The 72,089-nt window shown below is 47.6% G+C and overlaps 1 protein-coding gene across 2 annotated transcripts; it reads right to left on the minus strand.

The window, feature by feature from the left end:
• Positions 1 to 19,557: 19,557 nt before the first annotated feature.
• On the minus strand, positions 19,558 to 58,810 carry LOC146209820 (thiol S-methyltransferase TMT1B-like). 2 transcript variants are annotated; one of them, XM_084604303.1, is made up of 3 exons: positions 58,296 to 58,807; positions 29,123 to 29,272; positions 19,558 to 19,947 (listed from the first exon to the last, which is right to left on the minus strand). In XM_084604303.1, the coding sequence occupies exons 1-3, from the start codon at positions 58,674 to 58,676 to the stop codon at positions 19,714 to 19,716; spliced, it is 765 nt and encodes a 254-aa protein (XP_084460429.1). In that variant the 5' UTR covers positions 58,677 to 58,807; the 3' UTR covers positions 19,558 to 19,713. The 2 variants fall into 2 exon arrangements, with proteins under 2 accessions (XP_084460429.1, XP_084460435.1); XM_084604309.1 differs by lacking the exon at positions 29,123 to 29,272 and having other exon boundaries at positions 58,296 to 58,810.
• Between the last annotated feature and the right edge of the window lie 13,279 nt (positions 58,811 to 72,089).

The raw sequence follows: 72,089 nt of genomic DNA on the forward strand, positions 1-72,089 counted from the left end.
GCGCGCACTTGACAGTTGTGAAATAAAAAATATTGTGAGCATTGTGTGGCACTTCATCATTCAGACGGGTGAACGTGCCGCTTCATCTTCATGCTGCTCTCTCTTGTAGTAACCCATCGTCATCGCAGAGTATGGTCCGCTACAGTGTGCTACCAGGGCTACAGTTCTCCAATAAAACCTGAACTAAGCCCGACCTTCACGTTACCTTACACGTGGTGGAGATGTGCTTTGATTTCCCTGCTGCTTCGTCACATGCATCTACCTGGAGCTCCGTTCTGGCCGCCGTTTGACCCCAACCACCATCATCATTAGCAGGAGCAGCCTGACTATACCTACTGCAGGTCGAAGGCCTCTCCTATATTTCTCCACTTAACCCGGTTCTGTGCTAGCTGCATCCACTTGACCCCCGAAGACTTCTTAATCTCATCCACCCACATAAATTTCTGCCGCCCCCCGCTACGCTTTCCCTCCATGGAATCCAGTTTGTTACCTTAAGCAACCATCGGCTATCCTCTCTTCGCGCTACATGTCCTGCCCATGCCAATTTCTTCTTCTTGATTTCCACTAGAATGTCCGTAACTTGAGTTATTTCTCTGACCCACTCTGCACGCTTCCTATCTCTTAATGTTACCCTTACCATTTTTCGTTCCATAGCCCTCTGCGTTGCCCACAACTTAACTAGAACCGTCTAGGTTAGCCTCCACATTTCAGCCCCATCTTACAACTGTTGTATACTTTCCTCTTGAGTGATACCGGCAAGCTGCTAGTCATAATCTGCGAGTGCTTACAAAATGCGCTCCATCCAAATTTTATTCTTCTTGTTATTTCCTTTTCATGGCCGGATCTACGCTTGCTACCTGTCCTAAGTAGACATATTCTCCTACTGCTTCCAGTGCTTCGCTGCCTAACGTAAACTGCTGATCCTTCCCGACGCTGTTGAACATTACCTTAGTCTTCTGGATATTGATTTTCAATCCTACCTTTCCACTTTTCCTGTCTAGGAAAAGTCTAGGTAGGTAGGTAAGGTAGTAGGAAGGTAGGACCATCGCCATGACCCAAGAGGGCCATTCCACTGTTCGGGGTTCTTCCAACTCCAGCCCAGCTTCCCTTGCCACTTGGACTGTCAGCAACCGTCAGCGCGACCCGCAGATGTTCGCCGGTCTCCGCGGTGGCGACGCTGATGACTAGCTCGACAGCTACGACTGGGTCAGTGCTTTCAACCGGTGGGACGATTCTCTTAAACTAATTATTGTGTCCTTTTGTATGATGGATGTAGCCAAAACGTGGCTCCTAAACCATGAATCGACGATTACGGACTGCGCTACCTGTAGACAAAACGTACGCCAGACTTTCTGCGCTCCTACTGTTAGCACGGAATTGGCCAAAAAGAATCTAGAAGCCCGACTTCATCGGTTCAATGAGACCTATGCTTCTTATATAGAAGACGTTCTTGCACTTTGCCGGCGCATAAATTACACTATGCCAGAGGCCGAGCGGGTTCGGCACGTCCTTAAAGGTAATGGGCCACTCGCCTTTAACGCCCTGGTCGTGCAGAACCCTACCACCATCGACGTCATCGTATCGACTTTTCAACACCTCGACAAACTAGAGTCAAGACGCTTCAGCCTGATCGTACTTCTTTTGGTGCCACTGCCGACTGTTACCTCCATGCGCTTATTCGCGGATTATTTCGTGAAGAGCTCTCGGCTTAAGGTAAGTTGTGCCGCCCTGCATCTGTGCCACATTCTTCAAGTGCTGGCCTGCGTAGCATTGTCAAAGAAGAGCTAGCCTCAATGACTTCTTCCCCCGCTCGTACCACCTGCCATGTGCCAACGTACGATGCCCAGGTCATGTCCTTGCAGCCTGCAGTTGGAGCGCCTACGCCACCGGCGCCTACCACTGGTCATGTCGCGCATTGGCACCACCTACCGTGGAGCCGACATACTACCACATCTGGCGCCCAGCCCGCCCTGTTTGATATTACTGCGGGTATATACCAAGGCCATATTTCCCGTTTCTGCCTTTGCAGGCTCCAAAATAAACGCCGCGGCTACGACTCATTTGAAGCAGACTACCCTCCTCGCTTCTCCGGCTTTAACCACCATTCATTCCCTGATTATCCCCGACGTTCATCACCCCCGCAAGAAATTCCCGCTCTGTCTGTTGGATACAGGCCTTCAAGACGCCATTCTCCTTCGCCGCTCAACCTCGCCGCTCCGCCGAGCTTCTCTGACGACCTTCCTCCTATCGGAAAACTGACCACTGCAGTTTTAGGAGGGTAAACTGCACTCTTCGGCCATGCCGAAAATCCTCCGCAACGTCCCTCCAATATGATTTCAGTTTGGGTTGAAGGTTTACCTGTTGAGGCCTAGGTTGGCACGGCCGCTGCTGTTTCATTAATACATACTGACTTGCGCTCCCACTTGCGAGAAGTGAAAACGCCTTACGATGGAGCTGAACTCCATGTCGCTAACGGTGCAATCATTCGGCCTTCTGCTAAGTGCACTGTGCGAGTTTTGTTGACGGTGTCTGCCACCATGTACAATATGCCGTGATTTCATCGTGCGCTCACCCAATTATTTTAGGCTGGGATTTTCTGCCTGCCGCGTCAGCCAGAATTTCGTGTCGTGACAGGGTCATTTACATGAACGAGGACGATCCGTCTTCTGAACCTCCCGAGCCCTGTCATCGCCTGCTTGCCGCTACTGACTCAGTGTTGCCCCCTGAATGCGAACAACTTGTCGCGCTTAGTTCTAGTGACATTTATAACGGAGATGTGCTAATCGTGCCTTCTGATCGCCATCTAACCCGTGGAATCGCGTTACCACCGAATCTTTTTCGGTTTGACCACGGCACAGCGCTTGTCCTGCTTTGAACACTTCCCCAGAGCCCATTGTGCTGACTAACGGGACATGTTTTCCTTGTGCCCTGGACATTCACTCGGTGTCCCTGACAGCCCTTACCACCCCCTATTCCTCACCAGCAGCTTCTTCCGATGCATCTCTCTGTGTTCTCTTTGGCACCATCAATCTTGACCATCCTGCGACTCACCGCCGAGATTTGCAGGAATTACTTCGAAAACACCAAACCTCCTTTGACGTCACTTCTCGAACCTTGGGCCGAAGTTCTGCAGCACAGCACCGCATCATTATACCAGGTACTTCTATTGTTAACCGCCGCCCTTACCGTGTTTCCTTATCAGAACATAAAATCATAGGAGATAATGTAAATGATTATTCGGCCCTTAGCTAGCCCCTGGTCATCTCGGGTCGTCTTGGTCAAAGAAAAAAGGATGGGTCCGTGCGGTTTTGTGTTGATTACCACGCACTTAACAAAGTCACTCGCAAAGATGTTTACCGTATGCCACGAATTGAAGACTCCCTCGACTGTCTTCAGGGCACCGAATATTTCTCCACTTTGAATTTGCGTTCCGGTTACTGGAAGATTCCGATGCACGAAGCCGACAAAGAAAAAACCGCATTCGCTTCTCCTCACGGGCTTTACGAATTCAATGTCATGCCTGTTGGACTTTGTAATACCCCGTTACGTTTGAGCGCATGATTGAGACTCTTCTTAGAGGACTCAACTGGGAAACATGCTTGTGCTACCTGGACGACATAGTTATCTTCTCTGTGACTTTTTCTGATAATTTATTCCGCCTTGATCAAGTATTAACTTGCCTGCATCCACCTGTCTCCAGCTGAACAGAAAAACGTGTAATTTCGCCAAGAAAGAAGTCAAGATTCTGAGCCACCTCGTCACCGCGATGGTATTAGACCCGACCCTGACAAGCTTGCTGTAGTTTTGAATTTTGCACGCCCTCGGTGGACTAAGGATCTACGCAGTTTTTTGGCCTATCTTCATACTTTCTCCGTTTCATCCGCAATTTCGCTACTATTGCTGCACCACTACACCATCTTCTTACCGACCGTACTACTTTCAATTGTTCCGAAGAATGGGAAAGCTTTTCGAACACTGAAGGATTCCGTCACTTCGGACCATGTTCTCGCTCACTTCGACGACACTGCTGCCTCCATTCTCCACACCGATGCCAGCAGCCTCGGTACCGGCGCCGTACTTCTGGAAAGTGATACCGCTTCTCGGGAAAAGGTAATTGCGTTTGCCAGTCGAACTCTAACACCAGCGGAACTCAACTACACCATCACGGAGCAAGAGTGCCTCGCCGTTGTTTGGGCAGTTTAGAGATTCCTTCCCTACCTCTACGGCCGCCAATTCACGATCGTTACCGATCACCACGCTCTGTCTTGGTTATCAACCCTCAATAATTTGACTGGACGCAGGAACACACCTGCGATGTCACATACAAATCGGGTTGCAAACATCGAGATTCCGATGCTCTGTCCTGTTGCCCGTTTTCAGAATCACCACCTAGTGCTTCTTGGCGCTTCCTGCGTGCACCCTCGACGTCCCAATGTCGTCCAGAACTCCAGACATCACCAGTGCGCCTCCTGCCGCTACTCCAGATCGCTACGCCATTGTTTCACACCAACGAGCAGATCCCTACTGCTGTTCCCTAATCGACCTTCTTACCAGTGCTTCTCACCCTCCTACCGCTAGGATGCGTAGGCAACTCCAAGAGTTCAAACTTCACAACGGCGTGCTGTCCCGTTATATTTATTGCTCTGAAGGCACGCGTTAGGCCCCCGTTATCCTGAGAGCGTTTCGCGCCCATATCCTTCCGGCTCTCTACGATGATGCTACAGCCGGTCACTTAGGCTTTCCTAAAAATTACCACCACGTGAAAACCCATTTCTTCTGGCTAGGCCTCGCCTCAAGCTTGGCAAAATACGACGCCTATTGTCTGCCAAGCCAGCGCAGCAAACGGCCGACTTCTCCTGCTGGCCTACTACACCCGCTACCGTGCCCTGCTACTGCTTTCTCCGTGGTTGGCATAGACTTATACGGACCACTTCCATTGTCCGCACGAGGTAATTGCTGGATCGTCAACGCCGTCGACCACCTAACACGCTACGCTGAGACCACTGCCCTGTAGACCTTTGACCGCTTTTCCAAATATTTCACCCCAAGGAGCCGAACGCCTGGCCAGAGAAAGCTTGTACCCATTGAAAAGCCGGTGTGTACCCGGCGGCACCAGGGATTGAACCTGGTACCTCCCGAACACAGGGCGGATGCTCTACCACAAGGCCACGCTTCGGCTTTCGGCTTGGGCTTACGTTCGCGACCTTCTATTTGGAATCCCTCGTACAGCGTCGTGGGAGCCCTCAGGGGCTTTTCAGTAATCGTGGTAGGACATTTCTGTCGACGATTGTAGCCGATGTTCTTGAAGCCTCAACCACACATCACAAATTGACCTCCAGCTATCACCCGCAGACCAATCGCTTGACTGAGTGTTTCCACCGCATGCTTTCTGACATGCTGTCTATGTACAGGGTCGTCCACTTTAAGTGCGAACACGGCTCCGCGTGGCCGCGCTCCGCGAAGCGCCAGCGGATCCGGCGCGTTCGCGCATCGAAGCAAAGCCGCGCAGGCGCCCAGGGGCCCAGAGGAGGAGCTTCGTGTCGTCTGCTACAGCGCTGGCGCGCACCTCGCTTGCATTGCTGGAAAGCAGACGACACGAAGCTCCTCCCCCGGGCCCCTGTGCGCCTGCGCGGCTTTGCTTCGATGCGCGAACGCGCCGGATCCGCTGGCGCTCCGCGGAGCGCGGCCACGCGGAGCCGTGTTCGCACTTAGAGTGGACGACCCTGTACGTCGACCAGGACCATTAAACTGAGACATAATACTTCCTTTTGCTACGTTCGCCTACAATACGGCTGTACAGCGGACCACAGGTTATACACCGTTTTTCCTCGTTTACGGCCGTTCTTCCGCTACCCTTCTTGATGCCTCTTTCCTTTCTACACACGCCAGGTTCTAATCCTCTCTTCCTGACGAGTTCATTTCCCGAGTGGCCAGATCTCGCCGGCTTGCTCGCTTCAACCCCTGAAGCTAGCCAGGAAGACCGCAAGTGCCGCTATGATGCAACCCACCACCAAGTTTCTTTCCGTCCCGGCGACGAGGTGTTACTTTTGGACACCATTACTCCCTCCTGGCCTTTATGACAAGTTCCAGCGTCGTTAGATTGGTCCTTACTCAGTTCTTGCAAAAACCTCCCCGGTCACCTATTGCGTCTCCCCGGTTTATCCTCCTCCGGACAGTCGTTACCGTGGCACTGAAGTTGTCCACGCTTCACGCATGAAGCCTTTTATTCGGCGCCATGCTGCGGACTAATTGCGGTCAGGCTGGCCGCTTCAAATGCGCGGGCGAAATAGTGTGAGCACTGTGTGGCGCTTCATCCTCCACACGGGTGAACGTGCCGCATCCTGCTCTCTCTTGTAGATACCCATCGTCATCGCGGAGTGTGGTTCGCTACAGTGTGCGACCAGGGCTTCAGGTCTCCGATAAAACCTGATTCACTAAGCCCAACCTTCAGGTTACCTTAAATATTCTGAAAAAAAAAAAAATTGCAGTGCAGGATTCGGAGAGGTGTTTCAGTGGCATCAGTGCTGAGATTAGTAGTGTTAAGACGCAATCTATTGCAACACAAAAATGACAGGAACAGTGGCATTTAATTGCACTCTTATTTGTTTTGACAGCATTTACACTATTTGTCGCCAGGTGACGCTGCTCAGAGGAAGGAAGCTTTGTTCCATAACTCAAGAGGCAGTCGGAAAAAACTACAGAAAATGTTCTGATGTTACGACAGAATTTCTGTGCGGTTTTTGACGGGAAACCTGTTGTGACAACATAACATTCTGTAGTAACATCAGAAATTTCTGTAGTTACATACAGAAACGTGCTACAGAAATACAGAAAACAGAAATATACTACAGAAAAACTACACAACTACAGAAATGTACTACAGAACTACAGAAAAATCTGATGGTTACGACAGAACTACAGGATATTTTGTCGTATTTTTGACAAAGTTCTGTAGTATTTTTCGACTGGGAGTGCCCTACTTTTTGAAGCTAGATCAGGGTTCCTTAAACATGCAGCTACAAAGAGAAATTTAACAATGAAGATGACGCACGTAACTTTACAGAAACAATAGACCAATAGACGGTAACTTTACAGAAACAATAGACCATATTGTACTTGAATGTAATGGCATCCATCCCGAAGTCGATGCAGGCGCAGTCGCTCTTCTTGAAGCTCTGGGGCTCAGAGATACCAGTGGCACGGCCGCTCGATGGAAGCGCACTAGGTGCGGCCTGCTACGTCGCCCGAAACCGGCGGGAGGCGCCTACTTCCAGTCGCCACCGCCGCGGCGCCACCGTTCGGGGACAGCCGCTCGCGGAGAGCTGCGCCTGACTGCGCTTTGCGGGAGGCGTCGGCGTGGTAGAAGCCTATTATTTTAATCATATAAGAGCCCCGCTTCACACAATTTGGCAATAATAATTAGTATATACTGTCATGTCTAGTGTGACCATGTCAGCACTTAGCGCTTGCTCGGCAAGGATGTATACTGGAGTGTACCCCGAAAACCTTATAGTGACGGTGGTTCAAAGCCAATCGATTGGAGAGCGCTCATTACCGTGATGTTGCATTCGAATCCAGAATGTTCAATTGGGCAAGTTGGTAGACGTTCCCGTGTCTTTCTCGCCTATACCGTTGTTCGCGCCGTTTTACGATTCGAATCCAGTTGTTCGTCACATTAAAATGTGACCCGGCTGTGAACAATTCGAAGCTGTTCAGCTGCCATGGTAGCCTAATGCATAACCACTTAATTATGTCGCGAATTCCGTGTGTCATTTTCATACCATTTACTCATTCCTGCATACAGCTTTTATACACAAATTGATATCAACCTGTTCTAAGCTGACAGCGCTATCCAATAAAAAATGTCCCTATGAGCAACCTCTGTGAAAATGCGACATGTAACCAACCTTCCTATCTCATTGTAACAAATTTTACGGTAGAAATATGAAGATGTTTATTAGGTCAAATCTAGATGATAACCTGGGATCTTCGACTCAGTTGGAGACCTTAAACTTTGTACGCCAGAACGCTATCCGTCATGGCTTCCCGCATTTTGCATGACCGGACAATGTAAGCGCGCTTGATAGAGCCGGTCTGCTTAAGGTGCTACGTCTATGCGCCGAAAGTTTTTATTACTATTTTTATTGGCTGCTCGTAAACCCATACAATTTTGCTGGTTCGTAATTTTCAATGGAAGAACACGCATGGAGTGTTGCTGTTGTGAAACTCTTTGCTGTGATCACAAGAATGTTCACGCGTCAGAGCGCAACTGCAGCTAAGATTCAGCGAGCAGCCGAGTACGCTTATTTAATGGCCACATAAAAAAAGGAAGAAAATTACCAATCGCACACGGAAAACCTTTCTTGAGAGAGGCTTATGCTATAACATCGCTCCAATGTTGAGTTGAAATTTCCAGCTCAGCTCGCTATCAGTGGGGGCAGCAACTTAACGATATCTTGCATAGCGCCTTAGCATGGGCACGATCATTGTTTTTATAGATTAGCTTCAGGTACAGTGTACAGTGAGAAAACAATGAGGAAACCAAAAGTTTATACAGCCTGCTACTTCGCCGGACCTCTTCAGACTTCATCATCCTGTTAATGAAGGTGCTCGTAAGCTGACAAAGCTTGATTTCTTCTTTTGCGGGGTACATCAAGCCTCCATTGTCCTTGGTTTTCATTAACCTGTAACTGGTCCAGTTGACTCATAATTCCTGCAACAGGCTCTTGCACGACTGACATGTCGCCTCAAAACCATTACCAAATATCGCATAAATTACAACCTGGTAGTGATAAACAAAACTTGGCGTTCTTAAGTCTCCTTGAGGAGCCTCGCTAGAGTGCCCGCACTTTGCTACCTGCTTATTCACCGTATCCAGTAAATGCTGCCTCTGACGCATATCATTAAAATGCAGCCTTAAGCCACCGCATTATATGAAATAGCACCCTACACATAGCTATATAAAGCCCCTCTTTACCGAAGCCGTACGAACGTGCCCTATAGGATTATAGGGTGCCTGACTTGGGATCTAAGGGTCCCGCTTTCAATAATTCCCATTTCACCCTTACATCTTATTGACTCTCTCTGGTTTGGCAGCTTCTGCCATATTGAACATATCATGTGTTCTCATTGCGCCAAAGGTGTCTGGCCATATCACCAACTAAAGTGCCTCTTACCAGAGCGGTTTTTTTTCCGACTTTCCGCTGACAGAGCGTGCGCCGGATTTTCTGTGGAACGTGGCTTTTCATTTTATCGCATCGGCTCGAACAGTCTCAACAGTATAAACAAATGTTGTATGCACAGGCTCCTTTACTTGCAAGGCCACTCAGACTAGCGCGGCAAATTGCATGCTTATATAAAAAAAACAACCCTTCGTATCTTTTTCTGATGTGTCCTCGCAACATAACCTGCGAGAAAAGCTTCTGGTGCTACCTCGTCGTTTTCATCTGCTTCACAACACACTGTTAAAAATCCTAGTTCACTGGCCAGCTCCCTGATAACTAAATAGGTTAAATAACGTGACAGGAACACAGGAAAAGAGGACGACACAACTAGCGCGGTTGTGCCGTCTTCTTCTCCTGTGTTCCCCTCACGTTGTTTGCACGGTTAACCTATAATTAATCACCAACAAGTCCAATCTGCGGTCCCTTGTAGTAAATTCAATGGCAGCTGATAGGGCATTATGCTTCAGCATCTGGACTTTTTAACCTCAGCGCCGCTTTCATTTCAGAGGAAGCGAGTGCATTTCCACTCCTCCCTGCTGTGTTTGCCTGAAGCGAGCTCAGCAGATAAAATTAGAGTGTCTCTTAGATGTCTCTTAAGCGGAGGACGGCGAAAGCATACCCTTCTCCTATCATTTGCCTCTCATCGTTTGCCACAGTTCGTCATTTAAAGTCGTCGTTTGATATATTGGTCGTTTCTCAGTGATGATGAGTCTGCCTGCGTAGTCATTGTAGCCCTTATCACTCATGACTAAGCACGTTACTCATTTAGAATCAGCAGTGGTCATTAAATGTCGTCGTTTCACATATTGGTCATTTTGTAGTCATTAACAGTAATGATGAGTCATGCCTAGCTATAGTCATTACCACACATCGCTAAGCACTTTTACTCATCTCTAATCAATTGCGGTCATTACATGTAGTTTGATATACTGGTCATTACAAATCATTTTAGTCATTATTAACCATTATTAGTCATTAGCATTAGTCATTACCTTTAGCAATGTCTATAACTTTTATTGATTACCTATCACCATCAATCATTTTCATTCCTAATCTCCCTCCTTGCACGTCCGCTTTTGCGACTGGCACACCAGTGCACAGATGCGACGCACAGATAACAGGCACAGCTTCTGCGCATAGATTTTCGCTCCATGAGCCTAGAATGGCTTTCGCCTTAAAAAACAAACGCATCCAGTCTCAACGTTAACATGCTTGCACACGCGCACACAAAAAAGTTTGCGTTTACCACGCAGACGCGAGGCGAACGCGCCCAGAAAGGAAGCAACCCGCGCGCTCAGAGCCGGCGACGTGTCCCCGAACAGTGGCGCCCTCAGCAGAAATAGCGGGCGCAACTGTAAACTCCCCAAGGACGCGCTTGCCCATTGACGGCGGCGCGACGCAGCAGGCCGCACCCAGTGCGCTTCCATCGAGCGGCCGTGCCAGTGGCCGCGTAAATGAACCTGCGGTGGAAGCTAGCAAAGAGCGATTGGGAGATTGGTGGCTTAAAAGCAGAAACGTGACATAATGTTAGTAATGTAGAAACAAAAATTCAATAAATAGAATGATGGCATAGTTTATCCATCTAAAACAATATTTAAGATATAGGGGGGAAAAACGACCTTGATAGCAACTGCTACAGCCTGTTTCAAAGGGGACGCTCCTATATACCATCCATCCATCCAGCCCCAGAGCGTCGCCTGCTCGAGTGCTCCTAAGGAAGCGTTGTTTTTCATGAAACCAGCCCAGTGAAGTGATGTCATACCAGATGGCGGTAAGAACGTGCTGCTTCTCAGGGGCTTTAGCGGCGTCCGCCAGCTGCGGCGATTGCTAGGCAGGGGTTGTATACACGCTAAATGGTGAGGAGGTGGTGCTAGGCAGCGGGGCTAAGAGCGGTGCAATCAGGGTGAAAAGTGGTACCACGGCGAAATCGCTTCATCGCGGCCAATGTAGCCTTTGCTGCAAGATGCTTCTGCTCCAAAGCTGCGGTGCTGGGGGCTTGACCCGCTTTGCTTCACTGCTAGCCCCTCTTGACCAATTTTTGTCATCATGGGCTTGCTTCTCGGCTCATCACCGAGGGTAATCGGGGCCATCCTGGTTGTCTGAAGAAGAGTATCCTCGTGTGTTATGACGGAAACAACAACGGGCAAGACGGCAGCTGCAGTAGGAATCAACAGAGGTCGTTTCTTGGCTAAGAGACAGAAACATAATACCCAGAAATGTGGCGCGACAAACCCAAACACAAGCGAAGAGACACAACACACGCCACATTTCTGGGTATTATGCAGCCCCAACTAGCCCCTCAAGCCGTTATTTTGAGAAAGAAACATGTAGAAGCACAGAGGCAGTGTGTAGAGAGAAACAAAAACAAGGAACTGATAAAAATGGCAATGAAGAGTTGTAGAGGCCTTTTATATCAAAATTGTTTTTGTGAGGATGTTAGGGTCAGGACAAACAGCATCTCTGACCACGAATTTGTGTCTACCTAAAACTGCACACAATGCGATTCGTATTGAACGTCATTATCGCTAATAACGCATTACTTTAAAAAGATCGTTTATGTGAAGCACATGCCATATGTGGTCTGCAACCATGGCCGCGTGATTAATGCAGCAAAATAACGTTAAATAACTCAGACACTGGAAACAAAATCCTATGAGAACGCCCTGCTGCTGCACAATATTCTGTAATTGATAGAGTTGAATCTCGTAGCTCAAAAAGTTCTCGCTGGACACCTAAACTACACCATAAGTAACGGAAGAAGGTGGGAGTAAAAGAAGAGGGATTAAAAATGTCGAATAGAAGGGCTGCGAATTAATTGCCACATCTTGGGGATTTTAAAATGTGCACTGATATCAAACAGTACGGGGTTGGTTTTGCGTTTCTGCTCTGTTGAAACGCGGCCGCCGCGTTCGCGTTGGAATTTCGAGTAGTGCGATTCATTAGCCGAGTGTCAACCGCCGAGCCATCAGGGCAGATGCTTCTGAGTAGAGGATGTAAGTTATGTTTCTATAGTTGTCTTTTTGATACTCAGCTCGTATATGTTGGCTACCGATATGTAGGGCTGGGCCCATGTTTCTCTGTAAGGGTCTGAGTCCAAATGACCTTAGTTACTAGATGCAATGACTTATAGAAGGCAGGTGAGGAGCTGGTGGTCTGGGAGAGAAAGCTGCAGGATGTTGTAGGCCGTTGTTCTGTTAATCCAATGTGTCCGAGTGCTTCTTTGGTGCCCCTTAAATTCTATGCAGTGTATGCGCCTATCTGCAAGTCATATTTATTCATAGCCGAAGGCTAGTGTTAGGTCCATACACTATACAATACAAAGCAACAAAACTGTAGCACGCGGAGACCAAAACATTCTGTTCTTGAACGAAATGTCAGAAATTTCCAACTTCATAGAACATTGAGGAAAGCGAACACGATAGACTTCGAAAAAAATTACATCATTGCATAATGACTTCACATCTTATCACGAACGTTTGCCGATATTACAAAAGATTTGTTTTCATTTTATTGTCATTCAGAACGCCAATCCAAATCAAAGCTCCACTTAACTCTAGTGGTCGTTGCCAGTAAAACTGATGTGTGTGGCATTAGCTGCTCTTGTTCCTCTTTTCGGTGTCACCCATATGCTATGTTTAGTGCTTAAATAAAATGTAGGATTTTGTGAATTGTCTGCGCTGCCTTTCAATTGTATATGGAGTGAAAAGGAAGAATACAGGTTGACCTAAACAGTGGTTTGCCAGAGTCAGACAATTATGAGTAAGTAATACTTTTTAGTGCTCTCTTCTGCAGATGGATCACCGGTTCGAGATATATTGGTTATAGGGCACCAGAATATTCTGTATTATGCAATAATTGCTTCCGAATAAAAGCAAAGTAGAATATGCGGATGATAAATAAATGAAAACATTCTCGGTGCTTGCAATAAAATATGGCAAACATAAGCTAACTTTGTTGCAAACTAGCTTTACTTGATTTTGCCAGTTTATGTCAGAGTCAAAGTACACCGCAATGTATTTGAAATTGGTTTCTCTCATACTTACTCTGCCTCTGTAATTATTTCTGGATGTCACGCTTAATGTGTCATATAAACAACTTATAACATCAGTATTTAAGAAGCCCACGGACAAACACCAGTACCTACATTTGGAAAGTAGCCACGTATATTACTTCAAGAAGGGCATCCCATACAGCCAGGCTCAAAGATTCAAGAGCATATGCTCTCGTGAAGAGGAGTTCGTTTCCAACTGCGAGACGCTTCGTAAAGATTTTGCCCGACAGCGATACCCGCAGCCCATTACTGATGTCCAAAAATTGGCAGTGGCTTAGCTCTGCTATGTCTGGATATACGCAGGGTAAAGTTGCGGTTCAGCTGGTTGCTGAGTTTGTACTTGCACTTTGTTTTATCGTGTGTTCAGTGCACTGACGAGTCTTGGAGTCACTTTATTCATCCTCCTGGTCCTCTTCCTCACTTTACACCGGCTGCTGTTGGTGTTGTTTAGCGGCGGCCATAGCACGTAGTTGACCGCACTGGCGAGGTCTTTTCGCTAGGCGTTTTTCTCGATCTGGGAAGACTCAGTGTTCCTGGCCTCTCTCGCGGCCGCTCTGGGAAAGTGTCTTGTCATGGCAGTACATCGCGCGCCCCTTGTCGAACAGAACTGGCATTTCATTGAACGCATTAAAATTCACCGACGTTTTATAATTCGTCTACATGAAAAGAAAGGCAAAGTATCTGTCACTCGCGGAATGCCACGATCATGCTCACTGTAGACAAGGGGAATTATGAATAGCGTTCCACAATCCGGGGCTTGACGCAGTAGACCACTCCATACACTCTCGAAAATGAATTCGAGCAGGTCTGGCATCCCTGCCACAGTTATAGCCCGCCATTTTGAAGCGCCATATACAGTGGAGGCCCATAAGAATAATTTTGTCAAACGGAACTCCATCCTCATTCTCTATGCCTAAACATCAAACGAGTCTGGTGGAAAATCGTTCTTTTTGGTCCGTTGCAATACATTCCAAAAAGGTACCCCTTCCCAACAATGTAATTAAATATGATCTATTGTTTCCGGCTGTTTACAGATCAAAAAATTTGCTCCCCACAGTACAAAAAACGTTCCCTCTAAAACCTTCTTTACTGGTAAGGTTTCGGTATGTAATTAAAAAAAAAGTCCTAGTTCCTGGCGAAACTTGGATTTTCTTTACTCTCTTTAATGCATCTGTGCCCGGGCCTTCACTGTATATGGCCCTGTACAAGGATTACGGGAAGACCATATCACACAGATCGCGGTACAAATTTTTCCTCTTTACACCAAACAAATATTCTAGAGAGAAACGCGCTGAAAAACATCTAACACTCTCGATGAACCTCCCTGTAATATCCATAAATCCCACACGCTGCTTCTTCGGTAGAGAAAACAAACTCGGGTAAGAGGCGCCGTAGAATAACTTGGCAGATGGTGCGCAAGAATGGGTCGGTAACGTCGCGAAAAAAACAAAAATTGATTGATCACCTGGCGTAAGAAGAGATGCCTCAGCCCCAAACCCCCATCTTTAATCCGCCGGAACAGATTCGTCCTGCTGCAGCGTTCGGATTCGGCCGCCCAGATGAAAACGGCAAAAATCATCTGAAGCTTTTGTAAGTTTACCCGCGAACAATGTAACAATTGCGAAGCGTTCCTTAGCGTGCTGATGGTGGTGGTAGTACAAACTTTAATCAGTGAAGGCCAAACAATAAATAAAATTATGTTGGTGCCGTTCCATGGATGGCCTTCCGGCTGCTGGTCGTGGCCTTCAGGTCACGCCTGGCGGCGACTTGCGTTACCCAGGTCGTAAGCCGCTGTTGAATATGCGGCTCCGAGCTGGCCAAAGCAGCCTCCCACAGCTGCGGGCTGTTTATTTGCCAGGAGATGGGGGCAAAGTGCGCCGGACAAGAGTAAAGAATGTGAGCTTAGTCTGCTCGGGGAGAGCTGCAAAGCGTGCATTGGGGTGAGAAGGCACCGGGTGAAAAGGGCAAGGCATGCAGGGGAGAGAAAAGTGTGGGCCTGTAAATGGCGCCACGTATTCTGTTCGATTTTAGATAGGGACTTGTGAGCGAGAGGGAGGGATAATCGGAAGTTGCGGTAGTTCAGGGTGATGTCATGGAAGGTGAAGAGGGAGTCACGCGTGTCCATCCCGGGGTGAAGGGGGCTAGCTCGGTCGGTCATCTCGCGAGCGATAGAATTTGCCGCCTCATTTCCAGGGTGCCCCGCGTGAGCCGCAACCCAGAAGAGTTGGATAGGACGTGAAGGGAGGGAGGAGTGCTTAAGGGTATTGAGCGCAGAGGAAGAGATTCTACCCTTTTCAAAGTTGCGGACTGCTGTCTTAACGTCGCTAAATATGGAAAGGGCCTGTGCGCTGGCAATGGTGAGAGCGATGGCTGCTTCCTCTGCGGCAGTGGAAGTGAGAGCAGGGATAGTGGCGACGGAGAGGGGGGTTCGTGTATTGGAACCAGTGGCCAGGGCATAGGCGGGATGCGAGAGATAGGGTGCCGCATTAACATACACGGCTTCAGACCGCGTACCGTACTGGCACCAGAGGGTGGATACGCGGGCAGGTCGGCAGGCAATATGATGTTCAGGATGCATGTTCTTGGGAAAGGGCTCGACAGTGAGCATGGAGAAGAGGGAGCTGGGCAAGAGATGGGTGACACAGACAGGGGAGACAGGGATCAAGCGAAGGGAAGTAAGAAGGGCTCTGCAGGGGTGGTGCGAGATAAACGATCGAGTTGTGCCACGCGATGGGCCTTCACAAGTTCTGAAAGAGTATTGGGGACGCCCATCGCCAGTAGACGAGAAGCGGGGGTGGAAGTGGGAAGCCCGAGAGCCGACTTATAGGTTTGGCGGATGAGACAGTTGACTTTTTCTTCCTCGGCGCGAGAAAGAAAGAGGTAGGGGAGGGAGTAGACAAGGCGGATTAGAACAAAGGCCTGAACAAGACGACGGAGGTCGAGCTCGCGCATGCCGTAGTGTCAGTTAGCGACCCGCCGTACCGTCTGCTGGACTGCGGTAGTAAGGCGGGAAAGGACAGTAGTGTGTTTTCCATTGGATTGGAGAAAGGGACCAAGAATACGGATGCAAGAGACAGAAGGGATGGGATGTCCGTCGATAGTGACGTTAAGGTTAGGAGATGAGGTTGCAACTATGCCTCGTGTCAGGAGGAGCAGGAGCTCCGCTGATGATAACGAGAGTACATATTGTAGCTGTGGCGAAAACACTTCTCTGTTTTCTCCCATGGTTCTTGCGTCTTCCCTTTCCAATATTGCTCGCTTTGGCGGTAACTATCCAGCTGGGGTCTTCGCCCATGTAACATTGCCAAAGTGGTCAGGCTTCGATGGCCGCTGTCCATGCCATAGCCCAAGGCACTTGGCCCAGCTCACCCCTCCACCGGTAACATGGGAAACCTCACGGACACATTTGACAGCCTCAACATCGTCCGCGTACGCCAACAACTTCACCTCGGCTGCTTGTAACTTAAACCCATTGATGGTGTCGTTTTTCATTATTTTCATACGAAAGAACTCAATTTAAATACAAAACAAATGAGGGCTGCGAGGGCAGCCCTGCCGCACCAAACGCTGAACGCTTATGGTTGCCCCCAGACTTGTTTAGTTTTGCAATCTAGTTTTGCAGTTTTGGTACGCCAGGGCCACGCCCTTGCAGATAACTGAACCAAAGTTCACACGATCTAAAATGGACAGTAATATTTAGTGAGAAACACAGTCAAATGCTTTCTCGAAGTCGCATGGCTATGCGACCTTTCCAGTCATCGCAACACTCCAGAACACTTCGCGCCTAATGAATATTGGAAATAAACCGTGGCCCCAGAACATCCGGAATGGCTTTCAAGGGTAGAGCCTTTGTTGTCGCTGCGGGAGTTTTAAATCGACGAAGCCAGTCTAACACTGGCTGATCATGACATTCATTCATGTACATTATCTTGTGCGTCTTTTTTAATGTTTTGATCGGAGTTTCCTTTTGTGTTATGTCGTGTGCCAAAGCCAGGCAATAAAGCGAAAAAAATCCGAGGCGTCGCGCAGTGGCAAAGCGCTGCGCTGGGGATGCAAGGGATGGAGGTTCGATCGGAAGACAAGTGTAATTGATTTATTGTTTTAGGTATCGATTCAATGGTGATTAGGCACGAGACTTCTGGTTGGTCGCTTTGAATTTGGCGGCTTTTGCGCATGCGCATAACGGGCGGCCCAGATTCGCGAGAAACTCGGCTGTGACCCGCTTAGTGTAGCTCTACGCTACAAAAAGCTGCAGGGCAACATCGCCGTACCATCTTAAATAGCAAGCCTGCGCAGTCTGGTTTCTAAATTGACCTAATCTTAATCTACACACCATTAGCAGCGAACGTCAATGCTATACTAAAAAGGCATAATAATATTCTTCTCCAAAGTGAAAAAATCAGGAGCCTGCTTCCTGAACCACCCTGTGTCGAGTACAGAACGGCGAAAGCCATCAAATACGGAGTGACCTCATCAAAATTAAACAATGGCAACAATGGCAAAGTATCAGGATGTACACTGCGCAAGAAAATTCGCTGTAAGGTTTATGCAATAAATAATACAGCCACAATGGTCCGAAGCACAGCCTCATCTTTTTTATTCAATATTCAAAGACCTCAACTATGACCCAAGTAATGCGCTCTACCTGCTCGAGTGCGGCATGTGCTACGCGCAATATATTGGACAAACAGGAGCGCCTTTCCTATTAGGAATAAATAACCACCGAGCACCGATACGATCACTGCCAAGCCTTCCTATCTCGAGACATGTAGGCACGAAAGGGCATTCGTATTACTCCTTCAGGGTGACAGTACTAGTCAGGGTTTCAAACACATCATGACAAGGAAGCTTGCGGGTTGTATTTAATATAAAAATTCAATACCTTGAATGCTGGCATATGAGGGCGCTGTCAAGCTCTCCTGTCTTTCCACGTAAATTCCAACCAATGTGATCAACGTTTCTGGTGGATGATTATATGCTTATGGTCTTCATGTTTATCCACAGTTATTGTTGCAGTTTATTTATTCATTGACGCTGAACACTTCCTTATTGTGGAGTGCCACCCTCTGTTGTATTTGTGTACAGTGACAACTTGGTTTAATTTTGGGCGCTACACCACTGAGTGAAATTCACATTTAAGCAAATGTGGTGCTTTTTTGTATTTTTTTCACACACCTTCAATTTGCTTGTTTTCTTCAATAAAGTTGTATAGACAGCGTTTACAGTTATAATTCATTTATCCCTACTACTTTACCTTTTTTTTCTCCTTGTTCTCTTTCTCTGTTTAACTTCCTGGGTGCCTTTTACTGCTTTTATCTGACTTATGACACATCCTGTGTTGTTGCTTGCACCCCGCCAGCACAAAGGCGCCGCAAATCCCTACACTAAACGCAAAGTAATACGCTCATCGTCTCCCTCTTGGATTGTTTACCACCCAACCTAGTTGTGTACTGCTCGTTTACCCCAATGTTGCGCGCGAATCCGCTTTTTTGTTGTGTTCGTCCCCCTTTTTGTGTTCGCGTGGCTTGACCCCTACGTTTTTTTTTGTTTCTTTTTCCACCCCTCCCGTCAATTTTTCCCGTCATTTCTCCTTTCTCTGCCTTCTGTCGCTATCATTGTAAAACCTCTAAGAAGGCGCCTGAGTGCATTGTAAATCCATTCTTGAGATAGATCGTGCTACGACCGAAACGTCGAAATAAAAACTTTTTAAGTTTCTCAATGCGACATTTTGAAGATACTGGTACATATATATATATATATATATATATATATATATATATATATATATATATATATATATATATATATATATATATATATATATATATATTGGTGCCAAGGTTAGGGCGCTGACCTCTGCACCCAAGGATGCGGGATCGAATCCCGGCCTCGGTGGCTGCTTTTCGATGGAGGCAAAAAAAAGGCACCCGTGAGCTGTATGATGTCAGTGCACGTTAAAGAACCACAAGTGGTCGAGATTTCGGGAGTCCTCCACTACGCCGTCTCTCATAGCCTGAGTCGCTTTGAGACGTTAAACCCGACAAACCAAATCAAACTAGTATATATCATCCATGCTAACGCATCGTGCGAGGTGGAAGCAAAGCTGGCAACATTTTTAATGAAATAAGTTTTGTGTTGTTATGTTTAGGTGTACATAAAATAGGGAAAGTGATAGGTCTGGAACTTTGTGCATCTGGTAATTTAGAAGTTTCATCAGCAGGCATTGGTTGATTGTAGCCAATCTGAGATTGAAGTCTAAAAGCGAAGCTTAGCAAAACGAAGTGAATTCTTACTTCCACTGAAAATGTATTGCTGTTTTGTATTTTCGGCACAGTATATTTTGCGCTTTTCACTCGACGCTCCAGAATAGCATGGAACCCTGTAGAAAAGCCCCCTCTACGCCCAATCATGAATTCAGGTTTTGTCTCTAAGTCTCATTCACGCCACCGCATAGCCGTACACGTGGCGAGTAAGGACGACGGGCATATCGATGGATATCTCTTGCATGTGCACTTGGGCGAACCCGGCTCCCCTGATGAGGTCCCCCGTGTCACGGTCTAGGCAGCATCCGCTGCAGATGAGCCTCCAGAATGGTGTCAGCACGCGCTGCAGAAGGCGGCCTATGCTTCCTTGGGGCTGGGCCACATGTTCCACAAATAAAAGTCGCCCTTCCTGAAGTGAGAAGAGAAATCGACGCCCCCGTGTTTAGGGGCGGATGAAATATTTTAGTCTTAAAAATGGCTACAATGAACTGCATATGTGAATACACTTTGGAACGAAATTGCACACATGTTAGTAATAAAATTTGTTAAAAGTGTTCAAGGAATCTTAAATATAGCAAAATTTCGCGAAGTAGACGGCTACACTTATATCAACAACCGGGAATGGCATAGGTGTTCTTAGCTGCACACAAGACTTGAACAGGGCCTTGGCAGCATTGTCTAATTCAGGGTAGAAGCGGATGATAGTCTCGATCGTGACAGTGGTGTGATGCTTTTACACATCAGCGTAAACTCAATGCGGCGATGTTTTACAGCAATCTGTATTTTAAAATACAGCGCTGGTCAGGGCAGATGACGTGTTAGGCAAAATATGAAATAGTGTCTGTCCAAACGTGTAAAATGTCATGTCTTAAAATAATGCGCCTACTAGGGCACCCTACAGGAGACACGATTTCTTCAAGCTCTAGTGTGCAGAGTTAAGCATGCCATGCATTTTAGTTTTACCACAAGAAGAGAAATGCATGTTTGCAGAATGAGGCGAATCCTTTTTAAATCTTGAGACACTTTAGCACCATTCTCAAAAAGCTCAGACGAACATCGTGCCAAAAGGTTTGGTCCAACCTGTGCAAGAACTGAAGCTGAAAGTGAAAGTAGAACTGAACTTGAATCTGCCCGTTCTGAGCATGGTTAAGCATGAAGTAGAGAAATTGCACTTACAAGGTTACATATAACAGCAATTGGTACTCGGTGTAGCGGCGCGGAAGGATTATTGCAGGAAGGTTAATGCGATAAACATGCAGGCATGCAGCTAATTCTAGTTTGGCAAGTGATATATTGGTGTGGAGTATTCATGCATTCATTTTTCGTGCGTGCATAGAAAGACTGGCATGACTTGCCCACCAACGTCGTGCTCCATACTGATTTGTGGCTATTGTAAAGAAGACAAAGAACTGAAAACGCTGCGGCATCGCCATCACCATCGCTTGACTCCGGCGCCCATCTCGCTCGCGCTGAAGCTGTGCCCTGCGGCTGGTATCCCGATCCTGCTGTGCCCGATTTACTGCCAGCGCTAGACCTTCAAACCATCTATTAAATCCGCATTTCACTTGGTGGAGGTCAAGCTGAGGTTCCCTGTACCCATCTCGCCCTGGAACTTCGAAGCAGAACGTTGACTACCCCAATTACGGAGCCTACTTCATCGCACCTACATCCGCCAGTCACCTGCACAGGTTCCCTTCGCCAACGGGACCCCGCTACCTTCAGTGGAAGCAGCGATGACGACGTCGACGATTGGCTGTCCACTTACGAACGGGTCAGCCGCCACAATAACTGGGACGACAATCGTAAGCTTAATAATGTCATCTTTTACTTGAGCGACGTCGCTAATCTGTGGTTTCGAAACCACGAGTCCGACTTTACCACCTGGGCGCATTTCAAGACCAAATTTTCTGATGTCTTTGGCCGCCCCACCGTCCGAAAACTCCGCGCGGAACAGTGTCTTCGATCGCAACTACAGCTGCCCGGTGAATCGTTCACCAGTTACATTGAGGACATTGTTGATTTGTGTCGCCGCGTTGACCCGACCATGACCGAGGCCGTTAAAATACGTCATGTCCTCACAGGAGTTAATGACGGCGCTTTCAACATGCTCGGTGCCAAAGGCCCCACTACGGTCAAAGAAATATACGACCTCTGTCAAAGCTACGACGAACTCCGCAAGGAGCGTGTTTTGATTCGCCAGTCTCAAGCATCACTTGCTGAACTTGCCTCGGAGAGGGAGTCATCTAGCCTCTCTGAAGACATCAAGGCTTTTGTACGGCAGGAGGTCGCGCGGCAGCTGTCTCTGCAGCCATATATTAAGGAGTCGACACCAACTGGCCTTGTTCCGGAGCTTCGCCGTGCAATCCAGCAGCATGTGTCTGAAGTCGTCCCTAATCCTGTTCCTCAATCAGCTCCGGTCGCACCCTCAATGCCGTACCCCACGCCCACAATGTCATCGTCCGGCGTTGCGCCACTGAGCTACGCTCCAGCATTCGCGCCGGCTCCTCCTCAAGTATTGCGTCGCACGTATGCCGAAGTCACTTCAAGTCCACCGCCTGAGCCAGCATATGCCTATGCTTCGCCCCCCATGCGGTCCGCACCAACAGCTTTTGCTCCCCCCTTGCGTCAGACACCATCTCCATGGCGCACTGCAGACAACAGGCCTATTTGCTACCACTGCGGCATCCCTGGACAAACTACACGCTACTGCCGGCGCCGAATAAATATGGCCTTTGCTGCACGGCCTGCGCCACCTTATTTGGCCCCTAGTTCCCCGTTCCATCGGGTCCTCCAACAGCATCCCCCGATCCTCCGGACTTCCTGCCTCGTCGTTCGCCATCAGCACGTCGCCGCTCCATTTCGCCAATGCGCCGACGACCCGCTACTCAGCCGGAAAACTAACCGCCGCAGTTCGCGAGGCACGAACTGCGTATTCGACAGAATTTCGAAGTCCTCGTCTTAATTTCGCGAATGTTACTGCTGTCATCGTTGAAGGTGTTTATACTCTTGCGCTCGTCGACACCGGTGCCGCTGTATCAGTTATCAGCCAAAAACTCTGCCGCTCCCTCCGAAAAGTGACTACGCCCCTCGAGGGACTATAGCTTCATACCGCATCCGCTCACAGTATACAGCCGACAGTCGTCTGCACTGCTCGCGTCGTCATTGCTGCAGTCTTGTACATCATCGAATTCGTCGTCCTCCCCACATGTTCTCATGACGTCATTCTCGGCTGGGATTTCCTGTCCAAGCATCATGCTATCATTGACTGCGCCAGTCCTCAAGTAGAGCTCATTGAATCGAGTGATGCACCGTCTGATGCCCTGCTCCACGAGCCGCGTCCTCGTTTTGCGGCCAAACTCCTCGTAGCTCATGACACAACCATCCCACCCGTTAGCGCTGTTCTGGTTCCCCTCACTGCCTCTTTTACTACCGCCGCGACAGTCCTCTTTGTGCCCTCTAACGTTGTCTGCCGCCGCCGCCACTTGCCGCTGCCGTTTGCCGTCCTTGACATGAACAACGGCGCTAGCACACATCTGGTAGCCAATCCTCTTGCGTCTCCTGCTATGTTGATCGAAGGGGAGTGCCTTAACCGCATCGAGCCCGTGGACCTTCTGTTCGCCTTTGATGATGAGTCGTTCCCTGTTTGCCAAGTTGACGCCTTGACCCCAACTCGTGTGGCTTCCGATCCGCTACGACGGGACCTTTTTGACCATTCTGTAGACAGCGCTCTAGAGCCGCGCCACCGCGAGCAACTTCTTGATCTTCTACGCCAATTCCGCTCCTCCTTCGACATCCCGCAGTCTTCCTTGGGTCGCACGACGACCGTTTCCCACCTCATCGACACTGGCGCTCATCCACCTCTCCATCAGCGGCCATATCGTGTGTCCCCGACTGAGCGCCGTGTTATTGCCCAACAAGTCGATGACATGCTCCAACGCGGAGTAATTAGAGAATCCTGTAGCCCATGGTCTTCTCCTGTGGTCCTAGTTAAAAAGAAGGATGGCTCCATAAGATTTTGTGTTGATTATCGCCGCCTCAACAAAATTACTCGTCGTGATGTGTATTCCCTCCCACGAATCGACGATGCCCTAGACTGCTTGCAAGGCGCAGAATTCTTTTCCTCACTCGATTTGCGCTCTGGATATTGGCAGGTGCCCATGGCAGAGGAGCATCGCGCTAAGACCGCCTTTATTACTCCAGACTCACTATACGAATTTAATGTTATGCCATTCGGACTCTGTAACGCCCCAGCCACATTTGAAAGTATGATGGACACTGTACTGCGCGGCCTAAAATGGAACATCTGTTTATGCTACCTCGATGATAGCGTCGTCTTTTCAACCGACTTCCCGACCCACCTGACTCGACTTCGCCAGGTCTTCACCTGCCTAACCCGCGCCGGTCTTCAACCGAACCTCAAAAAGGGCCGCTTCGGTGCCCGCCAGCTCACAATACTCGGACATGTTGTGTGCAAAGATGGAATTCTGCCTGATCCTGAGAAGCTCCGCGCCGTTGCTGACTTTCCGAAACCGACCACTTTGAAACAACTGCGAAGCTTCGTGGGCCTCTGCTCGTACTTTCGTCGTTTTATTCGCAATTTCGCAACCATCATAGCCCCCTTACACAGCTCTTGAAAGGCACCCCTAACCTCTCCTCTTGGTCGCCAGCCTGCGATGATGCATTCGCGACACTGCGCAATTTTCTGACGTCACCGCCAATCCTTCGCCATTACGACTCTACTACACCTACAGAACTTCACACCGATGCCTAATCTATAATTGAAACAATGTTATGTCCTTTAAGTCACTGCCTCATGTAATGCCTCTCCAATGGGGTTTTTGGCATTATAATGAATAAATAAACGAAATAATAATATTAGAGGCTTTCCTCTAGACGGGGACGGCATATAGTAAAGTAGTCAGAAAGTCTCGGGAGTATCCCTTTTCCACGGTATACCCTGCGGGCGTGTTGGAAGCTAGAGGTGAGTAGTAGGCAGCTCCACTATAGTTTAGCTAGTTGGACGGATCGGCGATGGGGTAAGGAGGTGTCGACAAATTGGCTATGCTGAGTGGAGCCGTCCGAGAGCGTTGTTTTAAGTAGCCACCTTAAAGTCACTCAGCATGACTGTTGCAGTGAAAGAGGACACAGATAGTGCAAAACCATACCTTGTTGAAAATTCTCCGCTTTTAAAATTGTCATATTCTATTTCTACTACGTGTGTACACTTACTTTAGGTTTCATATACTTTCTTTCTAAGGATTTATTTATTCACGAAGGAACGGCATCACAGGCGAATTCTGAAATCAAAAACCTGCATCGAAAAATTTCTAAGAGCGATAAATCTTTTTTACATCAACATTGTGCTCTGGTTTTAAAGGAAACCCATCTCTTTGCAAACAATTTTGATCGATATCATGCCACCCAGACAATGCTGCGTGCCCGCACCGACACTTCCGCACAGAAAAGGACTCGGCCATGGATGTCGGCTGAAACCAGTGCGGGCTGAGAGACCCAGACGAAGCTCGCCGTTAACTCGTGTAGAGAGGCAGCACCATGGCTTTGACTATGCCAAAAGCAGCTTAATGTGCGAGGGAATGACACTGCCGGGCCATCGTCTACAGAGAGACTTTGCCGCCATTGTGCAGCGAGAAGTGGTAAGCGTAGAGAAACAGGAGAGTTAATTTGTGCGACTTTTAATCGAAGGTACACTTTATGCGGAAAAGACATGAAATAGAAAATCATTACCTTGAATATGCATTTCACTTAAGTACTTCATCGAACCAGATCACAAAAGGGTCCCCTAGTTTGGAAGTCGCCTCCTCTAGCACCGTAGTAAGCGAATTAAATATTCCAGGGGGCACTTCAGACCACTAAAGTGCGATGAGGCGAAAGCCTTTATAGCGCTGTGGTTGTTTCTTTCCTGTAAAACAATATGAAATGCCGCTTATTCCTGCTTGACTGCACCTGATTCAGTACACTGTGTGGTGGGGCGTTCAAAGAAGTGTGAAATGAAAGATGCAGAACGGACGCCTGGGTCGTACGTCCAATGGAGTCAGCTTCGTATTGCGTGAATCACCTGGTTGTTATCTTGAATGTCCGCATTTGACGTCATGATCGGATGTGACGTCTTGATGACGTCCGTTCTGGTTTTAAAACACGGCCAGATGCGACGTCATGTTAGCGTCATGTGTCACGTAAAGATAATGGCCGATGATACCACCAAGCGGTGACAATACTACCTCAATTCTGGATCGGATACCCAGTGGAGTCAGTGTGTGTGCGAAAACGTTTGTTTCCACCAGAATGGAGGCCCCCAGTAAGTAGGCCTAGGGGACGGGGGCCGGGACCTCCGCGATTAGAGTCAGGCAAAGAGGTCAGGGGTCCTTGCGGCCTCTTCCGCCAGACGGATGGCTTGGTCTGGGCCTATCACGTCCAGAAGGATGAGCGACAGGACGATAAATGTAAACCATTTGGGGAGAGAGGGATCCTCAACCACGTATTTTGGGAATGCGCTAGCTCCCCAGGGCTAAGACAAAAATACTTAGTAGAGAAGCCTGGGAAACCCTCCTGCGGAGCGATGACCCAACTCTTCAGAAAGAAGCCGGCGGGGTAAGCTTCGACTGGTGAGGTCGTCAACGGTAACCAGATATGACGTCAAGATTACTCCACTTCCAGTCACTTGATGACGTAACAGTAAGTAATTACAGCTGATGCCAATATCACTATTATAATCAACTGCCACTGTCATCAGCAGGAACTACCATTTTCATCATCCCTATCATCACTAACTGCACGATCCCAAAATAGCGCTAGCTATCATTACAGGTTACTATCTATCACTAACTAAAGTTCTTAACTGACAGCTTTAAAGATAAACAGAATCCTGCGGAATCTCGCGAAGAAGCGTGGCATTTCTCGCACCGCAGGCACGCACGCATGGAAGGACATTCATAAGTTTATAAATGCTTATTCTTCCACCGTGTTTATGCCCTAATAATCTTAATAATCATGAGTCTCCTCTCCTTTCCCTAAATTGATACAATCATGTTTCGATGGAGGCGAAACGATGTAGAGTCCGTGTACTGGACGATGTGAGTACACGTTAAAGATCCCCAGAAGGGTGAAATTACTCCGGAGCCTTCCACTACGGCACCCATTTCTCTCTTTCCGCTTTCACTCCCACAATCCTCCCTTCCCTTAAACCACGATTAAGGTATTATGTTGTGACAGGTACCGCGCCTCTCCTTTCCTGTGCACCAAATATTCATCATGCAAGTGCCCGAAACAAATGTAGAAGCAAGGTATACGAGCATTTCTGCATCCTTTGATTTCATAATTGACGCGGGGGAAAAGTGGCGCGTATGTGGAATCTATTTTCGCCCGACTACTACTGTGTCGAAGTAACCGCATTCGTTCCCGATCACCGGCGGCTGCCGCGGCAAGGAGTGATTGTGATAATACAATAGAAAATCGAGTTAGTTGACCAGACGACATGATGAACCACGCAGCAGAGTAGGTGACAACAAATAGAAGGGTCACACAGACGCCCACACCCACATAACCAAGAACGATGCTGCACTGCCAACTGATTTTTTGTGCACCACCACCTTCTTTCTTCTCAACTTCAAAGAACACACCACTTATCTTTCATTATCCTCCTAGTGATCTAAAAAGTATTTTCTTCGATAAGAAAACAGAAGGCGTGATAACGCAGTCATCACCTGCCAAAGATATCGCCCAGGCTTCCAGAACATCTCTCGTCAATCTCTCCTCATTCCTCCTCAAAGCGGCTACTTTATTAAGGTCTGCTGGGGACTTTTCGTTTTTACATAACTTACAGTCCTTGCAGTGCAACGCAAGGTTAGTCCCGGACTTATCCAAAATTGCAGAGGCATGTTCTATCCTGTCGTTTATGCATCTCCCGGTCTGGCCGATGTATTTCTTGCCACAGGACAAGAGAATCTGATAAATTATCCCTTATATGCTTTCAAAATATCGTGTTCGGTGCGCTGTTTTACATCTTGCTTTATTATCGTTCCCATTTACACGCGCACTCCTACTTTAGCTTTTTTGGGAGCAGTAGAGAAATTAAATAACAATGCAGAGTAATGCGAAAGCAAGGATGCTGCTGTTGGTTGCTTATGGTTGCTTCTAGTTGCTTAATTCACTTCTCGTCTGCCCATTTTAGTCTTCGGTACTTTAAAAATGCACGCTAATCTCTTTCTATGCCCTTTTTTGGCTGTACTTCCGGTTGCGTGACATCACATCCTCTACCTCACAGTAATTCACTTCTTGGAGATGAAGGAAGGGCTCCTTTTCGGTGGAAATAAAGTTTTCATTCATTCATTCATTGTTTACCCATTTTAGTCTTTTGTGCTTTCAAATTGTGCGCCAATCCCTTCTATGCCCTTTTTCAGTTCTACTTCAGGTTGCATGACGTGACAACCTTGACGACATATCCACTACGGCACCCCTTTCTCTTTTTCTGCTTTCAGTCGCACCTTCCTCTCTTCCCTTACGGTGTAGTTCAGGTGGAAAGATCCCCTGGTGGTCGAAATTACTCCGTAGCCCTCCACTACGGCTCCTCTTTCTCTCTTTCCACTTTCACTCCCATCTTCCTCCCTTCCCTTACGGCGTGGTTGCAGTGTCCACAGAAAAACAAGTGAGACAGTTACCGCGCCTTTCCCTTCCTACAAATAAATCAGTCCACAGGACGTGTGTGACAGATATTGCGCTTTCCATTTCCAGTGCCCCAGTTATTCTAATTATTTACCTAATTAACTTATTGGCCTAATTATTTTTTCGCTCGCAACATTACGTCACCCCTATCGAATGACACCACTCATTAACATCTCCCACTCCTCAATTACAACTGCTGCGGACACGTTCTGCGGACACGCTCTGCGTACGAAAGCTTGTGAACATAGCGAATGCCTTAGGGGATCTTTAACGTGCGAGCTGAGCCACCTCCGCTGCCTCGTCCAAACAGAAGAGAAAATAGAGAAGGAAAAAGAAGAGGGAGAGCTTAGCACTTTAGCAAGAATAATATGAACGCCGTGTTTTTTTCCAAAGGTGCAATTTTGAAGTAGTCGGTAGGCTAAGTATGGTGCCCAGCCTTGCTCGGCGTTCCGACAGGCCCCTCGCGAGTCGGAGATAATTGTTGTAGAATCAGTGTGGGTAGCTGCCAGCGCAATGGCGACCTCCTCCGCCTCTCGACTACTGTTCCCAAGGATGCGAGATCGAATCGCGGCCTCGGCGGCTGCTTTTCGATTGAAGTGAAAAGCTACGCGTCCGTGTGCTGTGCGATATCCGTGCACGTTAAAGAAACCCAGGTGGTCGAAATTGCCTGGGTCCTCCACAACGGCGTCTCTCATAGCCTAAGCCGCTTTGGGACGTTAAACCCCACAAACCAAACTAAACCAATTTCAAACGCCTCTTGTGGAGGGCATTAAACTATCCCTACACACTAGATTTAACTGTAGCTAAACCACCAGCATTTTTTTTTTGCCATGCCTTGAGAATATCAATTACAAATGGGAACAGATGCGTCTGCTGTCTCATGCCGTGGTTTGAAGAACGCTCACCTTGACGAGGACCCGCCTGCACTCCTGCAGAACCTTCTCTGCGCTGTCCACGGAACACAGTAGGTGAGTTACGATGACGGCGTCAAAGTGGTGGTCAGGAACGCCGCGCATATCCTCTCCGTATGCGGTCACCCAATGCTCTAGCTCCACCTGTGGTTTACAATGTTACAATCGTATAAAAAAAACATGTGGCAAGGCGCTATTACAGATACATATATTCATTAGCTCAAAATTATATACGGTGTAACTCTGGTAAAAATAATAATACTAACAATAATTGGTTCACAGGAAACGCGCAGTACCTGTAACACTTGTTCTGTGGACACCTCAGTGCACCGTAAGGGAAGGGAGGGTGAGAGTTAAAGCTGAAAAAAATGTGTGCCATTGTGGAGGGCCCTGGTGTAATTTCGACCACCTACGGATCCTAACGCGATATAGCACAGCACACGGACGCCCCTTCCTTTCGCCTCCATCGCAATAGAGCCGCCGGCGGTCGGAATCGAACCCGGGAACTCTCGCACAGTAGTCGGGCGTCTTAACCACTCTGCCACAGCGGCTTTTTTTTTTTTCTTTATTGCATGAATTGGTACAAATACATCAGTAAAAGATCGTGGTTGTCATGCCCCTTGGCTGACAACCGTGTCTAATGGACTTTCATTACCACAAGTTCGCCCATCAGACTCAAGACCTCCTCCGCAGCATCTTGCTGCTTCAAAATTTCTTTTAGTTTATACACTTGTTCAACAAAATAATCACATACAGATCGTGCACAAACATCACAGTGTCTATAAGCCATCCTACTCCTCCAAATACTGTGAAGGCCCAATAGCATGATGAGGTCATACTGAAAATCATCATTAACAGTTGTCAAGTACCGAATTCAACGTGGCGTCAATGGCAGGTCTTTTTTAAGTGTCCTTTGTAACACATCCCAGTAAAACACCGCATCCCAAAAATCCAGGAACACGTGCTCAACTGTTTCAGGTTTCCTACATAGTAGACAGTTTGAGCCCCAAGGTACAAAAAGGCCCTTTTCTTCCATCCATGTTTTGACTGGGAGGGTTCCTGTATGCAATTTAAAAAAGAATGTTTATACGTTCGGTGAAACAGTCATGTTTTTGAATCGCTTGAGCACGTCTTTCTCTGGGCCTTCACAGAATAAGGTTCTGTACAATGGAGCTGGGAACAACTGTAAAATAAGATCCTTGTGCAGCTGCTTAGGTAGTACTGTCGCTAAATACTCTACAGAGTACCGCACGCGCAAAAACCTGAACGACCACACCACTTCTCGCAGGAAGCGTGACACAGTGTATCCCCGAGCAGAGCATGAAGAGACTATAAACTCTGGAATTGCACTGGACAGCATGATTTGCATGAAGGTGCTCAAGAGTGCATCTTTTTGGTCACGTAGGAAAGAAAACCTTAAAACCATCTGCCGCACATATAGATGCATTAGAGACAACCCTCCGTCTTTAACTCGCCGAAAGAGATTATCTCTGCTAATTCGTTCCCAGTTGGACGACCAAATGAAGACCGCAAATACAAGATGGAACCTTTGTACATTGCTTCGAGCACAATACAATACTTGAAGTAAATACATTATTCTTGCCACCAAAAAGGTATTGCATACAGTCGCATGGGCGAAAATAGAGAGGTTACGTCCCATCCAGCCTTTCGTCCTTTCCCGTATTTCTTCCGCTTTTTCATTCCAGTAATTCGTATTTTCCCCGTATTTGTCCAATGGGACTCCCAAATAAACCCCGGGCTTTGTAACCCATCTTACTCCACAGAAAGGTTCCGGTTCCTCTCCCCATTCCCCGTGGCAGACTCCGAGACGTTTCTTTAAATTAACAGCACTACCAGTCTGCCTGCAATACCTTTGTGTTACTTTCAAAGCTTCCGAAACGCTTTCGCGGTCTTCACAAAAAAGCGCCACATCATCAGCGTATGCCAATATTTTCACTTCACATACTCTCAGCTTAAAACCACGAATGTATTCGTTAGCAGTTACCATTCTACTCAATGGTTCCAAATATATAGCAAAGAGGAGAGGAGACGGTGGACTTCCCTGCCGCACAGATGCTCTTACATATATTCTTTCAGATAACACTTTGTTAATTATAAGCTATTTTAACTCCTTTCAATACAACGGAACCAACACCAACATGTTCCAACAAACAGTACAATATTTCATGAGACACACGATCAAATGCTTTTTCAAAATCAACTTGAACCATGGCCACTCTCCTGTTTAGATCATCGCAGCACTCGAACACACTACGTGCTACATGAATATTATTAAATATGCTTCTGGTCTTTATTCCACATGTTTGATGAGGTCCAACAATATCTTTAATAATGTATTGCAATCTCTTAGCTAACACCTTCATCAAAATCTTATAATCAACATTTGTTAACGTGATCGGTTTATAGCCTGTTACTTTAAAAGCATGGCTGGCTCATCAGTCTTGGGAACCAAGACCGTATGCGCGTTGCTAAACGACGGTGGCAGATAACCCACATCAAAGCACTCCTTGAGAAGCCTATAGAGTATGATAGATAACTAACTTTTGAGGCTCTTGTAAAAGGCCGCACTCAAACCATCTGGGCCCGGGGACTTTCCGACATTCAATTCATCAATGGCTCTTCCTATTTCCTCCACACTTATTTCGTTCTCTAACTCTTCAGTAACTTCTTTGCCTAATATTGACATCAGAGGCAAAACGTTATCTCTAAACCCATCTTCACTTGGTTCTTTGCTCGAAAACAGCTCACGGTAATGCTCCAAGAAGGCGCTCGTACTTCCGTCTTGATCATCATGCCTCTGTCACCGTTATCTCGTTCGTGCGCGCATATCGCTTTTCATCAGCGAGGGCTCGTTTTGTTGGCGTCTCGCCACCGAGAGATTTTTCCGTGCGCGCTCTAATCGCAGCGCCTCTGTACTTCTGGGCATCCAAAGCTTCTAGCCTAACTTTGACGCCTTTTATATCATGCATGAACATACCCGGCATTCGTTCTTCTTCACGCCCTAAATATTTTAAGAGCTCTTGCAGTTGCTTTTCTTCTTTCTTTTCCTCGTACTTAATAGTGAAATAGCGCTCAATTGCATTCATTTTAACCTCCTGTTTAAATCGTTCCCGGGATTCAATACAGCCTGTTTCGCTCTCAAAAAAAAAAAAAATCAATGCTTTCCTTAACTTTTCTTAAAAATAGTTCGTCTTCTATAAGCCTCGAGTTTATTTTCCATAAGTCCCAGTTCATTTTTTATTTACACTGCTTCGTTCGTCCCAGCGTGACCGTAACTAAGCAATGGTCACTAAATGACACTTGCTTCACTTCATACTGTTCACAGGTAGGCGAAAACTCCGGCGACACATATATTCTGTCAAGTCGCGCGTGACTACTACCTTGAAAATGTGTGAAATGCACACGTTTCTCACCGTTCACCAGGACTGTTACGTCTTCTAAGCTGCACTCATTGAGGACACACTTCAGCAGAGTCCACTTCCGGCTTCCGTGGGAGACGGACGTGTGATGGCAAACTCTGAGCGTGCTTCGTTATTTATTTATTTATTTCAAAATACTGCAGGCCAATATTTTGGCCCAGGCAGGAGTGGATATACAAGGCATTAAAACAACAAATAAAAATAAAAATCAAAACACGGGATTAGAGTAAATGAACAAGTCAACAAAATACAACACTGTATCATTAAAAAAAATGCAACTCTAGAGCTTTAATGAAATTGGAAGACTGGAGAATGGCCTCAGGAAGACAGTTCCAGTCGGAAATGGTCCGTGGAAAATGGTCATGTCTGGCCGTGGATGCGGCGAATGACGCCCACCACTGGGCTATCGCATGGTTCTACCTACGTTTCCTTCGGGAGAAGCAATGAAGACAACGGTTTTCCTTCACTGTGATATTGCCGGCCGGCCTTATCGCATACAGGATTTTCGTGAGCCGTTGGAAAAGGCCAGTGTACTACTATACGTGGCTGGCATTGGACCCTTCCAAATGTCCCATATCTGGATGCTGAAGATGAAGACTGAGGAAGCGAAGGAACGCCTGCTGAAACAAGGCGAGCTGGAAGTGAAGAGACGCTACTGCGCGGTCATCGACCCGAAGAAGCGTGAGTTGGTTTTCAGGGTGCACTGGGTGCCGTTCTACGTTTAGAGCGAAGCGGTACAGAGGGCGTTTGAAGACTTTGGAGATGTGAAAGAAGTCATGAGCAGTGGAACAGCCCGGGTTTTGAAGAGGCCGAGTCGACAACTCGGCTAGTAAAAATAGTGCTCAAAGAGGAGCTTTCGATCGATGATTTGCCCCACATGTACAAGTTTTACGGAGGGCTTGTGTTAGTGGTGGTGCCTGGACGGCCACCAATATGCTTAAGATGTAAGAAGACAGGCCACATTCGACGTGATTGCCGCACTCCGAGATGTAGTTCGTATCATATCTTCGGGCACGACCGGGAGGGATGCGTCCGCACGTATGCCCGTGTGGCCACGGGTATTGTGCCCCTCAAGACGACGGGAGCGAGTTGATCATGGACCAGGAGGAACTGGAGAACGCTGGAGCCCTGCCCCCTACAGGATCCGGAGAGGGACCTGATGTCCAACAGCCGGAGCACACCACCGGCGGAGGGAAGACGCAAGTTAGCGAACCCGCTGCAGAAACGACTGGAACGGGGGCGGAGGCTGCAATGTCGTCGGATCAGCCAACAGCGAAAAGCACTTCGGAAGGCAGCGTTGCTGAGTCCCCGTTGGATATGACAACCGTCTCCATGAAGAGATAACGAGACTACAAAAAGGTACCAGCTACAGAACGAACTGCGTCGACTAGAAAAGCAGTGGAGGGTGGAAGGCGCTAAGAAAGGCAAGTTAGCCTTATCGCAAACCGCGTGCGCGGTCCTCGTCGCTCACTCGCGACGAGAGACTGAAGTGAGCCCTTAGTCATTGGTTGTTAGCTGGGTTTAGAGCATGGCTTATTGGAAAAAACCGCTAAAAGAGGGTACTCTAAACGTCCGAGGGCTCGCCTCGAGACGGAAGCAAGTGCAGTTGAACCGTTTGTTGAGCGAACTAGATTTAGACATCGCAGCCATACAAGAAACAAAGGTTGAGGATGAGCAGCAAACAGATAATATGGTGTTTGGTTTTCGGTCGCGCTTCAATGTTTGCGTAAGCCATGCAGTCGGTTTGTCGGCAGGATGCTGCCTTTTCCTGAGGAAAAGTGTAGGCATAGCAGTGGAGCAAGTAATAACATGTGCAAGGGGGCGTTTCGTCGTGTGCGAAATCAATTACGAAACCTGTGCGGTGAGGGTGGTGGTCCTGTATGCACCAACGACACAAAAAGAACGGCGCGACGTTTTTGAGCAGTTGGTGCCTTACCTTGAATGCAGTCGTGCGCTTATATTTCTGGGAGATTTCAACTGTGTTGTAGACTCTAAGGATCGTTCGAATAGAAATGTTGGAAAAGACCAAAGTGCCGAATTGCTGAAGTGTGTCTCTACCACAGCGGCGGGGCATTTAGCTATGTTAATCACAGAACATCGTGCAGGAGCAGGACGTTTTGACAGGACTGTGTTTTGCTGTGTATCGATTGTTGAGCGTTATCTTGCTGTGTTAATCCGGAAGCCATGGTCCCAGACCACACATTGCATGTGCTTCTGAGAGACGGCCTTATAGTAATACTTTTATTTGCGATGGCATTGGGTATGAATCACACTTTGTAAAATAGTTTGGCGATTGCAATTTCGTGGTCATTGAAGCAGGCCAACCGGAGGTGGATGTGTTTCTGACTTAATTGGTTGTCAGGAAAGCAAAGGCGCTGTATCTGTCACACTTCCTGTGGACACCTGATATCGGCTTTACATATCGGGGTTCTGAGAGCACAAATAAAGCGCAGTTGATACCCTGGCTGTTTCTCAGCGGAGATGTGATATCCGTTCTTGTGAGGCACCTTTGCTCTGTGAAGATGCTGGTCTGGTGCACATACTGGTCGCCAGGTTAAAGACTGACGCCAAAGAAGCACATCCCGAAGGTATGCCTTCAAATGAGTGTTTCAAGGGTTGTTGAGATCCTACATCCCACAGAGTCTCTATACAAAACACAGTGTTGATGTGCAAAAATACTAAAGGCGAACGCCTGATACAGAATGAAAAACGTATTCACAAGAACAATGTGGCTGGTTGGAGGAGTTGGTTGGCATTATTATAAGTATTCACATACTCTCATGTAGTGGTGACGGTCTCTGAGCGGTGAGAGACGCAGCGAGTGGTTTCCAAAAAAAAAAGAGTAATTGTGCTTACAAGCGTACGCTAACAAATGCGCACTCGGCTGAAGCGATAGCAAAAAACTGCTTGGCGGTCATCGAAGAACTGAATGCCTACCATCGTGAGCTCCGCTTAATTCAAACTTGGCAAGGCATCACTCAGAACAAATGTGATTAGTAACTAGAACTATCTTGGAGAATGTAGAAGCAAATATATGCGGCTTCGATTGATCAACATAATGCTAAAATCTGCCATTTGCTACCGGGTGCCGAGAAGATATGCACTGTGGGAATTTCTCCTCAGCAGACGGTAGCAGATAGTGTAACTGCTGTGCTCCAGCCGCAAACACGTTTTGATAATCAGCAAACACTCTACATCCATGCTGGTGTTTGTTCATGCGTGAGTTCTTTTGCCGGCCAGTTCTACGTTTGAAGTCTCCTTAGACGAGGGACACCCGCGCGCTGTGTCTCCTGAAAACACTTTATTATAATGAAACAAATGATTGAGACAAGTGAAGAGCGCTATATAGAGGCAGCGCCGAAAAAGAAAGGTTGCTTAGAAAACGTGCTACCAACTCACGGTACGACCACTTCTCGGTAAATCTTCTTGGGGTGTAGCTTTCGCACCGTAAAGCGTACGTCGTGCATTGATTGAGTCCTCGCTACCGGCTATACTTTTACTCACTGCCTTACCTACAACTTATCCCCCACCTTGATTGATTGGTTGATTGATTTATAGGAAGGGAAAGGCACGGTAACTGTCTTACTTGTTTTCTGTGGACACCGCAACCGCACCGTAAGGGAAGGGAGGAAGGTGGGAGTGAAAGTGGAAAGAGAGAAAGAGGAGCCGTAGTGGAGGGCTACGGAGTAATTTCGACCACCTGGGGATCTTTAACGTGTGCTGACACCGCACAACACACGGACGTGTCTTGTTTCGCCTCCATCGAAACGTAGCCGCCGAGGTCGGCTTCGAACCCGGGATCTCCGGCACAGCACTCGGGCGTCTTACCACTGCACCACCCCGGTGGGGCTTCCCAACCTTCCTCAGTTTTGTTTTTTCATTTTTCTTTTTTGTTCTCTCCTCTACGGTGTTTTCTGCAGCATGCGGAACGGTTTGTTTTCCCAGCCAATGCCAGCAACCTGGTTTTCCCGCTGCTTTCATTTGACTCGCGGCGGAAGCCTTTGGCAGACTGCCTGACCTTGTGCCTGACTTGCTTTGTGTGTATTTTGTGTGTTATCTTTTTGTTTTTATGTACACGTAATGCGTTGTTTATGTATCCTGTCCAATTGCTAGTGCTATAAGAAGTAAAGCAAAAAGCACGTACCGTCTTTGCCAAAAGTAACCAGGCTGCGGGTTTCAGTTCTCGGACGAGTTGGAGAGAATTCGTACCACTTATGAAGCTAGAAATATGTGAAAAGTAAAGGTGAGCTCCTGTCCTCACTTATTAACAATTTGTGATCGTCTGAAATTAAATGTTGGCTTCAAAATACAAGCGAGAAGCAAAACATGCAGCCTGGTTACTTTTGGCAAAGACGGTACATTCAGTTTTCAGAAACGCAGGACCTCTGCCAGAACGTCGACATAAACACAAAAGTGGAAGCAATATAAAGCATTTCTTGACTCGTTTATACATGCATAATCCCTCCCACACACAGGCACAGGTACAGAGAGATATTGAATATATATAAGACGTACATACATACATACATACATACATACATACATACATACATACATACATACATACATACATACATACATACATACATACATACATACATACATACATACATACATACATACATACATACATACATACATACATACATACATACATACATACATACATACATACATACATACATACATACATACATACATACATACATACATACATACATATATACATACATGCATACATACATACATCATCATCAGCCTGATTATACCCACTGCAGGGCGAAGGCCTCTCCCATATTTCTCCACTTAACCCGGTTCTGTGCTAGCTGCATCCACTTGACCCCTGCGAACTTCTTAACCTCATCCGCCCACCTAACTTTCTGCCGCCCCCTACTACACTTTCCTTCCCTTGGAATCCAGTTTGTTACCTTCAGCGACCATCGGTTATCCTCTCTTCGCACTACATGTCCTGCCCATGTCCATTTCTTCTTAATTTCTACTAGAATGTCGGTAACTTCAGTTATTTCTCTGACCCACTCGGCACGCTTTCTATCTCTTAATGTTACGCCTACCATTTTTCGTTCCATAGCCCTCTGGGTTGTCCTCAGCTTAAGTAGAACTCTCTTGGTTAGCCTCCACGTTTCAGCTTCATAAGTGAGTACAGGCAAGATGCAACTGTTGTATACTTTCCTCTTGAGCGATACCGGTAAGCTGCTAGTCATAATCTGCGAGTGTTTGCCAAATGCGCTCCATCCCAATCTTATTCTTCTTGTTATTTCCTTTTCGTGGTCCGGATCTGGGGTTACTACCTGTCCTAAGTAGACATATTCGCCTACTACTTCCAGTACTTCGCTACCTAATGTAAACTGCTGTTCCTTCCCGAGGCTGTTGAGGCTGTTGAGAAGACCTTAGTCTTATGCAAATTGATTTTCAAGCCTACCTTTCTACTTTTCCTGTCTAGGTCATCAATCCTTATTTGCAGTTCATCCCCCGAGTTGCTTAGCAAGGCAATGTCATCAGCAAATCGCAGATTACTGATGTATTCTCCATCTACCCTTAACCCTAACTGCTCCCATTCCAAGTCTCTGAATACTTCCTCTAAACAAGCTGTGAATAGTACTGGGGAGATTGTGTCTCCTTGCCTAACACCTTTCTTTATGGGAATTTTGTTACTTTCTTTATGCAGAACTATGGTTGCTGTGCAGCCACTATATCTGTGCAGCCACTATAGCCGGGTGTGCTAATCTCCAGCGTATCCTACCATCTGTGTAAATAAACGTCGTAACAAGTGTGGTGGAGTTTGCGGGCTACAGATCACCACGGAACCTCTCCTACTTCGCCGGAGCAGAAGAATTGCTGGGCTACCCCCCCTTCGGGCGGAGATGGCGCAAGCAGATGGTTCAACGCAGCCCACGCCAGCAGCTCAACCGACCACCGCACAGCCTTATCGGGAACCCCGGCACTTCTATGGCAAGCCCGGGGAAGACGTGGATGACTGGCTCACCCACTACAATCGGGTGAGCAAATACAACCGCTGGGATGCGACTACCAAGTTGGCGAACGCGGTATTTTTCCTTGAAGAAACTGCGCTAACCTGGTTTGACAATCATGAAGCATCTCTTACCACCTGGGATTGCTTCATGGAAGAAATGAGAGCGGGATTTGGTGATGCCGATGCTCGAAAAAAGAGCGCCGAACAGACTCTGGCTCAAGGAGCGCAAGTACCGGGGGAGACCTGTACAACTTACATAGAAGAAGTCCTCAAGCTATGCAGAATAGTTGATGCTCGGATGACTGAGGAAGACAGAGTGGGTCATCTCCTGAAAGGAATAGCGAAAGACGTGTACAACTTTCTTATCTGCAGGGACGATTTGAATACCACCGCTGATGTAACACGACGCTGCCGCACGTTTGAATCTTTCAAGCGACGCCGTATCATTCCGAAGTTTGGTCGGCTGCCTAATGTGACAACTGTCGCTAGTGTGGATGTGTCTGAAGCGACAAGCCTGGCAGATACAATTCGCCAGATGGTCCGCGAAGAGCTTCGGAGGCATCAAGATATTGGCGGCCACGTCAGACCCGTCTACAGTGGCACCTCTTCGTCAGACAATAGCCCATCTTCTACCTGTTGTGCTCCCCCTGTTACGTCTCCTTCGGACACCCGATACTCTGCTGCTCATCGCCCGAACATCCAACCTCTTACCATCAACGCCTACAACAGCGAGCACTCTCGTCCTCCTCGTCGACCACATCCACAGCATGAAACGTTTAATACAAGCGACGATGAGCCTTATTCATCAAGCGAACGTGAGCCGCCAGTGTGTTATGCTTGTGGAATGATCGGCAACATTTCCCGCTTTTGCCGCAACCGTCGTCCGTACCAGCAGTATCGCCGACAGTGGGTGAACTCCCGTACAAGGCTTCCTGCTGACAATGATGATTCATATAGAAGAACACCTGGCCGGAATGAGTACAGTGCAACAGCTAGCCGACAAGAACGCAGAATGGTGCTGAACCGAAACGAATCACCGGCCTCTGACCGTAGCCTGACACCACCATCTCGGCGCCTACGACGCTCCCTTTCTCCCCGACGAAGGTCGCCACCTCCGGGAAACTAGTGTGTGCGGCCGATGGAGGTGAGGTCGCAAATGATTCTAGCTTACCTATGCCTCTGCCCATTTGGATGTTAAAAAACCGAATTGAAGTGTTTGTGGACGGTGTACGTGCTATGGCGTTGTTAGACACAGGTGCAACTATTTCTATTATAAGTCTCGCTTTTAAAAACTGCCTTGGTCGTAAAATTATGTTTGCTTGGGATAGTGCGACAACATTATGTGGTGTTGGTGGCGAACCGCTTAACCCACTTGGAGTCTGTTCCGTGAATCTTGTTATCGCCGGCCACACATTCCGAACTGAATTCGCAGTACTTACTCGATCAACGCATGACGTAATTCTTGGACTCGATTATCTGGAGCAATGTGGGGCCACTCTCGACTTTCGCAATGCAGACATTTCTGTGAGCACTCGAATTGAATCTGCTTTCCGTGAAAATTCGCGGACCCATCCTAGCACGCTTTCGGTTTCGGAAGACATAGTCATTCCTGCAATGTCAGCAGAGTTTATACGAGTTGTTAGTTCCAGCTGTGCCAGTGATGCGTTCGACTCTGTGGTTGAACCACTCACCCTCAACTGCGCGAAGAAAAGTATTCTGATTCCCTGCTGCATCATCTCAGTCATGAATGGCCATTCTTCTTTGTGGACGACTAACTGCTCTATCGAACCTGTTGTATTACCACGTGGTCTAAAACTTGCCAACTTTGACGAAGACACTTTTGAATCAGTGGCCGTGCTCAGCACAGAGAATTCCCAGCCTACCGCATGCTCAGAAGAAGATGAGACAAACTTTCTTGCCATGATTAACAAATCCCTGCCAACAAGTGACCGTTACAGTTTAGTGGAAGTTCTGGCGAAACATACTGCGGCTTTCGATTTCTCTCGGGAATCGCCACCACGGATTTCCATTTCCCGTACTCAGCACCGAATCAATACAGGAATTGCTGATCCGATCCGCCAGAAGCCTTATCGTGTATCCCCATCAGAGCGCCAAACAATCGAAGAACAAGTTCGTGACATGCTGCATAAGGGCATCATTCAGGAATCGTCCAGTCCGTGGGCTGCCCCTGTGATTCTAGTCAAAAAGAAAGATGGCACATGGCGATTTTGTGTTGATTATCGACGTCTGAATACTGTTACCAAGAAGGACGTGTATCCCCTGCCACGTATTGATGACGCCATTGATTGCTTACATTCCGCCTCCTATTTTTCCTCAGTCGACCTGCGATCAGGCTATTGGCAGATCCCCATGCACCCGGAAGATAAAGAAAAGACGGCATTCATCACCCTAGACGGGCTGTATGAATTTAATGTGATGCCGTTTGGATTATGTAACGCTCCAGCCACGTTCGAACGATTCATGGATACAATTTTGCGCGGGCTGAAGTGGCACATTTGTATGTGTTATTTGGACGATGTAGTGATATTCAGGACAACTTTTCATGAACACAACAGTCGATTAGAGACTGTCTTGGAGTGTAGTGAGACAGCTGGTCTGGTACTCAATTCCAAGAAATGTCGTTTTGGGGAACGCCAGACTGTGGTACTTGGACATCTAGTAGACAAGGATGGAATCAGGCCTGATCTGAAAAAGATTGAAGCTGTCACTTGTTTTAAACCACCGAAATCGTTAAAACAGCTCAGGAGTTTTTTGGGGCTTTGCTCATATTTTCGTCGTTTTGTTCCGAAGTTTGCTGATCTAGCATATCCCCTTACTTGTCTTCTGCAAAAAGATGTGCCTTTCAAGTGGACTGCCGATTGTGACTCCGCCTTTCGTCAGTTAAAGTTTATTTTGACATCAGGACCAGTACTACGTTACTTCTGTCCATCAGCTCCAACGGAACTTCACACCGACGCCAGCGCAGTTGGAATTGGTGCTGTGCTCATAGAGCGCCACAATGGCGATGAACATGTCGTTGCATATGCAAGCCGTTCTTTGAGCAAGGCTGAGCGTAATTACACTGTAACTGAACAGGAATGCTTAGCTGTTGTATTCGGTGTGCAACGGTTTAGGTCATATTTTTATGGATGTGCATTTAAAATTGTGACGGACCATCATTCCTTATGTTGGCTTGTAAACCTTCGTGACCCCTGTGGACGCCTTGCCCGGTGGGTTTTGCGCCTTGAAGAATTCAATTTTACTGTGTATTTTAAGAGTGGTCGTAAGCACGGTGATGCTGACTGCTTGTCACGGTTGCCACTTGAAACTACTGATTGCGACAATGAGGTCCTGGATGAAGATTGCGCAGCGGCACGACAACGAGTTGGCACCGCTTTTTGAGGCAGCAAGTTCCCGGAACCCTACGACCTCATTCTGCATTCGTGACGGTGTACTGTACTCGTGAGTAGGTGCGCTGCTTCTTCTGGTAGTTCCTACAAGTCTTAGGTGTCAGGTTCTTCGGGTAATGCACGACGATGCCACAGCTGGACACTTGGGTTTCGCGAGGACATTGCACAGGACTAAGGAACGTTTTTATTGGCCGAAGATGCGTCAAACTACTCAACGTTATGTGGCCAGCTGCCTCCAGTGCCAGCGTTTCAAGCACCCAACCTGCTCACCGCCGGGTCATCTTCAGCCTATAATGCCACCATGAACCCCATTCGAACAGGCAGGAATTGATCTTCTAGGACCGTTTCCCCGTTCCTCCAACGGAAACCGCTGGGTCATAGTGTGCGTAGACTACCTTACGCGGTACTGTGAAACTGCTGCTATACCGTCAGCAACTGCTTCTGATGTTTCGGCGTTCCTACTACGGTCCATCATTCTTCGACATGGGCCTCCTCGTGTGTTAATAAGCGATCGTGGCTGACAGTTTACGGCAGAAGTTGTAGAAGAACTTCTTCGCCTCTGCTCATCCCATTTTCGCCATTCAACTCCTTACCACCCACAAACAAATGGTCTTACCGAACGCACCAATCGGATGCTTAGCAATATGCTCGCAATGTATGTCGACTCCCGCCACAAAAACTGGGATGAAGTCCTTCCGTTTATAACATACGCATTTAACACTGCTAAGCACGAAACGACAGGCTACAGTCCGTTTTTTCTTCTCTATGCACGACCTCCACGAAGCACTTTGGACACGTTTCTGCCTTTCTCACTCCCTGCTGAAACTTCACTAGCGCATACTCTTTCTTTGGCTGAAGAAGCTCGTCGACTCGCTAGACTTCGCAGTTTAGCCTCCCAGGAACGCTACAAGCAACGCTACGACAAGCGTCATCAAGATGTTAATTATGCCCCTGGTGACTTGGTGTGGCTTTGGACGCCGTTGCGTAAGCGCGGCTTGTGCCAGAAACTGTTGCACCACTATACTGGCCCTTTCATTGTATTGGAACGCCTCAGCGCAGTAAACTTTGTAGTCTCTCGCGTGACCACCCAAGGGCGTCGTTCTCGGAAGACTCAAGTAGTCCACGTGGCCCGTATGAAGCCCTTCTATCAACGTGACGAACCTTGACTCGCCCGGCGGGCATCGTCTGCGAAGGGGGCAGTGTCACGCACTTCCCGCGGTCCTTATTGAAGGAAGATGAGTTTTGGCGGAATAAGTAGAAGAGGGCGAGGAAGCTGGGTCTGTCCGCTGTGGTGTGCTAATCTCCAGCGTGCCGTAACTACATGAACGGCCGCATAGGTCGCGCCGCCCTCAGGCTCCTCCATAGCACGACCGCATCAAAAGTCAAACACAACATCTACTGGGTGCCAGGATACACCGGCATAGCGGGGAACGAACGCGCCGATCAGGTAGCTCGAGGGTACACGAGCCGAGCTTCCTCCCAATCGCACGATCTACCCGAGCGAGTCGGCCCTACGTACTCCGACATTCTTAACTACTATAAGGGGGTACGGATCTGCTATCCGCCGCCTCATCGGGATCTAAAACAACAAGAGGCCGTGTACTGGCGAAGACTGCAGACAGGAACATTCCCTAACCTGCATACCCTGAGCAAAATTTACCCGTCACAATATCGAGACACCTGCCCATGGTGTGGTAGCAAACCTTCGCTATACCACATCACGTGGCAATGTAAAAATAACGACAGCTTTCGTAAAGACCCGAGTGCGGAACAGTGGGAGAGCCGGCTCTCCAGCGGCGATTTGGATTGCCAACTAGGTTTAATCCAGCACGCCCAGCGAGCAGCGAAGCTCAGCGGAGCCCTGGAATAGGGGCACCGACCCTGTGAGAAGACGGAAGATGGAACTCTTTCGCTACTAGCACAAGACCCTCGCAGAGAAACTAACGTATTTCCTATGCTATCCTATCCTATCCAGAGTATCCTACCATCTGTGTAAATAAACGTCGTAACAATATCTTCCAGCACTTCCACGTACGGCTCGTCTACCCCCAGATTTCGCAATGCCTGCATCACCGCCGAGGTTTCAACTGAGTCAAATGCTTTTTCGTAATCAATGAATGCTATGTATAAGGGCTGGTTATATTCGGAGCATTTTTATATCACCTGATTGATGGTATGGATATGACCGATTGTAGAGTACCGTTTCCGAATCCCTGCTTGATCCTTTGCTTGATTGCAGTCTAAGGTTGTCCTGATTCTATTAGCGATTACCTTAGTAAATACCTTATACGTAACAGACAGTAGGCTGATTGGTCTGTAATTTTTAAGGTCCTTAGAGTCCCCTTTCTTGTGAATGAGGATAATGTTTGCATTCTTCCATGGTTCCGGTACCGTCGATGACACCAGGCACTGCGTATACAGGGTGACCAGTTTTTCTAGCACGATATCCCCCCGTCCTTCAGCAAATCTGTAGTTATCTGATCCTCTCCAGCTGATTTCCCTCTTTTCATAGTTTCTAGTGCTTTCTTGACCTCGTCCGTCGTCACTGGTGGAACGTCTGACTGTTTTTCCTTACCGCCAATCTCATTACGCTCCTGACTACTTTGGCTACTGCAGAGATTTGTATAGAACTCCTCGGCTACTTTGACTATCTTTTCCATGTTAGTGATGACGTTGCCCGCCTTGTCCCTTATCGCATACATCTGGTTTTTGCCTCTGCCCAATTTCTTCTTTACCGCTTTAAGGCTTCCCCCGTTCTTTACAGCATGCTCAATTTTCTCCATGATATACTTCCTTATGTCGGCCACCTTGAGCTTATTGATTCGCTTTGATATTTCGGCCAATTCGATCTGGTCTGTTGGATTGGAAGCTTTCATACTTTGGCGTTTCTTAATCAAATCTTTCGTCTCCTTAGACAGCTTACCGGTATCCTCTCTAACTATCCTACCGCCTACTTCTACCGCGCACTCAGTAATGATATCTCTGAAATTATTGTTTCTTTCCTGTAGGGTAATGTCGCCATCCTCAGTTAGAGCTGAATACATACATACATACATACATACATACATACATACATACATACATACATACATACATACATACATACATACATACATACATACATACATACATACATACATACATACATACATACATACATACATACATACATACATACATACATACATACATACATACATACATACATACATACATACATACATACATACATACATACATACATACATACATACATACATACATACATACATACAAAGTAGCATGCTCAGAGTTTGAGTTTGAGTTTATTGAGATTTAGACAAAACTATCTGTGTGAAGATGCCTGAAGGTGACACTCGTGGCCACATTGAAAAACGTAAAGCTTATTCTGCAGTAACAAAATCTGTCTCAAGAATGCCTTTACAGTACGGTCAGGCGCCGTCTTAAAGGTTTGACTGTGACAGCGCGACAAGGCAGAGAAAGGGGAAAACTAACGAGAAGGGCGAAATATTATTTAGTATACTGAGGAGAGACCAGAGCTTTCAATCCTGGGAGGAAGTGCTGCGTAAAGCGAGCCCCGATATACAATTGGGCGCCGTAGACCACGCTGAAGAAGTGCCGCAAGCCACCAGCTAATGGCCACTTGGCTCTTCTACTATAACTACTCCCGAGAATAAAGTTTTCTCGCTCTCTCTCTAACGAGAAGGACGGAAAAATAAACGAAGACTTAGGTGTAATTTTGCCGCCACGTGGACACATCAAGGGCGAACACCACAGAGGAGCGGGCTCACGCGCAAAAAAAAACAATTAACAAACAAATGAGGCAGACAAGCAAACAACAGTCAGGGTGGGCGGTCAACAACCCATATGTATATGTGTGCTTGTGTTTGCGTGTTTGCATGTGTGTGTGTGTGTGTGTGTGTGTGTGTGTGTGTGTGTGTGTGTGTAGTGCGCAAGAATGAAGCCACGCGGTGTTTTGCAAAGAAGATAACGCGCCTCGAATTAAGCTGTCAATCTGCAGCCTCTTCAAGCTTAAAAGGAAACTTGTGGCTGACGCTCTTTGTGCTGTACCCCCACTGGAAGAATTGTGGGCAAGGCGCATGCGTATATCTGTCCGTTCGTGTGCCCCGGCGCCGCGGCTGCTGTCGTGGTGTCCAGGGCCGCAGCAATGGATCAACCACCGCCGGTCACTCGGCCTTCGAAGACCCAATGCTTCCAATTCACCGTGTCGGAGCCTGCTCCGGCGGACGGCCTTATCGACGCCATCGAGACAGTCGGCGGTGTCGGGGGGCTGCAATATTTTTAGCACCTCGGCGGGACCAAGTTCCTTGCAGCAGTCAGTTCAATGGCTAGGCACGAAGATGGTTGCGGCGGGCAGTCTGCTCGTCGCAGGAAAGGAAGTACCGTTGATGCAAATGGCTGCACCAGTGGTTTTTGTGACTGTTTTCCGGTTGCCCCCGTGCGTAGGTGACGACGTCCTCGCCGCTGCGCTCAGTCCTTACGGAAACGTTCGAGCCGTCGCAGAGCCGGTGTTTAAGGGAAAGAGCCAAGTCCAGAACGGATGCCGGCTGGTGAAGTTGAACATGCTGCGTGCGCCGCCCAATTCCTCTCCGTCGCGGGCCACCACATAAGCTCGAGTACCGGGGCATGAAGCGGGTCTGCTCCCGGTGCGGAGAAGGGGCCACGTCGGTGCTGAGTGTAGGGCGGTCAAGTGCGGACGCTGCTCCGCCTTTGGCCACGACACCGAAGCTTTCAGAGCGACGTGCAAACGCTGCGGAGCCCAGCATGCGACGTCTGACTGCGTGTTGCCCAGGTCATATGTTGCCGTGACAGCCGCATCCGGGAAACCTGCAGGCTTCACATTTCGGGAGTCTCGGGGCGAGCCAGAGCCTCCAGCCCAAGTTTACGGGGCCTCCCCCATCGAGGCAAACGACGCCCTCCGTGTGTCCCCCGAGCCCCATGAAAGCGGAAACGAGGACACGGCGCCTACTGCCACCACGGCGGCTGGCGTGAACGATTCCTCGGATCTGTCTTCCGAAGACGAGGTGTCCAGCGCGGTGCCGTCTTCTGACGACAACAGCGAGTCACCTGCCACTTCCCCCGCCCACTCTACGGAATCGGAAGAGGAAGCCGCCGCGCACCAGTCGCAGCACATGCAAGGAAAGGCTGGGGTAGCCACAGCTTCACACGTAAGGCAACACTTCTACGGAGGCGGCGTCCCTTACGAACAGCGCTCTTGCAGAGCTGACGAAGACTGGACGCCCAGAAGGCGCGCGTAACACCCGTGCAGGTCTAGGTCGTGCGGGAAAAGCGCGTTCCACAGAAGGCTCCAAGCGTCAACTATCGGCATCCGATGGCAGCATGTCACCGTCCGCGGCAACCACTGCCCCCATGAAACGAGTGAGAAAGGCGATGACGGCACGTTAATGGATGTCTCGGATGACACGTAGCCACCGTGGCTCTAACATCAAACGTCGCCGGCCCCAGTGGTCGCTCTTTTCCTTTTTCCCCACGGCTAGCGGCAGCGCGACCACTCCCTGGGCGGCTCCCGCCGGTCGCCGCTGGCCTCTGCGGGAATTTCAGCGTTTTAGCCTCGTCAACGTGTGCACTGAACGATAGACTGCGCGGGCCCTGCTGTGCGTGTGTTTCTGTGCGGGACTGCGTTTCTGCTGTCGCCTGATGTACGCAGCGCTGCAGAGGCTGCGTCTATTATTGTGAAAGCATCTCTCTGGTCAACTGGACAGAGATGGAGAGGCGCGGTTTCTGCGGCGCTGGCACAGCCGTTTCTTCGTCGTTCGGGAGGGCAGGTTTGTTATGCCAGCTTTGCCATATCAACCCCCCTTCTTTTGTTTTCCCCTCTTTGGGGAATCATGTTTTTCATTATGTATATGTGCCATAGAGCGTTTTGTATACTGCTTTTGGTCTGTGATTATTGTGCGTTTTTATTGTATGTACGTACTCAATAAATGCTCTTTACATGCGAAGACATTCCGACAGCCCTTAGAATCTGAAGTGGAGTAAAACTAAAGCCTCAGTGTTGCTGTTGCACAGGGCACATCGTGCGCCCCTTGCAGAGATTTTGTTGGCAAGGCCGGGGCTCGTGTCACGCTGTGGAGATTTCCTTTCATTGAACAAAAATCAATCTTTACGGATGACATAACCATTTGGACAAACAAAGATAGCGATTATCAAATCGAGCACAAATTGCAGGAGGCGGCAAACAGCACTGCAAAATATGCAAAAGGGAGGGGCATGAAATGTTCTTCAGAAAAATCGGACTTGTTTATATACAATCCGAAACAAAAAATGCAAAAAGAACAAGTGGACGTAGTTATAGAAGTGGAGGGAAAAGCGGTCCCGAAAGTAGAGCAAATGAGGGCGCTAGGAATGGTCCTCCAAACAAACAGATAGAACGGAGAAACGATAATGAAACTGGAAGGACAAGTCATACAAACGACAAAGCTTATAAAGAGAACAACCAATAAAAAAGAAGGCCTTAAGGAAAGTAAACTATTAAGCCTCACACAAGCTTTCGTAATAAGCAGCGCCGACTATGTCATGCCATGCTTAGACCTGAAGAAGACAGAAAAAGATAGGACCGATAGCATGATCAGAAAATGTTTTGAAAGTGCACTACATCTTCCGGCAAGTACCTCCAAGGACAGGCTAATGATGCTGGAAAGATAAAACACATTAGACGTATCATTTGAGGCAACACTAGCTGCACAGCAAAGAAGGCTAGAGAAAACTAACGATGGAAGGAACATACTCAGGGAAATAAGTATGCAACCGAAAGAATACTGAGACAAGACAGAGGAAATGAGAGGGGAGGATCGGAAACGGATCCGTATCTCCCATTATCAAAGCGGATGCACCCTGAACATAATAAGCAAAGACGATAAAAAAGGGCACTAACACAGATACGGAGATTCGCGGCAGAATATCCAGATCGAATTGCATATGTACACACTGCGTATTGCGGCAAGAAGAAGAACGAATGCAGTCGTAGTAAATGGCAAGCAAAAAATGGTTACAGCAATCTCTATAAAAACAAGATCGATACAGACAGCGGAAGAGGCTGCAATAGCACTGGCTCTTGCTCAGACCGAGGCAAAATACACAGTCAGTGACAGCAAAAGTGCAATCAGGAGCTCCACCGCAGGGGTCATAGTGACAACCACGAGTAGAATCCTCGATCAAAAACCAATAGAAAGAGACGTCACCCTCGTTTGGACGCCAGCCCACGCAGGCGTGAGCGGAAACGAAGCGGCACACAAACTAGCCCGAGATCTCACACACCGAGCTGGACGAGTGCCACCACCGCAAAGCAAACAAGAGGACCTGATTCAGTTCATTTCAGTTCAGTCGTTCAGTCATGTCCGACTCTTCGTGACCCTATGAACCATATTACGCCACGCTTTCCGGTCTCTCACTATCTTCCTAACATCACATAACTTCAACTGCAGCGCCTCGAGGATGCCATCTAACCGTCGCGTTCGCTGCCTACCCCTTCTCCGGTGACCCTCAACCTTTCCCAACATCAAATCTTTCTCCAGCCACTCCTCTCTTCTCATCAGATGACCAAAGCAGCTGAGCTCTAACTTTCTAATTTGACCATCCAATGAGCAGTCAGGGTTTATGGTCGACAATATCAACTGATTTGATCTTCTGGCCGTCCAAGGAAATCTCAAGAGTCTCCGCCAGCACCAAAATTCAAACGCGTCAATTCTTCGGCGGTCAGCCTTCTTCACAGTCCAATTCTCGCATCCATACATCACAACAGAAAAGATCATAGCACGAGTTATAGGGATCTTGTTTGGCAGTCTAATGTCTCTGCTCATTACTAGGCGGTCAAGGCTAGCCATGGCTATCTTTCCCAGAAGCAGGCGTCTTCTAATTTCATGGCTGCAGTCTCCTTCCGGGGTAATCTTGGAGCCCAAGAAGAGAAAATCTGTCACAGCTTCCACTTCTTGTCCCTTGATGCTCCAGGACATTATAAGGCAAGATGCCGTGATCTTTGTCACTTTTTAATGTTCCCCAGGTAGCACAAAATGTGGGGCCCCAGTAGGTCCGATGTAGGCAAGTGTGGCTGGGACAACCATCATAAAAACTGCATCGGTCCCCGATGCGTCCCATAGCGGCGTTGCTCGGGCAAATGCAGAGCCCATTCCTGCATCCAGACCACAGGGGTACCTTGTCGGATATTTGAGGGCAATACAAGCTAAATGTGGGCTCTTTATGGGGAGGCCCTCATAGATCCGAAATGAGGCCGCCCCCATTAAATCTTTGTGGGACCAACATCGGCCGCAGTGGGGCAAAAAAGAACGGACATACCCACATGCTGCCCCAATTGGCCCCTTGTAGGTTACTTTAGGGCAGGTGAATTATGAATAAGAGCTCAATTTGGGCAAGCCCTCATTAAGCCCAAATGAGGCAGCCTTAGCTAAACCGCTTTTTGTCCCACATAGGCTGTAATGGGGATGGAAGGAGGGCGTGCCCGCATGGTACCAAAATCGGTCCCTGGTAGGGACTTTGAAGGCTCGTGCAACAGCAGGTGGGCTTTAGGTTCAACAACACCCAGCCCAATTGGGGCTGCCCACACAAAACTGCTTTATATCCCACACGGGCCGTAATGGGGCTGGAAGGCGGGAGGGCCCGCATAATACCAACATCGGTCCCTTGTGGGGAATTTGAAGGCACGTGCAACAGCAAGTGGGCTTTAGGTTCAAAAACAACACCCAGCCCAATTGGGGCTGCCCACGCAAAACCGCTGTAGGTGCCACATCGGCCGTAATGGGGTTAGAAGGCGTGCGTGCAATTGTGTAATCATTCTTCCGAACCTTTATTTGTATTACATGTTGCCCTAAATTACTGTTATAGATGATTTGTATAACAGTTGTTACCATGTTTAGTCGGTTAGAAGTATTACATGGCTTTAGTTGTCGCGCTCATGCAAATTGCGCTAAAAATACTAAAACATACTGATTGCGAACTGTTGCTCCTTATGTGGTTGCTGTGGACAGCCTGCAACTCACAGCACAATATTACTGTTCAGAACACACATCTCCGTGCCTGAACAAGATGTACATGAAGTCATTTAGGCTAGATTAATGTTATGAATATTTGTAAAATGTGATATTGTGGCTGTTTAGACAGTGCAGACATGTATAAAATAATTACTTAATTATGCGCATTAATATTGATTGGGAAAACTTGGACTAGGGCTTCCCATCAATTTCCTGCATCGGACCCCTATGAGAACACTGTGGGCAAGCCAAAGTGCGGCTTGCGTTATAGAACCCGCATCGGTCCTATATCATTATCTGAGGGGCTAACTGAAATAAAAAGAAAGGTTCACCCAGAGCGGCTGCCCGAATCTGTCCAAAGTAGGACCACCGGGGGGTGTTGGCAAGATGTGCCCTTTTTGCAATGCGGGAAAAATGTGGGCAGCCCCGCAAGGGCTGCCTGCATAGGTCTCTAGTAGGGCCCATCGGGGCTTTGTCGACAGCCTCCTTCAGGCCTACTTCGGCCCCTCTTGCAGCACCCGCATTCAGCCCACCGGGGCTGTCCTGCATTGCCTACATCGGACCCACCGGGGCCCACCCTTCACAGCCCACTTTGTGCTACCTGGGTCAGTTTAAGCCCAAACTTCTCACTCTCTTCTTGTACGCACATAAAAAGACTCTAGAGTTCCACTTCACCTTCTGCCATTAAAGTGGTATTATCCGCATATCCAAGGTTGTTGACACGTTTCCCAGCAATCTTCACTCCAGCTGAAGACTCGTCCAGACCGGCCTTCCTCATGATGCACTCAGCATATAGGATAAATGGGCAGGGCGACAGTATGCAGCCTTGTCTCACTCCTTTCTCAATCGAAAACCAATCAGTAAGACCATGCCCAGTTCTGACTGTGGCCTTTTGCCCTTCATACAGGTTCCTGAGGAGACAGATGAGGTGAATTGGAACTCCCATCTCTTGGAGAACTTGCCACAATCTGCTGTGATCTACGCAGTCAAACGCTTTCGCACAATGAATAGAGCAGAAGTTGATAGGTTTCTGGAACTCTCTTGCTTTTTCCATTACTGAGGACCTGATTACTATAGCGAAATAGCAGCGCAAAAAAGACTGAACCGGAGGGCCCTACCGCAACCAGACCCCATGTTAGGCAAAGAGGAAACAATATCATTAAGAAAGTTACAGCCAAATACATGTCCGAACCCAGTTAAGGTCAACCAGATATGGCAGAAAATTCGATCAGACCTATGTTAATTATGTAAGGAAAGGGGATCACTAGGTCAAATAATATGGGAATGTGCCTTGTCACCAGGAAGCACTAAATATATAACTAAAGACACCTGAGAGACCTTTCTGAGAAGCTTAGACCCAAGAGCCCAAGAGACATTGTTCGACTGGCGGGTGATGTCGCGGGGTCCAAGAACTACCGGCCTGCAACTAAGGTGACTGTCCCACCTTCCGGGTCTAACCCCCGAATAGTGGGATAGTCACTCTGTTGGACAATAAAAGTTCTCTTTCTTTCCTTTCCATGCCGCGAGTTTGTTGCAGTGGACATTGAAGAGTGCAATTGGCGGCACGGCGCCGCTTCTATAGCGCGGCGTTTTCATAGCCACGTGATATTCTGACACAAGCCGGAAGCGCCTGAAGCAGTGGAAACGGGCACGAACGTTCCAGTTCTTTTTTCATCGCGATACCGCTCTCTCCCCATGACTTCAGTGTGCCGCGGCCCTTAGCGTATGGGGTCACACTGTTGCTAGAATGCGCAATGACGTCAGGGGTGGCAGTCATCATGGCATCCACATTGGCATGACCTCACACGTTTTGGGAAATTTTTGTCGTAATTATCTTCTATTAAATAAATCAATGTTAATTTTCACTTTTCTTGTAGTCCGGTCTTTTATCTGTCTTGCCAACGGCTTTTGTTTGCCCAATTTCGACGATGTCTGCACGATTCCGAAGTCACTACCGCTTTTCACGTCCATACGCTATGCGAACGTCCAAACTTCTTTCTACCTGTAATAAACGTTTTGCCTGTAAATTATTAATTATTCACTACACACCCACCAGATTTGGCGCGATGTGCCATTTCGCAATCCTCAACCTGATACAATTAATAGTTTTGCTCCTAACTCTACTGCACTGACGCGAAATAGCGAGCTTAGTCAAGTAAGGCTTTTGCTTTAAACGCACGGTTGGTTGCTGTTTTATCGGATGTCCCTGAGTAAACCATTTTCGCCGGCTCACTTATGAAGCGGTTCTGAAAGCATGATGTGGTCACGCGCTCCCAGTGTTTTTTTTTTTAAAGTGCGATAGAGGCCGTACAACGGATTTGTGTGGTATAGAGCCAAATACGCACCACTTACTCACTCGCTGCACTATTCACAGTACGGAAAGCTTCCAAACCTTCCGAGTCTTCGCGTCGTCGCTCTTTACCAAGCTGTGTACGCCATATAGCCGTGTTTCATACCCTCTGCGCTGGGCACAATGTCCTGAGAAATGCGTCCCTGTTTTTTACTTTAAAAAGCGCAAGAGGTCTGCTGTATGGTCGTTAACACAACGCCTCATCTGGCCGATCTGATCACACCTGTTAACGGTATAGTAAAAGAAAATAGAAGAGAGGCCTGAGCATTGCGCCCAATGCATAGCGTGTGAACTACGTTTTCATGTAATAAGAATTTTGAGCAGGATGCGAAGACTCGGTAGGTGTTGGAAGCTTTTAACGTTAGAGAGAGGGGAAGTGAGTGCATCGGCGGCACGTCCGTGGCTCTATATAAGACAGAACTGACATACACACTTGCGATGTGTTTACCTGAAGACGCAAGCGTCGATCAAAATGTGGGCAAGCGCCGGTATAAGAAGCACCGGTGCGAATTGTGTGAGAAGGCGCCCATGTACGCTGTCAGCATTTAGGTTTAGTTGTCCTCTGCTAGGCTATTCTGCAACGAGGTCGCACTCCTGCTCCTTCTGAAAATCGTTATTGTGTTCACCCTCTTTCTGTTTGGACGCTGCCATCAGGATATAAATGAAGCGAAAAGTGGTAGTTCTTGAACTGGATGAAATGGGATATACATCCAATGATTACACTACGTGCATATAGGAATTTTATTTTGTACTGTCCGCTCCAAAACTGAACATCTGTCACTGCAAGTAACGTTTATCAGAAAATTCCATCTTGCAAAGAATTGCAGAGTGTACTTGCAACGCCTTCGCAGAAATACATTTATTGCTTTTTGCTAAAGCAATCCCAAAAGTGCGCCATCTCAATAAGGTCTTTTTTTATTGCACTGATTAGAAATCGGGTGGAAGGTCTTCAGAAGGTGAAGCATGATAGTACCGAGATCTTGGAAAGTTATCTCGCTTAGCAATTAAAATGTTTCTCGCACACAGGGAAGAGTGCCGCAACACAATTTCACCCCTAATCCTTTTCTAAGAGCGTGAAAAAGGTGGAACAGAAAGCAATAAAGGAAAAAAAAAACATAAAGCACGTGGGATTCGGTTCCTGCAACATCCTGTTCGAAGAACGCTGAACTGAACATTTAGCCCACTGCTTACGTTGCACACAATCTCGCCGACTTCGCTGGTGCGCACTGTTGCACAGCGCTTGTTGCTAGCGATGACCGTTCGTTCAGGTGAAAAATCTAGAAGGGGCGTGCATTGAGTGGTTTGTTTCAAGAAATGTTATCATGCACTTTTTGCACTGCACGTCTATTGTTACTTCTGTACATCTAGTATTTGAAGAAAACTGAACAATGGTCGAGATGGAGCCTCATTTCGCAAACCGAGCCAACGTTTCGACAAGAAGGAGCCTTCGTCTCGGCACAGACGAAAACAAGTCCCTTTGTCAAAATGTTGGCTAGGCTTGCTAACTGAGGCTCCATCTCAACCGTTTTTGAAGCTGGAGCTACACTGGACTATCAGTAGAGCATTTCATCGTGTTCGGGAGCGGCCAGTTGCGCGCATGCGTCGTCACCATGGTAACCACAGAAGAGCAGCAGGTATGTCGCGTGCTTTGTCACCGCCAGGCCGCACGCCGCTATGTCATTTGAACTACGGAATGTCAATGTCTCCCAATCACCTGCTATAGCTTGGTTGCTGACGCCAACGTAATTAGCCAAATAACAACTCTGGAGTCTGTGTGTATGTGAAACAAGGTATCACGTCCGTCAGACATCTCCCTTCGATCGGGGTGAATAATGATGAAGCCTGCTGCGTTCGGCTTCTGGAGAGCGGCATTGTCATCCAAGGAGTATAAGCGGCAGAGGTAACAACTGTCAAGCAGAGGATTGATCTGGTTGCTACCTGTATACAAATCTACGGCACGGTTTCAGAGTTGCGTGTGACTTTGCATGATTTCAACAGGAAACGGGACTAGCTTATTGTGTTCGTCTTCCGCCTCCTGTACCATGAAAACTTAGCGACAAGCCCAACTTCTCACGTTAACATACGAAAGAAAAGTATATTTTAGTTTGCCCTCACATCGGGACTACACAATGGGGAACTACTATAGACCTTGTATGCCAATAAGACTCTACCAAACGGAAATACTGTATAAATAAAAGTGAGACCGCTGCACGCTACATCACAGATCATTGGGCAGTCTTCGTCTCTGTCAAGCAAAAATGAATAAACAAATGTGCATACCTAATGTCTTGAAGACCACTGCTGCACAAAGACAACAAAAGAAAGAATACGACACCACATGCGCGCATGTGATGCGCATGTACTGTCGTATTCTTTCATGTGTTGTATTCTTTGCGCCATAGTGGTCTTCAAGTCATGAACCAGCTCGCCCCATAGGCCGTAATTCTAAAGCACTAAATATCAGTCATTGCTAAGCATACAGTAACCCCAAAATGTTCATCTAGAGAAACGTACCTCTTGCTTCGTATATCCTGGCATATCCGAGCTAAGCCACTGCCTATTATTCTGTTCTCTTTCCTACTGTGTAGCCATCTTCGCCTTCTTATCCTAGTTTGTCTGTATCGTTACTTGACGCCAATCCCGTGTTTCCGCTTGTGTTCGTCTATTAAAGGCTATATTATGAATATGGAGGAAGCATACCATATAGGTATCCTTCAACTTATTTGAAAATAAATAATTCCTACTCTGAGGACCACTTCCATCGCTGCTGTTTCGTTTTCCTTTTGCGTTACCATTGTATTTATTTTTGTGTATCAAATGCACTAGACTTAGCTGTTGTGATCATTGGTGTCAATTTTAATTGTGCTGACACACCGGTCCTACAACCACGAAATGATACATGCTTTAGATTTGGCTTATAGCAGAGATTAGTGCTCTGTGTACTTTATGTTATTATCTATGCCGTCTAAAAGTAGAAGGGACTGTATATGCTTTATCAGCGTACCCACAGCGCCTGCACCGCATTATATTGAGGGGAGGGTAAAATACAAGGCAAGTTCGTAAATGCAGAAGTAAATTTCATAAACAACCAGAAATATGGACCATTGAATCAATACAGCACAGAAAAGAAATAATCACTTGATACGACTGTTGCAACAGCGCTTTCAAGTCGATTCCCCACCCTGGTAGCTCGGAAAAAAAAAAAAAAAAACTACAGTTCGAACAGCTCTGTAGTCAATTATTTTTCTTTCGCCTTGTTCGTGCGGTCTGTACGAGATGAAATCTAATTGGGACTCAGGATGTACCGACCAGGTTGTATGCCTGTTCCGGAATGGAAGATACGAAGAATTGTTTTTCATTTTTCAAGGCTGTCACAGCCAAGACTATCTTCTGTAGTTGTTACACTGAAGTTAATTGAGTAGTTGTTAAAAAAAAAAGCGGGATACCATGTATCTGTACTGTTTATAATTTACGATTATTACTCACTGTCGACGGATCCCACACTGTGCACCCCTATTTATGTACAGAGCTGATATGCGCTATGCGTAATAGTGCTTTTGTTTCAGCATACAGCCATTCTGTGTTCTTGCGGACGAACATTAAAACTATGCCGGCATTATCTGGAGTAATACCAATATTTCGATTCAATGTAGTATTGGTTTTATATAAACGCCTTGATCTTGGTGTTCAGTGAATGATTTTAAATTCGCTCCATTGATAATTATAGACACGTGCATGAGATGTCTTTTTTCTAGCGAATCACGTGCCTACTGCTTTGTTCAGCTTAATTGCAGTTCAGCAACTGTGGGCTTCTGGCGTCCTTATCTTTTAGCGCTATTTCACATTACAATCGGTCATAATAAACATACGAAGCAGGGGAACATACTGCGCTTTATTAGGCCTAAAATAATTTCAGTTCTCTGCTGCAAACATAGGTCAACATCACTGTTACTTTAGGAACACTATGAAGACAACCTATCCGGAATATCCGATATTAGTTCCCAATAGTAGGCGGCGGTAAGATATTCTTGGCGCGCACATAATCATCGAGAAAAATGAAAACCAAGGCCTAAGGAAACATGTAGAAGCTTCGCTTTGCTATGAAATATAATACAAATCGTGGTCAGTAATACATTTCGTACTACACGTTCCAAATAGTCAGAGCTTTGTTTTCTATATTGTCCATTACATAATCAAACATACGCTCGTTACAAGTTTTGGTTACAGTTACCGAAAAAAAAAAAACAAATGGATTAAGTAGGCTCGTCCGCGACTTTTTTTGCGTAGCTGCAGACGAAAATGGAAAGATGGCGAAACTCGCCGCTACCGTCGACGAAGCGCTTTCGAGCGCTGCTGATACATTTCAGGCTCTTGAGGCTATTGTAAAAAAATAAATGTTATATAAAGTTTGGCTTTACTTTGGCTCGCAAAAGCGTCTGAATTTTCACTGCGCATACACCGTATACACCGTACGGAGACGAAACGAGTGCAGGTATAACTGCCTAAGATGTGTCCTGGAATGCGCTGCGCCTTTCCAGTATTTACTTTATAAATTTCACTTACCCTATACAAAGAAATAGCTAGAATGTGTTCTGAACACTCTTGCTATTCACATTTACCGGTGATGAGAAGGTTCAAATATAAAATCGAGGACAATCCTCATGTTTCGGTGTTTTGCGCTTATCCTTGAGGGAGAGCAGATGTACTTAAACACATAGGGCGACACATGAAGGATGAGCTTATCCTTCATCTGTAGCGCTGTGTGTTTAAGAAATGTTCCATTAACTAGCTCAACTCTCCATTTTATTGCAGGGCAGATGTACGCTGAGCATTTTGCTGGCTATCCCTTACAGCTGCACCGCTCGGCTATGCGCGTATTGAGAAACGTATGGAACCAATACTCTATTTTCATTTAGTATCCTTTGGCAATAAAAAAGGCGTTTGCCAACCTTGGGATGTGCCTTGATGTTTTTCAAGAAGCCGTCCTTGAACTCCGGGTTCGGGTCCAAGTTCCAATACTTCACCTTCCGCCGTATGAGCTCAAAGTTGGCACCAAAGCCCGCGCCGATCTCGAGCACACGCAGCGCTCCTTCAGCGCGCAGCGTCGGGTCGCTGGACTCAATCTCGTCGAGTGCAGCGATCGTATCTCTCCGAACGTCGTCGAGGGCGCCTCGCCATAGGCGCGATGCTGCAGAGACGAGTCGCGCGAAGTACCACTGCCGCACACGCTCGCTCAGCAACAAAGGCACGAGCAGCACGGCACCTCCGCCTCCGAGAGCCACGACCAGAGCAAAGTCAAGGAGACGGTCCAGAATCCCTATAGCAGCCATTGTCGCAAGGACAAGGCTCCGAAGGGCGCGTTAAATGGGAACTCGCTAATTCGGTGAGTATCAGCGATGCAAACACAGCGAGCGGCTGCCACCGGGGCAAGCTGCGAGTGCGCCGTCGGGGTTCTCGTGCTGCACATGTGTTTCCTTGTGACGCGAGACGCGTGCGCGCGCGCCACGGCGACGATTCCATCAGCAGACAGATTGAGGCGTGACAATTCAAGAAACTATGAGAAGACAAAAAGCGCAACATACATTAAAGCGCTGTTACGGAGTGATAGTATCTACAGAGCGCGAAGACAAGATCGTTCTGCTATTGTGTTTTGCTGGGGCAGGTTTGCCAGGCATGAACAGACTTTCTTCTGGCGCGAACCTGACTAGGCGATTTGAAAGAATGCTCTTCCGCTACAAGAAACGCGTTAAGTTTAAAGCACGTCCTTTATATGGAGGACTTCCCTACGGCCGCTGTGTATTTCAGTGCTTCCCCCCGAAATAGAAGCCAGAATGCTGTAACCTGTCTAAATGCTCCAGAGTAATTTGCTGGGTGGAATGAGTGCCTCGAAGGGAGATTAAAATGTTGTTAGACCTTAAGCTCTGCAACTCGGTGTACCGCTGCTCATTTCGCACTCGATACAGATACTGCAGATGCTGCACTTTCTTCCTCAAAAAAGCCATCCTTAACAAAAATATAAAAAAATCACGAAATCAAACGGTGGTGGGAAAACGACCTAATTGCGTGCACATGTCTACTGGCAAGTGAGACAGTTAGTGCCCCTTCCTTTCCCCCAAAAGCCAAATTAAGTAAAAAGACATAAACAAAACACGGCATGAAAAGGAGGCTTAAAGGCGCTATCGCGTCCAGTCTTCAGGCGCAGCTTGTGCGTACCCCTAATTAAAACCTTCACATTGTGCCCAACCTTTCTAATCCATGATACACCATGCCTAACGGTGCTTTCACTCGTAGAACTGTATTCAAACCATGTTTGAAAAGCGCATTATTGTTAAACTTTTGCTTTGATACACATTTCAGAAGAGGTTTCATATTGGTGGTTCAGTCACGACATGTGCATGCAGGGTCCAAAGTGATCTGCTACAAACGAGTAATGAAGAGTCAACAGACTAGCACAGTGGAGGCACAAACCGAAAATTCATAAGCAAGAGGACGGGTTGAAATTGGTCTAAGATGTGAGATAAAATCAATTTTTTTGACACGCTACAGAAAAAAAGTGACAAATCACAATTACATTAACTCGATCTTAAACGTTATTAATTGCAGTGATCAATTACAGGCTCAGAAATAACTAGATAACTACAGAATGTACATTATTGCTATCGAGTTACTATTCTTAGAACATTGTTACTATGACAACAAATCGCTACAACGGCATTGAACTACAGTGCAGCGTGCTTTAAATGGTTGTTCCCTCTGCTGATTCTCAATAGGAGGCGTTTTATAAAGTCGGTTCAGATGTTCAAACGCTTCCAGGTGAAGAAATTTGCTACTAAACGGAACACTTTCCGAACGTAGATGGTAGGGTGATGTTGAACCGTACGAATGCCTTGCGCGCCCGATGGTATACATGCACAATGCTTTGACGCCATTTTCTCTCTGACTTCTATGAAGTTACGGTCTTCTTTATGGGCACTTTGAAAAGGCGTTGCACGTAAAGCAGCTGGAAACCTCATCGGTAGTTGCTTTTTGAAAACATCAGACGCGGTTTAGTATATTAAACCCACTATCCGGCTGTAATGTTACAGTAGTGTCTCGTTCATATGTCCCCTGTTACTATTGTTGGGCACCTTTATTTCTTGTACAGCCGCCAGCCTGCTGACTTATCATTGTGACTGTAGCGCTCAGACTGCTCTTGCGTTCTTTGTTCAAGTGCGGCATCGCGAAACGCGCCTTGATGATTCCCCCTGTTGCGCGGGATGCGCCGACGTTAGTCTCGAAAGATCGCAGGCAAGTACAACTGTTTCCGTATTATCCCTGACTTTTTCAGTACCCCATGGCTCATTTATCCAAATGTTTGTACGCCTACTCTAAATTGAGCACTCCAGAAGTTCGACGCCCAGCGGGCATGTTTGCTGCAATCGCCGCCGCCCGTTTAGCTTAGTTCTTTTGCGGGGCGAAAGTTAGCCCAATAAAGGGGTCATTTCAGTGTTCCAGTCTGTTTGCCAATCAGTATAGTCTCATTAATGGCCTGAGTATAGTTTAGCTACTGTACAGGTCAGTATAAAACTCCGGCTTCTTTGACTATCTTGTCCATATTTGTGATGACGTTGCCCGCCTTGACCCTTATCGTGTATATCTGATTGTTACCTAGCATTATTGCCTCTTCACTGTTTTCAGGCTACCACCGTTCTTTAGAGCATGCTCGATTTTTAGGTGAAAGCGTTGAACAGCTCATGAGTAGTGTCCGCAGAGAGTATGCGCGCGTCTTTCCGCCCTCCCCTCGCTCTTCCCTCTCTAGCTTTATAGAGTGAGAGGCTTTCTTTCTCTCCTTCTCTTTCTGGAGATAGATGAAACTGAGATAGAGTGAGAGAGAGGGAGAACCTCTCTTTCTCTCTAGAGGAATCTCGGGAATTAGAAAGATCCCAGCAGGGCAGCAAAAAACATTTTACCTTGTTGTATGTAATGTGACTGAAGCGCTTTGTTGAATTTTTATTCTCCATGTTATACTTCTTCACTGCCCTTATTGATTATCATTGATATCTGTGCCAGTTGTATCCATGCCATTTGGGCCGGAGTCTTTCATACTATGGCTTTTGTTAATCAAATGTTTCATCTGCTTCGATACGTTAGCGGTACCTTCTCTAATTATCCTATCGCGTACTTCTACCACACACTCAATAATGATTTATCGGCACGTATTGTTAATCGCTTCTAAAGTCGTGTTCTTCTGTTGAAGCTGATCTATTCTGTGCTTAGGTCGTGAATTCGTGGGCTTTCCTTCTCATCGCTAATTCATTAATGAACTTCATTCTCTCTCATCTGTTTCGTTCCCTATTCAAATATAGCTTAATTCGAGACCTAACTATAGCGTGGTTACTACATCGGGCCTTTCCTTTAGCGTCAATATCATGCCCAATACCAGGTTTAGAACGCAGTTTCAACTTAATTTCATTTTTAGTGTCCTCCTTAGGGCTTTTTCATGTCTACTTCCCGTATCTGCGTTTCCTGAAAAGGGGATTCTTAAGTGATTGTGCTCTGGGAATTCAACTAATAACTCCCCCTGCTATTTCTATAGCCAATGGCTTACATTGGCATTGATGCCGCCCATCACTATAGCATACTGCATTTTTACTTTTACATTTACCGGTTCAACATCTTCGCAGAAACTTTCGAAAATGTTGTCATAATTACTACATGCAGGCGCTTAGGTCTGTACAACCTTCAATTTATACCTCTTAATAAGGTTAATTACGATGCCTGCACCTTCTCATTTTTCTATATAACCTATGCCATTGGCTATAGGCGTATTTACAAGGAACGCTACTCTTATTTATGCTCTCTGCTAAACCTCAATAACACATAACTAAAGGGAAACTATTCCCTTTTTCTCGCCCTTCCATACATTCATCGGTACATTTACCTCCAACCCCTGAACTTCGTAGCGCTGATTCTTTAAAGGTTTTACATTGCATTATCAATTCTCACTGTCGCATCTGACATCATCATCAGCCGGATTCTACCCATTGCAGGCTGAAGTCCTTTTTCATATTTCTCCAATTAACCCGCTCCTACATTGCATTATCAATTCTCACTGTCGCATCTGACATCATCATCAGCCGGATTCTACCCATTGCAGGCTGAAGTCCTTTTTCATATTTCTCCAATTAACCCGCTCCTGTACTAGCTGCATCCACATGACCCCTGCGCACTTCTTAACCACATTCACCCACCGAAGGTTCGGTTGCCCCTTCTGCGTCCCTGGCGTAACACGTACCTAACGTTCACCCACCCAACACAGTCAAGAAGCAATCATTGCAACTTATTACATTAGATCTTTGTACATATGAACTAACTTATTTAACTAGGCTTTTTCCTTCAAACATTATGTTATTGGAACTAACTTTCTGGCAGTATCTGGACCACACTGGAAGTAATTCCTGAACCACACTGAAAGCCATTAGCCTACTGTTCGACTGCCTGTGCTCGAGATCGGGTTTGCGAGTGTGTGCGGTATTTGTTTGCTTTTTATTTCTCTTCAGTATAGATGTAGTGTTCGATTGTGTACGACTGGAGCTCTATACTGTTTGTACTGTGTCTGCCCACTCCTGCTATAGCCCTGACAAAAGGGCGGCAGAATGTGAAAATAAAATAGACCAATAGCAGAAAGAAGGTAGTTTTAAGCCGACCGAGGGCTGTACATAGTAGCGCTTCCTTGGACGTCAATATGCAAATATTTCTACTAAGAGAAATATTAGTTATCCTTGGCAAAGCGAACCACATGCCATTCGACCTGTCCTGCTTCACCATCTTTTTCAAACGTATCGGCGACCGGTACAGTGTGATTAGTAGATACAAAAATAATGTATAATTTAAACACCACTAGCTACTGCTATGTATGCGAGAACTCTATTGCGTCGATTATTAGACTGAACTAGGTTAAGGTAGTTGTGTGAGGGTCAAAAGTAGCGACTTCGAGGTGAACGCACGGAAATTATCAGGTGCCGCGCGGTGGCCCTACTGCTTGCCTCACCTGAACCTGCATCCCCTTCGCGTGTTCGACCGGTCCGCGACGTGTTTTGCTTTGTTGGTGGCGTGTACTGAACTCCGAGCAAAGTTACCAAAACTTGAGGGGGGGAAACCTCGGCGAAACAAGTATTGCTGTGAGCCTGGATGTGAGGCTCCATGGTACAGCTGAGTAAAATATTCCTCGAAGTTGTCGGTATTAACTATTTCGTTCAATGAAGAAACACGCCAAGCGTGGGAGCTGAATCTAGAATGCAAGGATAAGCCGCTGGCAATCAGGTACGCTGTGTGTGACCTTAATTTAGAAGGAATATATAATCCTGAGAGATTACGTGCAAATGGTCGAAGGCAGGGGTATTTAGGGACCAAGAATATTTTGTTTTTGGCTCTTTTGGTTTCTGCAGGAAGGTCAACATTGATCATAGCGATGGCATCGAGATTGCCTGCAGAAGCATTAGGCCCACTTGGACTGTTTCTCAAGCTGTAGATGAATTTCTTATTTTTCTGAAAAAATGGAAAGTGGCGCTATATTAACAAGGGCGTGTTTCTGAGCAATTCCACGGCAACATGACTCAGAGTCGCCATTGCCAACACATGTCTCTCTTGAGGTATATGACATAGAATGCGAGGTTCAATTATTTGATGATCGCTAGCTTCAGCAGTATACCTTGCAAGGCAAATGCTTGGCATTTTGCGCCAGTGCAGCGGTTTTAATGCACGCGCTCACCAGATCACTTTATTATCAAATTACTCTGTTTTTAATTTTTTAACATGGCAATAAGGTGGACGGTGCGAATGGAACCTCTTATATCAGATATGCACCTATCACAGTGGACTATTAAACTTCCAACATTACTTTAAATAGTGTTGAGCTATCCGTTCAACGGGGGTTAGAAGACGAATACTTTAATGGACAGCAGAATCTCCTCGTGTGTGCTCTCGGCACAACTTAACTCATGTTCATGCGAGCACATCCTCCTCACCAGGGAAGCAGAATTCAGATCACATCTGCTACCCTCAGTGTACACAGAGGAGTATCACTTGGATAGACGTTTTTATCCTTCACAAGAATATGACTACTTCAGAAAGACTTGTCGGGCTAGTTCGCTCTAATTTTGTAACAACCAGACCAGCACGACCTGTCCTGTCTATTGCCTTTCTGCGTCTTTTTTTGCGCATAGTCTATCATGACATTACAAAAAAATAGCACTCCTTGATTGATGCTCTCGAAAAAAGGCTTCAGCGTTTCAGAGCATACACGAAGAATATTTGCGACGTTGTGGTGCTTGTAAAGAGCATATTCTCGGCTGTTATAGTGTTTGATAAACGATACACAAGAAGTCGGTATGAGCATTGCTTCCCTTCATAGTGAATGCTCCTGAGAGTTAGAGAAACGCAGAGATGGAAAGCTAAGAAGAGGAGGAGCACCTAGAGGCCTCGTTTTGTTGCCATGTCTATTTGTATAATAGGGTGATTGTGCTCTATATAATGGTCGCATCCATGTTTAATTCCGAGCAGCCGCATGCAGGTCCACGTACTTTCTCCTAGCCTGATTTGTACTTAAAATCTGACTGCTGAGAGCTTTCGGGGCAAAAGTATTTACTTTGCTTTTGTTAGCGTTCGGAACAATCTAAGCATCCAGGAGTGAAGCATGAGGTCAAACTCTTTTGACTAGTGCGCGACGAACAGTTATAGATACCTTCTAGCCTCTATGCCTCTATCGATAGGGGCCTGCAAGCGCCGCCAGCTAGTTACCGTGCTAAGGGCCACGGCGCGCGTAACATCCTCGCCCTGCTACCCCCATCCAGTTCGCTACGCGACTGTTTTAATATTTTTTTTTGCCGATTCCTTAGTACGGAAGATTGGATTTATTAATAGTTCTGCTCTGGAAACAAAGTGTCCATATTAGCGTGGTGAAATTTTTATTCTAAAACAACTGTCAACAAGAAACCGCCATCCCTGACTTCCCCATGGTGCTCGCCTGAACGCGAGCACCATATTCGGTTTCAGAAATTTGCGCGGCACTACCATGATCCTAAATACAAGCCTGGAAGAGAGAAAATATAACAAGAAGGAGAAACAGGTAGAAAAAAGGAAACTGATGCGCAACTAGTGAAAAAAAAATACAACAACGAAAGAACTTCAGCTAGGAGTAATTGCGGAACAAATCTATGTATTAATACAGATCAAAATAAACGAGGGCACTCAGGGCAATAAAGCAGGAGAGCAATATGTCCACATGGCAGGGGCAGGGCCGCAGGCCCCCAAAAGTGGCCATATGCCCCCCCCCCCCCCCCCCCCGATCACACAAGACATGCAAAGACTTTGTATTGACCGGTAGGGCTACGAACCGTCCGGCCGGGAATGAACGCGATTGACAGGTGGAAGCAGAGAGACGCGAACGACAATGCGTATAAGCAGCGCCCGAGAACGAGCGGAGGATAACAAAGAAGGGAATTCTTGATGGGAAACAAAGTTCGGATACCCAGGCAGCATCTTTGCTATATCCGCAGTGAGTGGACAGGCGCGTAGGCAACGATTCACGTCACCCTTAGCTTCACCGCATGGACAGGAAGATTAAGGGAGAAGTGCAAAGCGATGGAAGTACGAAGGAAAGTGGCCGTGGCCCGTTAGGAGAGGAACAAGAGAACGGGTCGGAGGGAAGAGAGGTGTAGACTAAGAATGGAGGGGACAAAAATAGACAAGAGGGTGTCTGAGTGATCTGCGGTCCAGGTGGATGCCACAGCTTCAGAACGGTAGTGCGCATACGAGTGCGCACAGAGAAAGGCGACAGCCACGATAGGCGTAAGAGGCCACGCGTAGACGCCAGATATGCTGCCCTGTCTGATAGCTAGTTGCCCCAGACACCACAGTGGGCAGGGACATGATATAAAAAGACAGGACGGTGAAGAGAAATGGTGGCAAGAGTGAATTTTATGTCTTGGATGCGGAAATCTCGGGTGGAAAGAGCATGGATTGCCTAAAGGAGAAAAGGCAATCGGAGTAGATGTGCAAGGGTAGAGGAGAAGGGGCGAGCCGGTCATAACAACAAGCCTTGTGAAACGCAACAGCTTCTGCGCAGAAGGCACTGGAGGCTGTCTCAAAACGAAACGGAGTATACTTTACGTAGCGTGCCGCAAGATGTAAAAGCAACGAAACAGCGCAGGCAGAGCGGCATGTATAGGAACCGTCCGTGAAGATTTGAAGGCCGGGAAGGGAAGACTGAAAAGGAAGATTAGAAGGGAGAAGACGAGTGAACGAAAAAGAAAAGGCCAGAGTGGGGTGGTCACACCAGGAATCAAAGCGTGGAAGAATATCGGATGGGAGATAAGTATGACCTCCAAAAGTGACGGGATCCACACCGTTTAAGAGCCTCTACTTTGCAACGAGGCGGTACAGCTGTAAGGGCAGAGGAGGTACCCGGAGGAGCACCTAGAGAGCAGCCGTGTCTGTTGTACGGAATGCTTCTGTGAGAGCGAGACGAGGGACGCGCTGCACAGTAATTATCTTATCCCGAAGGCGGGAAGGAACGGGGCGACACCACCAAGCTTGAGCAGTGAAGGTAATGGCGGGTTATATAACCTGAAAATTAAGCCTACGGAGATATGAGGGAGGTATCGAACGATGAAATGAAAGAAATGTGATGAGGCGCGAAGTGAGTACTTCTGCCTCGTCACGCAGGAAGTTAGCATGAGGTAAAAATGTGAGATGGCGGTCAAAACACCTAAAATTCTTAGTTCTTGTTTGAAGCTCAGCGGCCGGCCCACAAAGCGCACGGCGGGGTTACGGTTTTTCATGCCGCCCACGCCATGAAAAAATAGCATACAGAATGTTTTTGCCCACGAGAGGGTTACACGGGAGTGGGAGGTCCAGCTGCTATCCTATCGAGGACGTCTGCACACGACTGTTCGAGCTCATGGCACGTTCTGACCAGTATCAATACTATGATGTCGTCAGCATACGCCTGCAAGAAGACATCAGGAGGCATTGGATAGTCGAGGTCTGCGATAATGATATTCCACAACAAGGGGGAAACAGGGGAATCCTGAGGGCAGACAAGAGTAGGATTGACAGACGCTTCTTCGCCCATGCGTGTGCGGTGGGAAAGTAAGAACCGTACGAGGTGATAGAGGTTGGATTGAAGACCACGGTCATGAAAGTAGCAAAGGACGAGGGGATGCCAAACGCTATCAAATGCACCCTAAAAATCCAGGGATATCAGAACCACGGGCGTGCGGAATGCACGAAAAGATTCCAAAGCCGTCCGCAATGAGGCGAGGGCTTGAACAGCGCTGCGTGACTGTGTAAGCCCAAATTGGTTGGGGTGGAGACGGCCCCAGGCGTGCGAGATATAATAAAGACGACCATGCAGTAAGCGTTTTAACAATTTATCCAGTATTGAATTCAATAATATTGGCCGGTAGGAAGTAGGGAGAGAAAATGAACAGCCCGGATTAGGAAGGAAGACAATCCGCCCCCTGCGCCACTTCGAGGGAAAGTAGCCAAGACGGAGGGCACTGTTGAATAGGAAGAGGAAGAAGGATGGGTGGGTACGCCAGAAGCCGGTAACCAATGGAGTAGTCAGCGCATCCAGGGCCGGAGCTGCGCACATACCGAGTGCGTTAACGCGCAACTGAAGCTCGGTATGTGAGAACGGTACGTCAGGAGGCACGCAAGGGTTGTAAGCCAAATCGACAGATGCACGAATAGACGTGTGTAGTTCTGAATAAAATTTAGTATCATCACAGGCTACCTGCGTTGGAGCAAAAGTACCGCATTCTCAAGGACGGAGGTCGTCAAGACGCCTCCACCGATGTCCAGGGGCGGTAGAAATACTGGTGCGCGCAATTTGGCGAATGCTTGTTTAAAAGGTACACCGAAAATATTTTTTTCGAGTTGCATCGCTGCATGCCTGTTGTACAACCATGTCCTTCGCCTCCTTGATTCTTCGCCGGTAACATGCAAGTGCCACCTGAAACGCAGTGCGGTATACAGGGCGCATCGACAGGTCTGAGGAACGCTGGAAGCGCCGGCGCAAAGCATGAACGCTCGATCGCACGCTCGGGCGACCACCATGGCTTCGGTGGCTGATAGCTCTGAGAACCCGCAGGTGTATGTTTTTGGCGCTCAATCAGCGAGGCAACCCGGTCATGGAACCTCGTGACCGCTGTCTCCAGTGCGTCAGAGGAACGCAAGTCGGCTCCAGCGACCCGAGGAATCCATGTGTCGCTTGCTAGAGAGTCGAGGATACGAGCTCTCGACGCAACCGTTAAATGGTGTTGCTGTGGTGGGAGAGGACCAATTGTCACTTCAATATAAGAATGTTCGGACATCGATTTGGCGTCCGAGACGATCCAATTGTATCCGGAGCTGAGAAGGCATGTTGAGGCGAGCGTGACATTAATCCATGACTCAGCGTAATGGTTATCATAAGTCGGGGAGGAAGTCAGATTATTCAGAACTGTTAGTTGATGGGCCAGTGCAAAGTGGACTAATTTGGATCCGCGTGAATTGGAGGGCGCAGGGCACCATAATGCATGTTTGGCGTTAGTCACCAGCCAAAAGGATGGGGCGGCCGGCCGCCAAGGCAATCACTTCGTCGAGTTCTTCTAAAGAAGAGTCATATATGGCGCGCGGGGGACAGCAAACAGAGACGAAAAGAACGCAAGGCGACGAAGAGGTGCACATCACCGCCACAAAGAATGTGGAGACATATACAGGGAATACCGCAAAAGGCGAATCCCGTGTAAGGACTAGCGAACACGGATGAGATGGTGCAGAGAGGATGGCAGCATCACCGGGCAGGCTGGAAAGGACGCCATCTACCATGCAAGGGTCCGCCACCGCCGCCAGGGAAAAGAAAGATAAAAGAAAATGTCTAGAGAGTGCAGCCGTCGCACGCCGAGCGTGGTCAAGGTTTTTCTGGAGGAAACTAAAACTAGCCATGCCAATATATAAATGAATATAAACGAGCATAAAAGAAGCAGAACAGGCCCACACACAGCCGATGGCTGGAGAATAGGGGAGAGGGGAAAAAACGAAGCGAAAGAAAAAGAGTCGGCTGTGATGTGGGACACTGAAGGCAAGAAGCGCGAAATGGGCCGAAAGCGAAGTGATTGATAACGCCCAAAGATAGATTGGAGAAAGGTAAGGTTAAAAGTAGCTCTGCATGTATGAAAAAACAAGCCGCATTGCCAGTATGCAGAACCTGATAAGTGATAAGGAAAGAAGACAACGAAGAGGAGTAAATTTAGGCTGGTGTCAAAAGAAACCCGTAACCACTAAAAGTGTGAACATAGCAATTCCAAGAGGCTGAAAAGTACCCAAGCATACGACAGGCCTCAGACACAATGTTCCTGTGTTGAATCATATATAGGGCAGGAGAATAAGAGAGGGAGGGTTGGGTAATCACGCTATGAAGTCGTAACAGAAGATATAGATAGAGAAAGCGTATGAATGGCGTCGCGGGTAGCTAAAATAAGACCGACAACGTCAGAGAGATTAAGTGGATGCGGCAGGGGCACAGACACGGTGGAGGAGTACCGATTACTGACTCCAGCGGTAACGGGTAACAGTAGAGCAATATAGAGGAAAATTTAAAGTAAAAAGGAGCAACCACAATCGCGGAAGAGGGACGCAGGACGACCGCGGCCCTAAGTGCCAAAAGCGGTCCTGGCGCCAACGCGGCTAACGCGCTCCTGCAAAATAGAACAGGAGGCGTGCCAGGCTTGATGGTTAGAAGGGCAGCCAGCGGCTTCACAAGGGGCACACTTGGCGTCAGGGTCCTGTAAACGGCGGGGGCACTGCGAGAGAGGGTGCGACCCTGTGCATCGCGTGCAACAGTCCTTAGCAGGGTCCGCTGCATGCGGGCATGCATTAAGGTCGTGGCCATAATGTACGGAATGTACACAATGGGATGTGAAGTTCCTCCTGGACCTCTACAGAGATCCAGCCCACAGTGACGCGGCGGGTCTCGCAAAGCCGGGAGAAGGCAGGGGGTCGACTTCTAGGATATGGATGCGAATTCCAGACCGCTGTGTCAAGGACAATTTGACCTTACATTTCTGTGGGTAGAGAGAGAGGGCCGGATTCCGGCGGTTCAGCAAGGTCACGAGTTCTTCTGGACGAATATCGGGGTCAACCCCAGATACGCGGACATGGGGATTACGCCGTTGAGGTGTGCGTACGTTGATTGAAGCTCGGGTAGTTTCGATACGAGAAATAGCAGAGTGCAGGCGCTCGAGGTTCTCACGGTCCTGGGAAGCGACCACCATGGCGTGATGGGTAGGTCTGAGGGTACGATTTCTATTCCCTCCAATTCCGGGTCGATAGCCGACTTGATGAGCATAGCGACATCTGGGCCCACATTGTCTGAAACCGCAACCGACATTAAGCTATTGGGCCGGAAGAGAGACCCCGAGAGTAATGGACTCTGGGAATCTCCGGATGGGATCCGAGGCATCTTAATTAGCGCTGACAGACGATATAGGGCCACCATTGCCGCGCAGGATGGTCGCAAAGGTCCTAGGAATGTCCGTCCTGGCTCGCAGAAAGCAAAGTTCTGCCTCGACCTCGGAGGCCCTGGCAGAAACCTCAGTATTGCGGGCTGTGAGGACCTCCAACTCACGGTCCCGCGCGATGAGTTGGTCCCGCAAGGCACACATGCGCTTCCTGTCTTGAATGGCGCATGCAAAGAAGTGCTGTGTACTTGCGTTCATGGTGGAGACCTGGGACACGAGGGTGGCCTGGACGCCTGCTGGGATCTTACTTTTTTCGTCAGTGACTACAGACATTAGTTGCTCGTGTGCCGCCAAAAGTGATGCATCGGTGCCGAGCTGTAGGTTGTCGTAGAAGGGCTGGGAACTTGAGTCTGTGGCTGGTGGCGGGAAGAGACCATTCGAAGCTGCACATGTAGAGGATATCTCGGCACATGTAGAGGATATCCATCTGGGATGACCGTGGCCTCCGGATTGTCTATATTAGTATCATCTTCGAGGTCAGAGGTAAGCTCATGAGCAGGAGAATCGCGCGATGGTCCAGCAGGCCTGGTCATGCCATCAGTAGAAGTCCGGTCAGTCATAGCCGGCCTAGCAGCTGCCAGGCCTAGCAAGGCAGTTGCCTGTGTGCACACTGCAGAGAATATGTACCCCGAGCTTCTGACCTCCGGGACGGAGGCCACTCAAGGGTCCCCAAGGAGCCGTAAGGACCCGCCGCGCAGTAAAAACCTCCAATAGGTCATATAACAATAAAAAGAGAAAAGTAGCAGGAGCTCGAAACACTGCGATCTGCAGAAGAGCCTGCTGCAGCAGAGGCTGTGGTACGAAGGAGTCACTGCGGCCGAGGCCTTTGCAAGGCGAATAGGAACCACCTTTGTAGGCAACGAGGTTCGAAACTGGGTTTGGGCCCACCCAGGAGAGCGGGCGCAGAGGGGTTTATGGTGCTTCTCCCAAGCGCACACCCCTAGAAAAGCGGAGAGCCAGGCCGAGGGACGCTTGTACCCATTTTTACCGGTGGGTGTCCGGCGGAGTGTTTCGAAATAACCACGCCCCGAAGCCGAGACGGGCTTCTTCGCCGCAGTGCTTCGAAACATTGAATCACGGAGAGGAGCTCACAGAAGCCTATCTGCTATATAGTAAAATAAAGCCGCGAACAATTTCTCCATACCATCCACAAACAAAAGCGCTTACAGAGCACTGAATGAAATAGGTCGCAAGTATGCG

This window comes from Amblyomma maculatum, chromosome 1 (genome assembly GCF_055883805.1).
Source record: "Amblyomma maculatum isolate TAMU_Amacu chromosome 1, ASM5588380v1, whole genome shotgun sequence".
NCBI lineage: Eukaryota > Metazoa > Arthropoda > Arachnida > Ixodida > Ixodidae > Amblyomma > Amblyomma maculatum.

Coding starts and splice junctions, on each gene's coding strand:
- LOC146209820 (XM_084604303.1), bottom strand. CDS start 58,676: ATGGCTGCTATAGGGATTCTGGACCGTCTCCTTGACTTTGCTCTGGTC. Junction 29,273..58,295: donor ACATCAAGGCACATCCCAAG/GTTGGCAAACGC, acceptor TGTAAACCACAG/GTGGAGCTAGAGCATTGGGT. Junction 19,948..29,122: donor GCAGGCGGGTCCTCGTCAAG/GTGAGCGTTCTT, acceptor TTCTCACTTCAG/GAAGGGCGACTTTTATTTGT.